Source organism: Amaranthus tricolor, chromosome 10 (genome assembly GCF_026212465.1).
Source record: "Amaranthus tricolor cultivar Red isolate AtriRed21 chromosome 10, ASM2621246v1, whole genome shotgun sequence".
Classification (NCBI taxonomy): Eukaryota; Viridiplantae; Streptophyta; class Magnoliopsida; order Caryophyllales; family Amaranthaceae; genus Amaranthus; species Amaranthus tricolor.
The window spans coordinates 28,520,097-28,592,185 of record NC_080056.1 but is presented as its reverse complement, the minus strand read 5'-3'; positions in this window follow the sequence as shown (position 1 = coordinate 28,592,185).

Genomic DNA, 72,089 nt, shown 5'->3' with positions numbered 1-72,089 from the left:
ATCATTGATCCTTGTTCATTCTTCATCCATCATTCTTCATTGATCATTGATCCTTTTTCATTCTTCATCGTTGATTCTTCATTGATCATTGATCCTTGTTCATTCTTCATTGATCATTGATCCTTGTTCATTGTTCATTCTTCATTGATCATTGATCCTTGTTCATTGTTCATTGTTCATTGTTCGTTCTCCATTGATCATTGATCCTTGTTCATTCTTCATTGTTCGTTGTTCACTGATCATTGATCCTTGTTCATTCTTAATCGGTCATTGTTCATTGATCATTGATGTTTGTTCATTCTTCATCGTTCGTTATTCATTGATCATTGATCCTTGTTCATTCTTCATCGTTCATTCATCATTGATCGTTGATCCTTGTTCATTCTTCATTGATCATTGATCCTTGTTCATTCTTCATCGTTCATTCTTCATTGATCATTGATCCTTGTTCATTCTTCATCGTGCGTTCTTCATTGATCATTGATCCTTGCTCATTCTTCATCGTTCATTCATAATTTATCATTGATACTTGTTCATTCTTCATCGTTCATTGTTCACTAATCATTAATCCTTGTTCATTCTTCATTGTTCGTACTTCATTGATCATTGATCCTTGTACATTCTTCATCGTTAATTCATCATTGATCATTGATCCTTGTTCATTCTTCATCGTTCATTCTTCATTGATCATTGATCCTTGTTCATTCTTCATCGTTCGTTCTTCATTGATCATTGATCCTTGTTCATTCTTCATCGTTCATTCTTCACTGATCATTGATCCTTGTTCATTCTTCAACGTTCATTGTTCATTGATCATTGATCCTAGTTCATTCTTCATCGTTCATTCTTCACTGAAAATTGATCCTTGTTCATTCTTCATCGTTCATTCTTCATTGATCATTGATCCTTTTTCATTCTTCATCGTTCATTCTTCATTTATCATTGATGCTTGTTCATTCTTCATTGATCATTGATCCTTGTTCATTCTTCATCGTTCATTGTTCATTGATCATTGATCCTTGTTCATTCTTCATCGTTCGTACTTCATTGATCATTGATCCTTGTTCATTCTTCGTCGTTCATTCATCATTGATCATTGATCCTTGTTCATTCTTCATCATACATTCTTCATTGATCATTCATCCTTGTTCATTCTTCATCTTTCGTTCTTCCTTGATCATTGATCCTTGTTCATTCTTCATCATTCATTCTTTACTGATCATTGATCCTTGTTCATTCTTCATCGTTCATTGTTCATTGATCATTGATCCTAGTTCATTCTTCATCGTTCATTCTTCACTGATCATTGATCCTTATTCATTCTTCATCCTTCATTCTTCATTGATCATTGATCCTTTTTCATTCTTCATTGTTCATTCTTCATTGATCATTGATCCTTGTTCATTCTTCATTGATCATTGATCCTTGTTCATTCATTGATCGTTGATCCTTGTTCATTGTTCATTCTTCATTGATCATTGATCCTTGTTCATTTTTCATCGTTCGTTCTCCATTGATCATTGATCCTTGTTCATTCTTCATCGTTCGTTGTTCACTGATCATTGATCCTTGTTCATTCTTAATCGGTCATTGTTCATTGATCATTGATCTTTGTTCATTCTTCATCGTTCGTTCTTCATTGATCATTGATCCTTGTTCATTCGTCATCGTTCATTCATCATTGATCGTTGATCCCTGTTCATTCTTCATTGATCATTGATCCTTGTTCATTCTTCATCGTTCGTTCTTCGTTGATCATTGATCCTTGTTCATTCTTCATTGATCATTGATCCTTGTTCATTCATTGATCTTTGATCCTTGTTCATTTTTCATCGTTCGTTCTCCATTGATCATTGATCCTTGTTCATTCTTCATCGTTCGTTGTTCACTGATCATGGATCCTTGTTCATTCTTAATCGGTCATTGTTCATTGATCATTGATCTTTGTTCATTCTTCATCGTTCGTTCTTCATTGATCATTGATCCTTGTTCATTCTTCATCGTTCATTCATCATTGATCGTTGATCCCTGTTCATTCTTCATTGATCATTGATCCTTGTTCATTCATCATCGTTCGTTCTTTATTGATCATTGATCCTTGTTCATTCTTCATCGTTCATTCTTCACTGATCATTGATCCTTGTTCATTCTTCATGGTTCGTTGTTCATTGATCATTGATCCTTGTTCATTCTTCATCGTTCATTCATCATTGATCATTGATCCTTGTTCATTCTTCATCGTTCATTGTTCATTGATCATTGATCCTTGTTCATTCTTCATCGTTCTTTCTTCATTGATCATTGATCCTTGTTCATTCTTCATCGTTCGTTCTTCATTGATCATTGATCCTTGTTCATTCTTCATCGTTCATTCATAATTTATCATTGATACTTGTTCATTCTTCATCGTTCATTGTTCACTAATCATTGATCCTTGTTCATTCTTCATCGTTCATTGTTCTTTGATCATTGATCCTAGTTCATTCTTCATCGTTCATTCTTCACTGATCATTGATCCTTGTTCCTTCTTCATCCTTCATTCTTCATTGATCATTGATCCTTTTTCATTCTTCATCGTTCATTCTTCATTGATCATTGATCCTTGTTCATTCTTCATTGATCATTGATCCTTGTTCATTCATTGACCGTTGATCCTTGTTCATTGTTCATTCTTCATTGATCATTGATCCTTGTTCATTGTTCATCGTTCGTTCTCCATTGATCATTGATCCTTGTTCATTGTTCATTGTTCGTTGTTCACTGATCATTGATCCTTGTTCATTCTTAATCGATCATTGTTCATTGATCATTGATGTTTGTTCATTCTTCATCGTTCGTTATTCATTGATCATTGATTCTTGTTCATTCTTCATCGTTCATTCATCATTGATCGTTGATCCTTGTTCATTCTTCATTGATCGTTGATCCTTGTTCATTCTTCAACGTTCGTTCTTCATTGATCATTAATCCTTGTTCATTCTTCATCGTTCATTCTTCACTGATCATTGATCCTTGTTCATTCTTCATCGTTCATTGTTCATTGATCATTGATCCTTGTTCATTCTTCATCGTTCATTCATCATTGATCATTGATCCTTGTTCATTCTTCATCGTTCATTGTTCATTGATCATTGATCCTTGTTCATTCTTAATCGTTCATTCTTCATTGATCATTGATACTTGTTCATTCTTCATCGTTCGTTCTTCATTGATCCCTGTTCATTCTTCATCGTTCATTCTTCGTCGTTCATTCATCATTGATCATTGATCCTTGTTCATTCTTAATCGGTCATTGTTCATTGATCATTGATCTTTGTTCATTCTTCATCGTTCGTTCTTCATTGATCATTGATCCTTGTTCATTCGTCATCGTTCATTCATCATTGATCGTTGATCCCTGTTCATTCTTCATTGATCATTGATCCTTGTTCATTCTTCATCGTTCGTTCTTCGTTGATCATTGATCCTTGTTCATTCTTCATTGATCATTGATCCTTGTTCATTCATTGATCGTTGATCCTTATTCATTTTTCATCGTTCGTTCTCCATTGATCATTGATCCTTGTTCATTCTTCATCGTTCGTTGTTCACTGATCATGGATCCTTGTTCATTCTTAATCGGTCATTGTTCATTGATCATTGATCTTTGTTCATTCTTCATCGTTCGTTCTTCATTGATCATTGATCCTTGTTCAGTCTTCATCGTTCATTCATCATTGATCGTTGATCCCTGTTCATTCTTCATTGATCATTGATCCTTGTTCATTCTTCATCGTTCGTTGTTCACTGATCATGGATCCTTGTTCATTCTTAATCGGTCATTGTTCATTGATCATTCATCCTTGTTCATTCTTCATCTTTCGTTCTTCCTTGATCATTGATCCTTGTTCATTCTTCATCATTCATTCTTCACTGATCATTGATCCTTGTTCATTCTTCATCGTTCATTGTTCATTGATCATTGATCCTAGTTCATTCTTCATCGTTCATTCTTCACTGATCATTGATCCTTATTCATTCTTCATCCTTCATTCTTCATTGATCATTGATCCTTTTTCATTCTTCATTGTTCATTCTTCATTGATCATTGATCCTTGTTCATTCTTCATTGATCATTGATCCTTGTTCATTCATTGATCGTTGATCCTTGTTCATTGTTCATTCTTCATTGATCATTGATCCTTGTTCATTTTTCATCGTTCGTTCTCCATTGATCATTGATCCTTTTTCATTCTTCATCGTTCGTTGTTCACTGATCATTGATCCTTGTTCATTCTTAATCGGTCATTGTTCATTGATCATTGATCTTTGTTCATTCTTCATCGTTCGTTCTTCATTGATCATTGATGCTTGTTCATTCGTCATCGTTCATTCATCATTGATCGTTGATCCCTTTTCATTCTTCATTGATCATTGATCCTTGTTCATTCTTCATCGTTCGTTCTTCGTTGATCATTGATCCTTATTCATTCTTCATTGATCATTGATCCTTGTTCATTCATTGATCGTTGATCCTTGTTCATTTTTCATCGTTCGTTCTCCATTGATCATTGATCCTTGTTCATTCTTCATCGTTCGTTGTTCACTGATCATGGATCCTTGTTCATTCTTAATCGGTCATTGTTCATTGATCATTGATCTTTGTTCATTCTTCATCGTTCGTTCTTCATTGATCATTGATCCTTGTTCATTCTTCATCGTTCATTCATCATTGATCGTTGATCCCTGTTCATTCTTCATTGATCATTGATCCTTGTTCATTCATCATCGTTCGTTCTTTATTGATCATTGATCCTTGTTCATTCTTCATCGTTCATTCTTCACTGATCATTGATCCTTGTTCATTCTTCATCGTTCGTTGTTCATTGATCATTGATCCTTGTTCATTCTTCATCGTTCATTCATCATTGATCATTGATCCTTGTTCATTCTTCATCGTTCATTGTTCATTGATCATTGATCCTTGTTCATTCTTCATCGTTCTTTCTTCATTGATCATTGATCCTTGTTCATTCTTCATCGTTCGTTCTTCATTGATCATTGATCCTTGTTCATTCTTCATCGTTCATTCATAATTTATCATTGATACTTGTTCATTCTTCATCGTTCATTGTTCACTAATCATTGATCCTTGTTCATTCTTCATCGTTCATTGTTCTTTGATCATTGATCCTAGTTCATTCTTCATCGTTCATTCTTCACTGATCATTGATCCTTGTTCCTTCTTCATCCTTCATTCTTCATTGATCATTGATCCTTTTTCATTCTTCATCGTTCATTCTTCATTGATCATTGATCCTTGTTCATTCTTCATTGATCATTGATCCTTGTTCATTCATTGACCGTTGATCCTTGTTCATTGTTCATTCTTCATTGATCATTGATCCTTGTTCATTGTTCATCGTTCGTTCTCCATTGATCATTGATCCTTGTTCATTGTTCATTGTTCGTTGTTCACTGATCATTGATCCTTGTTCATTCTTAATCGGTCATTGTTCATTGATCATTGATGTTTGTTCATTCTTCATCGTTCGTTATTCATTGATCATTGATTCTTGTTCATTCTTCATCGTTCATTCATCATTGATCGTTGATCCTTGTTCATTCTTCATTGATCGTTGATCCTTGTTCATTCTTCAACGTTCGTTCTTCATTGATCATTAATCCTTGTTCATTCTTCATCGTTCATTCTTCACTGATCATTGATCCTTGTTCATTCTTCATCGTTCATTGTTCATTGATCATTGATCCTTGTTCATTCTTCATCGTTCATTCATCATTGATCATTGATCCTTGTTCATTCTTCATCGTTCATTGTTCATTGATCATTGATCCTTGTTCATTCTTAATCGTTCATTCTTCATTGATCATTGATACTTGTTCATTCTTCATCGTTCGTTCTTCATTGATCCCTGTTCATTCTTCATCGTTCATTCTTCGTCGTTCATTCATCATTGATCATTGATCCTTGTTCATTCTTAATCGGTCATTGTTCATTGATCATTGATCTTTGTTCATTCTTCATCGTTCGTTCTTCATTGATCATTGATCCTTGTTCATTCGTCATCGTTCATTCATCATTGATCGTTGATCCCTGTTCATTCTTCATTGATTATTGATCCTTGTTCATTCTTCATCGTTCGTTCTTCGTTGATCATTGATCCTTGTTCATTCTTCATTGATCATTGATCCTTGTTCATTCATTGATCGTTGATCCTTGTTCATTTTTCATCGTTCGTTCTCCATTGATCATTGATCCTTGTTCATTCTTCATCGTTCGTTGTTCACTGATCATGGATCCTTGTTCATTCTTAATCGGTCATTGTTCATTGATCATTGATCTTTGTTCATTCTTCATCGTTCGTTCTTCATTGATCATTGATCCTTGTTCATTCTTCATCGTTCATTCATCATTGATCGTTGATCCCTGTTCATTCTTCATTGATCATTGATCCTTGTTCATTCATCATCGTTCGTTCTTTATTGATCATTGATCCTTGTTCATTCTTCATCGTTCATTCTTCACTGATCATTGATCCTTGTTCATTCTTCATCGTTCGTTGTTCATTGATCATTGATCCTTGTTCATTCTTCATCGTTCATTCATCATTGATCATTGATCCTTGTTCATTCTTCATCGTTCATTGTTCATTGATCATTGATCCTTGTTCATTCTTCATCGTTCTTTCTTCATTGATCATTGATCCTTGTTCATTCTTCATCGTTCGTTCTTCATTGATCATTGATCCTTGTTCATTCTTCATCGTTCATTCATAATTTATCATTGATACTTGTTCATTCTTCATCGTTCATTGTTCACTAATCATTGATCCTTGTTCATTCTTCATCGTTCATTGTTCTTTGATCATTGATCCTAGTTCATTCTTCATCGTTCATTCTTCACTGATCATTGATCCTTGTTCCTTCTTCATCCTTCATTCTTCATTGATCATTGATCCTTTTTCATTCTTCATCGTTCATTCTTCATTGATCATTGATCCTTGTTCATTCTTCATTGATCATTGATCCTTGTTCATTCATTGATCGTTGATCCTTGTTCATTGTTCATTCTTCATTGATCATTGATCCTTGTTCATTGTTCATCGTTCGTTCTCCATTGATCATTGATCCTTGTTCATTGTTCATTGTTCGTTGTTCACTGATCATTGATCCTTGTTCATTCTTAATCGGTCATTGTTCATTGATCATTGATGTTTGTTCATTCTTCATCGTTCGTTATTCATTGATCATTGATTCTTGTTCATTCTTCATCGTTCATTCATCATTGATCGTTGATCCTTGTTCATTCTTCATTGATCGTTGATCCTTGTTCATTCTTCAACGTTCGTTCTTCATTGATCATTAATCCTTGTTCATTCTTCATCGTTCATTCTTCACTGATCATTGATCCTTGTTCATTCTTCATCGTTCATTGTTCATTGATCATTGATCCTTGTTCATTCTTCATCGTTCATTCATCATTGATCATTGATCCTTGTTCATTCTTCATCGTTCATTGTTCATTGATCATTGATCCTTGTTCATTCTTAATCGTTCATTCTTCATTGATCATTGATACTTGTTCATTCTTCATCGTTCGTTCTTCATTGATCCCTGTTCATTCTTCATCGTTCATTCTTCGTCGTTCATTCATCATTGATCATTGATCCTTGTTCATTCTTAATCGGTCATTGTTCATTGATCATTGATCTTTGTTCATTCTTCATCGTTCGTTCTTCATTGATCATTGATCCTTGTTCATTCGTCATCGTTCATTCATCATTGATCGTTGATCCCTGTTCATTCTTCATTGATCATTGATCCTTGTTCATTCTTCATCGTTCGTTCTTCGTTGATCATTGATCCTTGTTCATTCTTCATTGATCATTGATCCTTGTTCATTCATTGATCGTTGATCCTTGTTCATTTTTCATCGTTCGTTCTCCATTGATCATTGATCCTTGTTCATTCTTCATCGTTCGTTGTTCACTGATCATGGATCCTTGTTCATTCTTAATCGGTCATTGTTCATTGATCATTGATCTTTGTTCATTCTTCATCGTTCGTTCTTCATTGATCATTGATCCTTGTTCATTCTTCATCGTTCATTCATCATTGATCGTTGATCCCTGTTCATTCTTCATTGATCATTGATCGTTGTTCATTCATCATCGTTCGTTCTTTATTGATCATTGATCCTTGTTCATTCTTCATCGTTCATTCTTCACTGATCATTGATCCTTGTTCATTCTTCATCGTTCGTTGTTCATTGATCATTGATCCTTGTTCATTCTTCATCGTTCATTCATCATTGATCATTGATCCTTGTTCATTCTTCATCGTTCATTGTTCATTGATCATTGATCCTTGTTCATTCTTCATCGTTCTTTCTTCATTGATCATTGATCCTTGTTCATTCTTCATCGTTCGTTCTTCATTGATCATTGATCCTTGTTCATTCTTCATCGTTCATTCATAATTTATCATTGATACTTGTTCATTCTTCATCGTTCATTGTTCACTAATCATTGATCCTTGTTCATTCTTCATCGTTCATTGTTCTTTGATCATTGATCCTAGTTCATTCTTCATCGTTCATTCTTCACTGATCATTGATCCTTGTTCCTTCTTCATCCTTCATTCTTCATTGATCATTGATCCTTGTTCATTCTTCATTGATCATTGATCCTTGTTCATTCATTGATCGTTGATCCTTGTTCATTGTTCATTCTTCATTGATCATTGATCCTTGTTCATTGTTCATCGTTCGTTCTCCATTGATCATTGATCCTTGTTCATTGTTCATTGTTCGTTGTTCACTGATCATTGATCCTTGTTCATTCTTAATCGGTCATTGTTCATTGATCATTGATGTTTGTTCATTCTTCATCGTTCGTTATTCATTGATCATTGATTCTTGTTCATTCTTCATCGTTCATTCATCATTGATCGTTGATCCTTGTTCATTCTTCATTGATCGTTGATCCTTGTTCATTCTTCAACGTTCGTTCTTCATTGATCATTAATCCTTGTTCATTCTTCATCGTTCATTCTTCACTGATCATTGATCCTTGTTCATTCTTCATCGTTCATTGTTCATTGATCATTGATCCTTGTTCATTCTTCATCGTTCATTCATCATTGATCATTGATCCTTGTTCATTCTTCATCGTTCATTGTTCATTGATCATTGATCCTTGTTCATTCTTAATCGTTCATTCTTCATTGATCATTGATACTTGTTCATTCTTCATCGTTCGTTCTTCATTGATCCCTGTTCATTCTTCATCGTTCATTCTTCGTCGTTCATTCATCATTGATCATTGATCCTTGTTCATTCTTAATCGGTCATTGTTCATTGATCATTGATCTTTGTTCATTCTTCATCGTTCGTTCTTCATTGATCATTGATCCTTGTTCATTCGTCATCGTTCATTCATCATTGATCGTTGATCCCTGTTCATTCTTCATTGATTATTGATCCTTGTTCATTCTTCATCGTTCGTTCTTCGTTGATCATTGATCCTTGTTCATTCTTCATTGATCATTGATCCTTGTTCATTCATTGATCGTTGATCCTTGTTCATTTTTCATCGTTCGTTCTCCATTGATCATTGATCCTTGTTCATTCTTCATCGTTCGTTGTTCACTGATCATGGATCCTTGTTCATTCTTAATCGGTCATTGTTCATTGATCATTGATCTTTGTTCATTCTTCATCGTTCGTTCTTCATTGATCATTGATCCTTGTTCATTCTTCATCGTTCATTCATCATTGATCGTTGATCCCTGTTCATTCTTCATTGATCATTGATCCTTGTTCATTCATCATCGTTCGTTCTTTATTGATCATTGATCCTTGTTCATTCTTCGTCGTTCATTCTTCACTGATCATTGATCCTTGTTCATTCTTCATCGTTCGTTGTTCATTGATCATTGATCCTTGTTCATTCTTCATCGTTCATTCATCATTGATCATTGATCCTTGTTCATTCTTCATCGTTCATTGTTCATTGATCATTGATCCTTGTTCATTCTTCATCGTTCTTTCTTCATTGATCATTGATCCTTGTTCATTCTTCATCGTTCGTTCTTCATTGATCATTGATCCTTGTTCATTCTTCATCGTTCATTCATAATTTATCATTGATACTTGTTCATTCTTCATCGTTCATTGTTCACTAATCATTGATCCTTGTTCATTCTTCATCGTTCATTGTTCTTTGATCATTGATCCTAGTTCATTCTTCATCGTTCATTCTTCACTGATCATTGATCCTTGTTCCTTCTTCATCCTTCATTCTTCATTGATCATTGATCCTTTTTCATTCTTCATCGTTCATTCTTCATTGATCATTGATCCTTGTTCATTCTTCATTGATCATTGATCCTTGTTCATTCATTGATCGTTGATCCTTGTTCATTGTTCATTCTTCATTGATCATTGATCCTTGTTCATTGTTCATCGTTCGTTCTCCATTGATCATTGATCCTTGTTCATTGTTCATTGTTCGTTGTTCACTGATCATTGATCCTTGTTCATTCTTAATCGGTCATTGTTCATTGATCATTGATGTTTGTTCATTCTTCATCGTTCGTTATTCATTGATCATTGATTCTTGTTCATTCTTCATCGTTCATTCATCATTGATCGTTGATCCTTGTTCATTCTTCATTGATCGTTGATCCTTGTTCATTCTTCAACGTTCGTTCTTCATTGATCATTAATCCTTGTTCATTCTTCATCGTTCATTCTTCACTGATCATTGATCCTTGTTCATTCTTCATCGTTCATTGTTCATTGATCATTGATCCTTGTTCATTCTTCATCGTTCATTCATCATTGATCATTGATCCTTGTTCATTCTTCATCGTTCATTGTTCATTGATCATTGATCCTTGTTCATTCTTAATCGTTCATTCTTCATTGATCATTGATACTTGTTCATTCTTCATCGTTCGTTCTTCATTGATCCCTGTTCATTCTTCATCGTTCATTCTTCGTCGTTCATTCATCATTGATCATTGATCCTTGTTCATTCTTAATCGGTCATTGTTCATTGATCATTGATCTTTGTTCATTCTTCATCGTTCGTTCTTCATTGATCATTGATCCTTGTTCATTCGTCATCGTTCATTCATCATTGATCGTTGATCCCTGTTCATTCTTCATTGATCATTGATCCTTGTTCATTCTTCATCGTTCGTTCTTCGTTGATCATTGATCCTTGTTCATTCTTCATTGATCATTGATCCTTGTTCATTCATTGATCGTTGATCCTTGTTCATTTTTCATCGTTCGTTCTCCATTGATCATTGATCCTTGTTCATTCTTCATCGTTCGTTGTTCACTGATCATGGATCCTTGTTCATTCTTAATCGGTCATTGTTCATTGATCATTGATCTTTGTTCATTCTTCATCGTTCGTTCTTCATTGATCATTGATCCTTGTTCATTCTTCATCGTTCATTCATCATTGATCGTTGATCCCTGTTCATTCTTCATTGATCATTGATCGTTGTTCATTCATCATCGTTCGTTCTTTATTGATCATTGATCCTTGTTCATTCTTCATCGTTCATTCTTCACTGATCATTGATCCTTGTTCATTCTTCATCGTTCGTTGTTCATTGATCATTGATCCTTGTTCATTCTTCATCGTTCATTCATCATTGATCATTGATCCTTGTTCATTCTTCATCGTTCATTGTTCATTGATCATTGATCCTTGTTCATTCTTCATCGTTCTTTCTTCATTGATCATTGATCCTTGTTCATTCTTCATCGTTCGTTCTTCATTGATCATTGATCCTTGTTCATTCTTCATCGTTCATTCATAATTTATCATTGATACTTGTTCATTCTTCATCGTTCATTGTTCACTAATCATTGATCCTTGTTCATTCTTCATCGTTCATTGTTCTTTGATCATTGATCCTAGTTCATTCTTCATCGTTCATTCTTCACTGATCATTGATCCTTGTTCCTTCTTCATCCTTCATTCTTCATTGATCATTGATCCTTGTTCATTCTTCATTGATCATTGATCCTTGTTCATTCATTGATCGTTGATCCTTGTTCATTGTTCATTCTTCATTGATCATTGATCCTTGTTCATTGTTCATCGTTCGTTCTCCATTGATCATTGATCCTTGTTCATTGTTCATTGTTCGTTGTTCACTGATCATTGATCCTTGTTCATTCTTAATCGGTCATTGTTCATTGATCATTGATGTTTGTTCATTCTTCATCGTTCGTTATTCATTGATCATTGATTCTTGTTCATTCTTCATCGTTCATTCATCATTGATCGTTGATCCTTGTTCATTCTTCATTGATCGTTGATCCTTGTTCATTCTTCAACGTTCGTTCTTCATTGATCATTAATCCTTGTTCATTCTTCATCGTTCATTCTTCACTGATCATTGATCCTTGTTCATTCTTCATCGTTCATTGTTCATTGATCATTGATCCTTGTTCATTCTTCATCGTTCATTCATCATTGATCATTGATCCTTGTTCATTCTTCATCGTTCATTGTTCATTGATCATTGATCCTTGTTCATTCTTAATCGTTCATTCTTCATTGATCATTGATACTTGTTCATTCTTCATCGTTCGTTCTTCATTGATCCCTGTTCATTCTTCATCGTTCATTCTTCGTCGTTCATTCATCATTGATCATTGATCCTTGTTCATTCTTCATCGTTCATTCTTCATTGATCATTGATCCTTGTTCATTCTTCATCGTGCGTTCTTCATTGATCATTGATCCTTGCTCATTCTTCATCGTTCATTCATAATTTATCATTGATACTTGTTCATTCTTCATCGTTCATTGTTCCCTAATCATTGATCCTTGTTCATTCTTCATCGTTCGTACTTCATTGATCATTGATCCTTGTACATTCTTCATCGTTAATTCATCATTGATCATTGATCCTTGTTCATTCTTCATCGTTCATTCTTCATTGATCATTGATCCTTGTTCATTCTTCATCGTTCGTTCTTCATTGATCATTGATCCTTGTTCATTCTTCATCGTTCATTCTTCACTGATCATTGATCCTTGTTCATTCTTCAACGTCTATTGTTCATTGATCATTGATCCTAGTTCATTCTTCATCGTTCATTCTTCACTGAAAATTGATCCTTGTTCATTCTTCATCGTTCATTCTTCATTGATGATTGATCCTTTTTCATTCTTCATCGTTCATTCTTCATTTATCATTGATGCTTGTTCATTCTTCATTGATCATTGATCCTTGTTCATTCTTCATCGTTCATTGTTCATTGATCATTGATCCTTGTTCATTCTTCATCGTTCGTACTTCATTGATCATTGATCCTTGTTCATTCTTCGTCGTTCATTCATCATTGTTCATTGATCCTTGTTCATTCTTCATCATTCATTCTTCATTGATCATTGATCCTTGTTCATTCTTCATCTTTCGTTCTTCCTTGATCATTGATCCTTGTTCATTCTTCATCATTCATTCTTCACTGATCATTGATCCTTGTTCATTCTTCATCGTTCATTGTTCATTGATCATTGATCCTAGTTCATTCTTCATCGTTCATTCTTCACTGATCATTGATCCTTATTCATTCTTCATCCTTCATTCTTCTTTGATCATTGATCCTTTTTCATTCTTCATTGTTCATTCTTCATTGATCATTGATCCTTGTTCATTCTTCATTGATCATTGATCCTTGTTCATTCATTGATCGTTGATCCTTGTTCATTGTTCATTCTTCATTGATCATTGATCCTTGTTCATTTTTCATCGTTCGTTCTCCATTGATCATTGATCCTTGTTCATTCTTCATCGTTCGTTGTTCACTGATCATTGATCCTTGTTCATTCTTAATCGGTCATTGTTCATTGATCATTGATCTTTGTTCATTCTTCATCGTTAGTTCTTCATTGATCATTGATCCTTGTTCATTCGTCATCGTTCATTCATCATTGATCGTTGATCCCTGTTCATTCTTCATTGATCATTGATCCTTGTTCATTCTTCATCGTTCGTTCTTCGTTGATCATTGATCCTTGTTCATTCTTCATCGTTCATTCTTCACTGATCATTGATCCTTGTTCATTCTTCAACGTCTATTGTTCATTGATCATTGATCCTAGTTCATTCTTCATCGTTCATTCTTCACTGAAAATTGATCCTTGTTCATTCTTCATCGTTCATTCTTCATTGATGATTGATCCTTTTTCATTCTTCATCGTTCATTCTTCATTTATCATTGATGCTTGTTCATTCTTCATTGATCATTGATCCTTGTTCATTCTTCATCGTTCATTGTTCATTGATCATTGATCCTTGTTCATTCTTCATCGTTCGTACTTCATTGATCATTGATCCTTGTTCATTCTTCGTCGTTCATTCATCATTGTTCATTGATCCTTGTTCATTCTTCATCATTCATTCTTCATTGATCATTGATCCTTGTTCATTCTTCATCTTTCGTTCTTCCTTGATCATTGATCCTTGTTCATTCTTCATCATTCATTCTTCACTGATCATTGATCCTTGTTCATTCTTCATCGTTCATTGTTCATTGATCATTGATCCTAGTTCATTCTTCATCGTTCATTCTTCACTGATCATTGATCCTTATTCATTCTTCATCCTTCATTCTTCTTTGATCATTGATCCTTTTTCATTCTTCATTGTTCATTCTTCATTGATCATTGATCCTTGTTCATTCTTCATTGATCATTGATCCTTGTTCATTCATTGATCGTTGATCCTTGTTCATTGTTCATTCTTCATTGATCATTGATCCTTGTTCATTTTTCATCGTTCGTTCTCCATTGATCATTGATCCTTGTTCATTCTTCATCGTTCGTTGTTCACTGATCATTGATCCTTGTTCATTCTTAATCGGTCATTGTTCATTGATCATTGATCTTTGTTCATTCTTCATCGTTAGTTCTTCATTGATCATTGATCCTTGTTCATTCGTCATCGTTCATTCATCATTGATCGTTGATCCCTGTTCATTCTTCATTGATCATTGATCCTTGTTCATTCTTCATCGTTCGTTCTTCGTTGATCATTGATCCTTGTTCATTCTTCATTGATCATTGATCCTTGTTCATTCATTGATCGTTGATCCTTGTTCATTTTTCATCGTTCGTTCTCCATTGATCATTGATCCTTGTTCATTCTTCATCGTCGTTGTTCACTGATCATGGATCCTTGTTCATTCTTAATCGGTCATTGTTCATTGATCATTGATCTTTGTTCATTCTTCATCGTTCGTTCTTCATTGATCATTGATCCTTGTTCATTCTTCATTGTTCATTCATCATTGATCGTTGATCCCTGTTCATTCTTCATTGATCATTGATCCTTGTTCATTCTTCATCGTTCGTTCTTTATTGATCATTGATCCTTGTTCATTCTTCATCGTTCATTCTTCACTGATCATTGATCCTTGTTCATTCTTCATCGTTCGTTGTTCATTGATCATTGATCCTTGTTCATTCTTCATCGTTCATTCATCATTGATCATTGATCCTTGTTCATTCTTCATCGTTCATTGTTCATTGATCATTGATCCTTGTTCATTCTTCATCGTTCATTCTTCATTGATCATTGATCCTTGTTCATTCTTCATCGTTCGTTCTTCATTGATCATTGATCCTTGTTCATTCTTCATCGTTCATTCATAATATATCTTTATACTTGTTCATTCTTCATCGTTCATTGTTCACTAATCAATGATCCTTGTTCATTCTTCATCGTTCATTGTTCTTTGATCATTGATCCTAGTTCATTCTTCATCGTTCATTCTTCACTGATCATTGATCCTTGTTCCTTCTTCATCCTTCATTCTTCATTGATCATTGATCCTTTTTCATTCTTCATCGTTCATTCTTCATTGATCATTGATCCTTGTTCATTCTTCATTGATCATTGATCCTTGTTCATTTTTCATCGTTCGTTCTCCATTGATCATTGATCCTTGTTCATTCTACATCGTTCGTTGTTCAATGATCATTGATCCTTGTTCATTCTTAATCGGTCATTGTTCATTGATCATTGATCTTTGTTCATTCTTCATCGTTAGTTCTTCATTGATCATTGATCCTTGTTCATTCTTCATCGTTCATTCATCATTGATCGTTGATCCCTGTTCATTCTTCATTGATCATTGATCCTTGTTCATTCTTCATCGTTCATTCATCATTGATCATTGATCCTTGTTCATTCTTCATCGTTCATTGTTCATTGATCATTGATCCTTGTTCATTCTTCATCGTTCATTCTTCATTGATCATTGATCCTTGTTCATTCTTCATCGTGCGTTCTTCATTGATCATTGATCCTTGTTCATTCTTCATCTTTCGTTCTTCCTTGATCATTGATCCTTGTTCATTCTTCATCATTCATTCTTCACTGATCATTGATCCTTGTTCATTCTTCATCGTTCATTGTTCATTGATCATTGATCCTAGTTCATTCTTCATCGTTCATTCTTCACTGATCATTGATCCTTATTCATTCTTCATCCTTCATTCTTCTTTGATCATTGATCCTTTTTCATTCTTCATTGTTCATTCTTCATTGATCATTGATCCTTGTTCATTCTTCATTGATCATTGATCCTTGTTCATTCATTGATCGTTGATCCTTGTTCATTGTTCATTCTTCATTGATCATTGATCCTTGTTCATTTTTCATCGTTCGTTCTCCATTGATCATTGATCCTTGTTCATTCTTCATCGTTCGTTGTTCACTGATCATTGATCCTTGTTCATTCTTAATCGGTCATTGTTCATTGATCATTGATCTTTGTTCATTCTTCATTGTTAGTTCTTCATTGATCATTGATCCTTGTTCATTCGTCATCGTTCATTCATCATTGATCGTTGATCCCTGTTCATTCTTCATTGATCATTGATCCTTGTTCATTCTTCATCGTTCGTTCTTCGTTGATCATTGATCCTTGTTCATTCTTCATTGATCATTGATCCTTGTTCATTCATTGATCGTTGATCCTTGTTCATTTTTCATCGTTCGTTCTCCATTGATCATTGATCCTTGTTCATTCTTCATCGTCGTTGTTCACTGATCATGGATCCTTGTTCATTCTTAATCGGTCATTGTTCATTGATCATTGATCTTTGTTCATTCTTCATCGTTCGTTCTTCATTGATCATTGATCCTTGTTCATTCTTCATTGTTCATTCATCATTGATCGTTGATCCCTGTTCATTCTTCATTGATCATTGATCCTTGTTCATTCTTCATCGTTCGTTCTTTATTGATCATTGATCCTTGTTCATTCTTCATCGTTCATTCTTCACTGATCATTGATCCTTGTTCATTCTTCATCGTTCGTTGTTCATTGATCATTGATCCTTGTTCATTCTTCATCGTTCATTCATCATTGATCATTGATCCTTGTTCATTCTTCATCGTTCATTGTTCATTGATCATTGATCCTTGTTCATTCTTCATCGTTCATTCTTCATTGATCATTGATCCTTGTTCATTCTTCATCGTTCGTTCTTCATTGATCATTGATCCTTGTTCATTCTTCATCGTTCATTCATAATATATCTTTATACTTGTTCATTCTTCATCGTTCATTGTTCACTAATCAATGATCCTTGTTCATTCTTCATCGTTCATTGTTCTTTGATCATTGATCCTAGTTCATTCTTCATCGTTCATTCTTCACTGATCATTGATCCTTGTTCCTTCTTCATCCTTCATTCTTCATTGATCATTGATCCTTTTTCATTCTTCATCGTTCATTCTTCATTGATCATTGATCCTTGTTCATTCTTCATTGATCATTGATCCTTGTTCATTTTTCATCGTTCGTTCTCCATTGATCATTGATCCTTGTTCATTCTACATCGTTCGTTGTTCACTGATCATTGATCCTTGTTCATTCTTAATCGGTCATTGTTCATTGATCATTGATCTTTGTTCATTCTTCATCGTTAGTTCTTCATTGATCATTGATCCTTGTTCATTCTTCATCGTTCATTCATCATTGATCGTTGATCCCTGTTCATTCTTCATTGATCATTGATCCTTGTTCATTCTTCATCGTTCGTTCTTTATTGATCATTGATCCTTGTTCATTCTTCATCGTTCATTCTTCACTGATCATTGATCCTTGTTCATTCTTCATCGTTCGTTGTTCAATGATCATTGATCCTTGTTCATTCTTCATCGTTCATTCATCATTGATCATTGATCCTTGTTCATTCTTCATCGTTCATTGTTCATTGATCATTGATCCTTGTTCATTCTTCATCGTTCATTCTTCATTGATCATTGATCCTTGTTCATTCTTCATCGTGCGTTCTTCATTGATCATTGATCCTTGCTCATTCTTCATCGTTCATTCATAATTTATCATTGATACTTGTTCATTCTTCATCGTTCATTGTTCACTAATCATTGATCCTTGTTCATTCTTCATCGTTCGTACTTCATTGATCATTGATCCTTGTACATTCTTCATCGTTAATTCATCATTGATCATTGATCCTTGTTCATTCTTCATCGTTCATTCTTCATTGATCATTGATCCTTGTTCATTCTTCATCGTTCGTTCTTCATTGATCATTGATCCTTGTTCATTCTTCATCGTTCATTCTTCACTGATAATTGATCCTTGTTCATTCTTCATCGTTCATTCTTCACTGATCATTGATCCTTGTTCATTCTTCATCGTTCGTTGTTCATTGATCATTGATCCTTGTTCATTCTTCATCGTTCATTCATCATTGATCATTGATCCTTGTTCATTCTTCATCGTTCATTGTTCATTGATCATTGATCCTTGTTCATTCTTCATCGTTCATTCATCATTGATAATTGATCGTTGTTAATTCTTCATCGTTCATTCTTCATTGATCATTGATCCTTGTTCATTCTTCATCGTTCGTTCTTCGTTGATCATTGATCCTTGTTCATTCTGCATTGATCATTGATCCTTGTTCATTCATTGATCGTTGATCCTTGCTCATTTTTCATCGTTCGTTCTCCATTGATCATTGATCCTTGTTCATTCTTCATCGTTCGTTGTTCACTGATCATGGATCCTTGTTCATTCTTAATCGGTCATTGTTCATTGATCATTGATCTTTGTTCATTCTTCATCGTTCGTTCTTCATTGATCATTGATCCTTGTTCATTCTTCATCGTTCATTCATCATTGATCGTTGATCCCTGTTCATTCTTCATTGATCATTGATCCTTGTTCATTCTTCATCGTTCATTGTTTATTGATCATTGATCCTTGTTCATTCTTCATCGTTCATTCTTCACTGATCATTGATCCTTGTTCATTCTTCATCGTTCATTGTTCATTGATCATTGATCCTTGTTCATTCTTCATCGTTCATTCATCATTGATCATTGATCCTTGTTCATTCTTCATTGTTCGTTCTTCGTTGATCATTGATCCTTGTTCATTCTTCATTGATCATTGATCCTTGTTCATTCATTGATCGTTGATCCTTGCTCATTTTTCATCGTTCGTTCTCCATTGATGATTGATCCTTGTTCATTCTTCATCGTTCGTTGTTCACTGATCATGGATCCTTGTTCATTCTTAATCGGTCATTGTTCATTGATCATTGATCTTTGTTCATTCTTCATCGTTCGTTCTTCATTGATCATTGATCCTTGTTCATTCTTCATTGTTCATTCATCATTGATCGTTGATCCCTGTTCATTCTTCATTGATCATTGATCCTTGTTCATTCTTCATCGTTCGTTCTTTATTGATCATTGATCCTTGTTCATTCTTCATCGTTCATTCTTCACTGATCATTGATCCTTGTTCATTCTTCATCGTTCATTGTTCATTGATCATTGATCCTTGTTCATTCGTCATCGTTCATTCATCATTGATCATTGATCCTTGTTCATTCTTCATCGTTCGTTCTTCGTTGATCATTGATCCTTGTTCATTCTTCATTGATCATTGATCCTTGTTCATTCATTGATCGTTGATCCTTGCTCATTTTTCATCGTTCGTTCTCCATTGATCATTGATCCTTGTTCATTCTTCATCGTTCGTTGTTCACTGATCATGGATCCTTGTTCATTCTTAATCGGTCATTGTTCATTGATCATTGATCTTTGTTCATTCTTCATCGTTCGTTCTTCATTGATCATTGATCCTTGTTCATTCTTCATTGTTCATTCATCATTGATCGTTGATCCCTGTTCATTCTTCATTGATCATTGATCCTTGTTCATTCTTCATCGTTCGTTCTTTATTGATCATTGATCCTTGTTCATTCTTCATCGTTCATTCTTCACTGATCATTGATCCTTGTTCATTCTTCATCGTTCGTTGTTCATTGATCATTGATCCTTGTTCATTCTTCATCGTTCATTCATCATTGATCATTGATCCTTGTTCATTCTTCATCGTTCATTGTTCATTGATCATTGATCCTTGTTCATTCTTCATCGTTCATTCTTCATTGATCATTGATCCTTGTTCATTCTTCATCGTTCGTTCTTCATTGATCATTGATCCTTGTTCATTCTTCATCGTTCATTCATAATATATCTTTATACTTGTTCATTCTTCATCGTTCATTGTTCACTAATCAATGATCCTTGTTCATTCTTCATCGTTCATTGTTCTTTGATCATTGATCCTAGTTCATTCGTCATCGTTCATTCTTCACTGATCATTGATCCTTGTTCCTTCTTCATCCTTCATTCTTCATTGATCATTGATCCTTTTTCATTCTTCATCGTTCATTCTTCATTGATCATTGATCCTTGTTCATTCTTCATTGATCATTGATCCTTGTTCATTTTTCATCGTTCGTTCTCCATTGATCATTGATCCTTGTTCATTCTACATCGTTCGTTGTTCACTGATCATTGATCCTTGTTCATTCTTAATCGGTCATTGTTCATTGATCATTGATCTTTGTTCATTCTTCATCGTTAGTTCTTCATTGATCATTGATCCTTGTTCATTCTTCATCGTTCATTCATCATTGATCGTTGATCCCTGTTCATTCTTCATTGATCATTGATCCTTGTTCATTCTTCATCGTTCGTTCTTTATTGATCATTGATCCTTGTTCATTCTTCATCGTTCATTCTTCACTGATCATTGATCCTTGTTCATTCTTCATCGTTCGTTGTTCATTGATCATTGATCCTTGTTCATTCTTCATCGTTCATTCATCATTGATCATTGATCCTTGTTCATTCTTCATCGTTCATTGTTCATTGATCATTGATCCTTGTTCATTCTTCATCGTTCATTCTTCATTGATCATTGATCCTTGTTCATTCTTCATCGTGCGTTCTTCATTGATCATTGATCCTTGCTCATTCTTCATCGTTCATTCATAATTTATCATTAATACTTGTTCATTCTTCATCGTTCATTGTTCACTAATCATTGATCCTTGTTCATTCTTCATCGTTCGTACTTCATGGATCATTGATCCTTGTACATTCTTCATCGTTAATTCATCATTCATCATTGATCCTTGTTCATTCTTCATCGTTCATTCTTCATTGATCATTGATCCTTGTTCATTCTTCATCGTTCGTTCTTCATTGATCATTGATCCTTGTTCATTCTTCATCGTTCATTCTTCACTGATCATTGATCCTTGTTCATTCTTCATCGTTCATTCTTCACTGATCATTGATCCTTGTTCATTCTTCATCGTTCGTTGTTCATTGATCATTGATCCTTGTTCATTCTTCATCGTTCATTCATCATTGATCATTGATCCTTGTTCATTCTTCATCGTTCATTGTTCATTGATCATTGATCCTTGTTCATTCTTCATCGTTCATTCATCATTGATCATTGATCGTTGTTCATTCTTCATCGTTCATTCTTCATTGATCATTGATCCTTGTTCATTCTTCATCGTTCGTTCTTCGTTGATCATTGATCTTTGTTCATTCTTCATTGATCATTGATCCTTGTTCATTCATTGATCGTTGATCCTTGCTCATTTTTCATCGTTCGTTCTCCATTGATCATTGATCCTTGTTCATTCTTCATCGTTCGTTGTTCACTGATCATGGATCCTTGTTCATTCTTAATCGGTCATTGTTCATTGATCATTGATCTTTGTTCATTCTTCATCGTTCGTTCTTCATTGATCATTGATCCTTGTTCATTCTTCATCGTTCATTCATCATTGATCCTTGATCCCTGTTCATTCTTCATTGATCATTGATCCTTGTTCATTCTTCATCGTTCGTTCTTTATTGATCATTGATCCTTGTTCATTCTTCATCGTTCATTCTTCACTGATCATTGATCCTTGTTCATTCTTCATCGTTCATTGTTCATTGATCATTGATCCTTGTTCATTCTTCATCGTTCATTCATCATTGATCATTGATCCTTGTTCATTCTTCATCGTTCATTGTTCATTGATCATTGATCCTTGTTCATTCTTCATCGTTCATTCTTCATTGATCATTGATCCTTGTTCATTCTTCATCGTTCGTTCTTCATTGATCATTGATCCTTGTTCATTCTTCATCGTTCATTCATAATTTATCATTGATACTTGTTCATTCTTCATCGTTCATTGTTCAATAATCATTGATCCTTGTTCATTCTTCATCGTTCATTGTTCTTTGATCATTGATCCTAGTTCATTCTTCATCGTTCATTCTTCACTGATCATTGATCCTTGTTCATTCTTCATCCTTCATTCTTCATTGATCATTGATCCTTTTTCATTCTTCATCGTTCATTCTTCATTGATCATTGATCCTTGTTCATTCTTCATTGATCATTGATCCTTGTTCATTCATTGATCGTTGATCCTTGTTCATTGTTCATTCTTCATTGATCATTGATCCTTGTTCATTGTTCATTGTTCGTTCTCCATTGATCATTGATCCTTGTTCATTCTTCATTGTTCGTTGTTCACTGATCATTGATCCTTGTTCATTCTTAATCGGTCATTGTTCATTGATCATTGATGTTTGTTCATTCTTCATCGTTCGTTATTCATTGATCATTGATCCTTGTTCATTCTTCATCGTTCATTCATCATTGATCGTTGATCCTTGTTCATTCTTCATTGATCGTTGATCCTTGTTCATTCTTCAACGTTCGTTCTTCATTGATCATTAATCCTTGTTCATTCTTCATCGTTCATTCTTCACTGATCATTGATCCTTGTTCATTCTTCATCGTTCATTGTTCATTGATCATTGATCCTTGTTCATTCTTCATCGTTGATTCATCATTGATCATTGATCCTTGTTCATTCTTCATCGTTCATTGTTCATTGATCATTGATCCTTGTTCATTCTTAATCGTTCATTCTTCATTGATCATTGATACTTGTTCATTCTTCATCGTTCGTTCTTCATTGATCCCTGTTCATTCTTCATCGTTCATTCTTCGTCGTTCATTCATCATTGATCATTGATCCTTGTTCATTCTTCATCGTTCATTCTTCATTGATCATTGATCCTTGTTCATTCTTCATCGTGCGTTCTTCATTGATCATTGATCCTTGCTCATTCTTCATCGTTCATTCATAATTTATCATTGATACTTGTTCATTCTTGATCGTTCATTGTTCACTAATCATTGATCCTTGTTCATTCTTCATCGTTCGTACTTCATTGATCATTGATCCTTGTACATTCTTCATCGTTAATTCATCATTGATCATTGATCCTTGTTCATTCTTCATCGTTCATTCTTCATTGATCATTGATCCTTGTTCATTCTTCATCGTTCGTTCTTCATTGATCATTGATCCTTGTTCATTCTTCATCGTTCATTCTTCACTGATCATTGATCCTTGTTCATTCTTCATCGTTCATTGTTCATTGATCATTGATCCTTGTTCATTCTTCATCGTTCATTCATCATTGATCATTGATCCTTGTTCATTCTTCATCGTTCATTGTTCATTGATCATTGATCCTTGTTCATTCTTCATCGTTCATTCTTCATTGATCATTGATCCTTGTTCATTCTTCATCGTTCGTTCTTCATTGATCATTGATCCTTGTTCATTCTTCATCGTTCATTCATAATTTATCATTGATACTTGTTCATTCTTCATCGTTCATTGTTCAATAATCATTGATCCTTGTTCATTCTTCATCGTTCATTGTTCTTTGATCATTGATCCTAGTTCATTCTTCATCGTTCATTCTTCACTGATCATTGATCCTTGTTCATTCTTCATCCTTCATTCTTCATTGATCATTGATCCTTTTTCATTCTTCATCGTTCATTCTTCATTGATCATTGATCCTTGTTCATTCTTCATTGATCATTGATCCTTGTTCATTCATTGATCGTTGATCCTTGTTCATTGTTCATTCTTCATTGATCATTGATCCTTGTTCATTGTTCATTGTTCGTTCTCCATTGATCATTGATCCTTGTTCATTCTTCATTGTTCGTTGTTCACTGATCATTGATCCTTGTTCATTCTTAATCGGTCATTGTTCATTGATCATTGATGTTTGTTCATTCTTCATCGTTCGTTATTCATTGATCATTGATCCTTGTTCATTCTTCATCGTTCATTCATCATTGATCGTTGATCCTTGTTCATTCTTCATTGATCGTTGATCCTTGTTCATTCTTCAACGTTCGTTCTTCATTGATCATTAATCCTTGTTCATTCTTCATCGTTCATTCTTCACTGATCATTGATCCTTGTTCATTCTTCATCGTTCATTGTTCATTGATCATTGATCCTTGTTCATTCTTCATCGTTGATTCATCATTGATCATTGATCCTTGTTCATTCTTCATCGTTCATTGTTCATTGATCATTGATCCTTGTTCATTCTTAATCGTTCATTCTTCATTGATCATTGATACTTGTTCATTCTTCATCGTTCGTTCTTCATTGATCCCTGTTCATTCTTCATCGTTCATTCTTCGTCGTTCATTCATCATTGATCATTGATCCTTGTTCATTCTTCATCGTTCATTCTTCATTGATCATTGATCCTTGTTCATTCTTCATCGTGCGTTCTTCATTGATCATTGATCCTTGCTCATTCTTCATCGTTCATTCATAATTTATCATTGATACTTGTTCATTCTTGATCGTTCATTGTTCACTAATCATTGATCCTTGTTCATTCTTCATCGTTCGTACTTCATTGATCATTGATCCTTGTACATTCTTCATCGTTAATTCATCATTGATCATTGATCCTTGTTCATTCTTCATCGTTCATTCTTCATTGATCATTGATCCTTGTTCATTCTTCATCGTTCGTTCTTCATTGATCATTGATCCTTGTTCATTCTTCATCGTTCATTCTTCACTGATCATTGATCCTTGTTCATTCTTCAACGTTCATTGTTCATTGATCATTGATCCTAGTTCATTCTTCATCGTTCATTCTTCACTGCAAATTGATCCTTGTTCATTCTTCATCGTTCATTCTTCATTGATCATTGATCCTTTTTCATTCTTCATCGTTCATTCTTCATTTATCATTGATCCTTGTTCATTCTTCATTGATCATTGATCCTTGTTCATTCTTCATCGTTCATTGTTCATTGATCATTGATCCTTGTTCATTCTTCATCGTTCGTACTTCATTGATCATTGATCCTTGTTCATTCTTCGTCGTTCATTCATCATTGATCATTGATCCTTGTTCATTCTTCATCATTCATTCTTCATTGATCATTGATCCTTGTTCATTCTTCATCTTTCGTTCTTCCTTGATCATTGATCCTTGTTCATTCTTCATCATTCATTCTTCACTGATCATTGATCCTTGTTCATTCTTCATCGTTCATTCATCATTGATCGTTGATCCCTGTTCATTCTTCATTGATCATTGATCCTTGTTCATTCTTCATCGTTCGTTCTTTATTGATCATTGATGCTTGTTCATTCTTCATCGTTCATTCTTCACTGATCATTGATCCTTGTTCATTCTTCATCGTTCATTGTTCATTGATCATTGATCCTTGTTCATTCTTCATCGTTCATTCATCATTGATCATTGATCCTTGTTCATTCTTCATCGTTCATTGTTCATTGATCATTGATCCTTGTTCATTCTTCATCGTTCATTCTTCATTGATCATTGATCCTTGTTCATTCTTCATCGTTCGTTCTTCATTAATCATTGATCCTTGTTCATTCTTCATCGTTCATTCATAATTTATCATTGATACTTGTTCATTCTTCATCGTTCATTGTTCAATAATCATTGATCCTTGTTCATTCTTCATCGTTCATTGTTCTTTGATCATTGATCCTAGTTCATTCTTCATCGTTCATTCTTCACTGATCATTGATCCTTGTTCATTCTTCATCGTTCATTGTTCATTGATCATTGATCCTTGTTCATTCTTCATCGTTCATTCTTCATTGATCATTGATCCTTGTTCATTCTTCATCGTTCGTTCTTCATTGATCATTGATCCTTGTTCATTCTTCATCGTTCATTCATAATTTATCATTGATACTTGTTCATTCTTCATCGTTCATTGTTCAATAATCATTGATCCTTGTTCATTCTTCATCGTTCATTGTTCTTTGATCATTGATCCTAGTTCATTCTTCATCGTTCATTCTTCACTGATCATTGATCCTTGTTCATTCTTCATCCTTCATTCTTCATTGATCATTGATCCTTTTTCATTCTTCATCGTTCATTCTTCATTGATCATTGATCCTTGTTCATTCTTCATTGATCATTGATCCTTGTTCATTCATTGATCGTTGATCCTTGTTCATTGTTCATTCTTCATTGATCATTGATCCTTGTTCATTGTTCATTGTTCGTTCTCCATTGATCATTGATCCTTGTTCATTCTTCATTGTTCGTTGTTCACTGATCATTGATCCTTGTTCATTCTTAATCGGTCATTGTTCATTGATCATTGATGTTTGTTCATTCTTCATCGTTCGTTATTCATTGATCATTGATCCTTGTTCATTCTTCATCGTTCATTCATCATTGATCGTTGATCCTTGTTCATTCTTCATTGATCGTTGATCCTTGTTCATTCTTCAACGTTCGTTCTTCATTGATCATTAATCCTTGTTCATTCTTCATCGTTCATTCTTCACTGATCATTGATCCTTGTTCATTCTTCATCGTTCATTGTTCATTGATCATTGATCCTTGTTCATTCTTCATCGTTGATTCATCATTGATCATTGATCCTTGTTCATTCTTCATCGTTCATTGTTCATTGATCATTGATCCTTGTTCATTCTTAATCGTTCATTCTTCATTGATCATTGATACTTGTTCATTCTTCATCGTTCGTTCTTCATTGATCCCTGTTCATTCTTCATCGTTCATTCTTCGTCGTTCATTCATCATTGATCATTGATCCTTGTTCATTCTTCATCGTTCATTCTTCATTGATCATTGATCCTTGTTCATTCTTCATCGTGCGTTCTTCATTGATCATTGATCCTTGCTCATTCTTCATCGTTCATTCATAATTTATCATTGATACTTGTTCATTCTTGATCGTTCATTGTTCACTAATCATTGATCCTTGTTCATTCTTCATCGTTCGTACTTCATTGATCATTGATCCTTGTACATTCTTCATCGTTAATTCATCATTGATCATTGATCCTTGTTCATTCTTCATCGTTCATTCTTCATTGATCATTGATCCTTGTTCATTCTTCATCGTTCGTTCTTCATTGATCATTGATCCTTGTTCATTCTTCATCGTTCATTCTTCACTGATCATTGATCCTTGTTCATTCTTCAACGTTCATTGTTCATTGATCATTGATCCTAGTTCATTCTTCATCGTTCATTCTTCACTGCAAATTGATCCTTGTTCATTCTTCATCGTTCATTCTTCATTGATCATTGATCCTTTTTCATTCTTCATCGTTCATTCTTCATTTATCATTGATCCTTGTTCATTCTTCATTGATCATTGATCCTTGTTCATTCTTCATCGTTCATTGTTCATTGATCATTGATCCTTGTTCATTCTTCATCGTTCGTACTTCATTGATCATTGATCCTTGTTCATTCTTCGTCGTTCATTCATCATTGATCATTGATCCTTGTTCATTCTTCATCATTCATTCTTCATTGATCATTGATCCTTGTTCATTCTTCATCTTTCGTTCTTCCTTGATCATTGATCCTTGTTCATTCTTCATCATTCATTCTTCACTGATCATTGATCCTTGTTCATTCTTCATCGTTCATTCATCATTGATCGTTGATCCCTGTTCATTCTTCATTGATCATTGATCCTTGTTCATTCTTCATCGTTCGTTCTTTATTGATCATTGATCCTTGTTCATTCTTCATCGTTCATTCTTCACTGATCATTGATCCTTGTTCATTCTTCATCGTTCATTGTTCATTGATCATTGATCCTTGTTCATTCTTCATCGTTCATTCATCATTGATCATTGATCCTTGTTCATTCTTCATCGTTCATTGTTCATTGATCATTGATCCTTGTTCATTCTTCATCGTTCATTCTTCATTGATCATTGATCCTTGTTCATTCTTCATCGTTCGTTCTTCATTAATCATTGATCCTTGTTCATTCTTCATCGTTCATTCATAATTTATCATTGATACTTGTTCATTCTTCATCGTTCATTGTTCAATAATCATTGATCCTTGTTCATTCTTCATCGTTCATTGTTCTTTGATCATTGATCCTAGTTCATTCTTCATCGTTCATTCTTCACTGATCATTGATCCTTGTTCATTCTTCATCGTTCATTCTTCATTGATCATTGATCCTTGTTCATTCTTCATTGATCATTGATCCTTGTTCATTCATTGATCGTTGATCCTTGTTCATTGTTCATTCTTCATTGATCATTGATCCTTGTTCATTGTTCATTGTTCGTTCTCCATTGATCATTGATCCTTGTTCATTCTTCATTGTTCGTTGTTCACTGATCATTGATCCTTGTTCATTCTTAATCGGTCATTGTTCATTGATCATTGATGTTTGTTCATTCTTCATCGTTCGTTATTCATTGATCATTGATCCTTGTTCATTCTTCATCGTTCATTCATCATTGATCGTTGATCCTTGTTCATTCTTCATTGATCGTTGATCCTTGTTCATTCTTCAACGTTCGTTCTTCATTGATCATTAATCCTTGTTCATTCTTCATCGTTCATTCTTCACTGATCATTGATCCTTGTTCATTCTTCGTCGTTCATTGTTCATTGATCATTGATCCTTGTTCATTCTTCATCGTTCATTCATCATTGATCATTGATCCTTGTTCATTCTTCATCGTTCATTGTTCATTGATCATTGATCCTTTTTCATTCTTAATCGTTCATTCTTCATTGATCATTGATACTTATTCATTCTTCATCGTTCGTTCTTCATTGATCCCTGTTCATTCTTCATCGTTCATTCTTCGTCGTTCATTCATCATTGATCATTGATCCTTGTTCATTCTTCATCGTTCATTCTTCATTGATCATTGATCCTTGTTCATTCTTCATCGTGCGTTCTTCATTGATCATTGATCCTTGCTCATTCTTCATCGTTCATTCATAATTTATCATTGATACTTGTTCATTCTTCATCGTTCATTGTTCACTAATCATTGATCCTTGTTCATTCTTCATCGTTCGTACTTCATTGATCATTGATCCTTGTACATTCTTCATCGTTAATTCATCATTGATCATTGATCCTTGTTCATTCTTCATCGTTCATTCTTCATTGATCATTGATCCTTGTTCATTCTTCATCGTTCGTTCTTCATTGATCATTGATCCTTGTTCATTCTTCATCGTTCATTCTTCACTGATCATTGATCCTTGTTCATTCTTCATCGTTCATTGTTCATTGATCATTGATCCTTGTTCATTCTTCATCGTTCATTCATCATTGATCATTGATCCTTGTTCATTCTTCATCGTTCATTGTTCATTGATCATTGATCCTTGTTCATTCTTCATCGTTCATTCTTCATTGATCATTGATCCTTGTTCATTCTTCATCGTTCGTTCTTCATTGATCATTGATCCTTGTTCATTCTTCATCGTTCATTCATAATTTATCATTGATACTTGTTCATTCTTCATCGTTCATTGTTCAATAATCATTGATCCTTGTTCATTCTTCATCGTTCATTGTTCTTTGATCATTGATCCTAGTTCATTCTTCATCGTTCATTCTTCACTGATCATTGATCCTTGTTCATTCTTCATCCTTCATTCTTCATTGATCATTGATCCTTTTTCATTCTTCATCGTTCATTCTTCATTGATCATTGATCCTTGTTCATTCTTCATTGATCATTGATCCTTGTTCATTCATTGATCGTTGATCCTTGTTCATTGTTCATTCTTCATTGATCATTGATCCTTGTTCATTGTTCATTGTTCGTTCTCCATTGATCATTGATCCTTGTTCATTCTTCATTGTTCGTTGTTCACTGATCATTGATCCTTGTTCATTCTTAATCGGTCATTGTTCATTGATCATTGATGTTTGTTCATTCTTCATCGTTCGTTATTCATTGATCATTGATCCTTGTTCATTCTTCATCGTTCATTCATCATTGATCGTTGATCCTTGTTCATTCTTCATTGATCGTTGATCCTTGTTCATTCTTCAACGTTCGTTCTTCATTGATCATTAATCCTTGTTCATTCTTCATCGTTCATTCTTCACTGATCATTGATCCTTGTTCATTCTTCATCGTTCATTGTTCATTGATCATTGATCCTTGTTCATTCTTCATCGTTGATTCATCATTGATCATTGATCCTTGTTCATTCTTCATCGTTCATTGTTCATTGATCATTGATCCTTGTTCATTCTTAATCGTTCATTCTTCATTGATCATTGATACTTGTTCATTCTTCATCGTTCGTTCTTCATTGATCCCTGTTCATTCTTCATCGTTCATTCTTCGTCGTTCATTCATCATTGATCATTGATCCTTGTTCATTCTTCATCGTTCATTCTTCATTGATCATTGATCCTTGTTCATTCTTCATCGTGCGTTCTTCATTGATCATTGATCCTTGCTCATTCTTCATCGTTCATTCATAATTTATCATTGATACTTGTTCATTCTTGATCGTTCATTGTTCACTAATCATTGATCCTTGTTCATTCTTCATCGTTCGTACTTCATTGATCATTGATCCTTGTACATTCTTCATCGTTAATTCATCATTGATCATTGATCCTTGTTCATTCTTCATCGTTCATTCTTCATTGATCATTGATCCTTGTTCATTCTTCATCGTTCGTTCTTCATTGATCATTGATCCTTGTTCATTCTTCATCGTTCATTCTTCACTGATCATTGATCCTTGTTCATTCTTCAACGTTCATTGTTCATTGATCATTGATCCTAGTTCATTCTTCATCGTTCATTCTTCACTGCAAATTGATCCTTGTTCATTCTTCATCGTTCATTCTTCATTGATCATTGATCCTTTTTCATTCTTCATCGTTCATTCTTCATTTATCATTGATCCTTGTTCATTCTTCATTGATCATTGATCCTTGTTCATTCTTCATCGTTCATTGTTCATTGATCATTGATCCTTGTTCATTCTTCATCGTTCGTACTTCATTGATCATTGATCCTTGTTCATTCTTCGTCGTTCATTCATCATTGATCATTGATCCTTGTTCATTCTTCATCATTCATTCTTCATTGATCATTGATCCTTGTTCATTCTTCATCTTTCGTTCTTCCTTGATCATTGATCCTTGTTCATTCTTCATCATTCATTCTTCACTGATCATTGATCCTTGTTCATTCTTCATCGTTCATTCATCATTGATCGTTGATCCCTGTTCATTCTTCATTGATCATTGATCCTTGTTCATTCTTCATCGTTCGTTCTTTATTGATCATTGATGCTTGTTCATTCTTCATCGTTCATTCTTCACTGATCATTGATCCTTGTTCATTCTTCATCGTTCATTGTTCATTGATCATTGATCCTTGTTCATTCTTCATCGTTCATTCATCATTGATCATTGATCCTTGTTCATTCTTCATCGTTCATTGTTCATTGATCATTGATCCTTGTTCATTCTTCATCGTTCATTCTTCATTGATCATTGATCCTTGTTCATTCTTCATCGTTCGTTCTTCATTAATCATTGATCCTTGTTCATTCTTCATCGTTCATTCATAATTTATCATTGATACTTGTTCATTCTTCATCGTTCATTGTTCAATAATCATTGATCCTTGTTCATTCTTCATCGTTCATTGTTCTTTGATCATTGATCCTAGTTCATTCTTCATCGTTCATTCTTCACTGATCATTGATCCTTGTTCATTCTTCATCGTTCATTGTTCATTGATCATTGATCCTTGTTCATTCTTCATCGTTCATTCTTCATTGATCATTGATCCTTGTTCATTCTTCATCGTTCGTTCTTCATTGATCATTGATCCTTGTTCATTCTTCATCGTTCATTCATAATTTATCATTGATACTTGTTCATTCTTCATCGTTCATTGTTCAATAATCATTGATCCTTGTTCATTCTTCATCGTTCATTGTTCTTTGATCATTGATCCTAGTTCATTCTTCATCGTTCATTCTTCACTGATCATTGATCCTTGTTCATTCTTCATCCTTCATTCTTCATTGATCATTGATCCTTTTTCATTCTTCATCGTTCATTCTTCATTGATCATTGATCCTTGTTCATTCTTCATTGATCATTGATCCTTGTTCATTCATTGATCGTTGATCCTTGTTCATTGTTCATTCTTCATTGATCATTGATCCTTGTTCATTGTTCATTGTTCGTTCTCCATTGATCATTGATCCTTGTTCATTCTTCATTGTTCGTTGTTCACTGATCATTGATCCTTGTTCATTCTTAATCGGTCATTGTTCATTGATCATTGATGTTTGTTCATTCTTCATCGTTCGTTATTCATTGATCATTGATCCTTGTTCATTCTTCATCGTTCATTCATCATTGATCGTTGATCCTTGTTCATTCTTCATTGATCGTTGATCCTTGTTCATTCTTCAACGTTCGTTCTTCATTGATCATTAATCCTTGTTCATTCTTCATCGTTCATTCTTCACTGATCATTGATCCTTGTTCATTCTTCATCGTTCATTGTTCATTGATCATTGATCCTTGTTCATTCTTCATCGTTGATTCATCATTGATCATTGATCCTTGTTCATTCTTCATCGTTCATTGTTCATTGATCATTGATCCTTGTTCATTCTTAATCGTTCATTCTTCATTGATCATTGATACTTGTTCATTCTTCATCGTTCGTTCTTCATTGATCCCTGTTCATTCTTCATCGTTCATTCTTCGTCGTTCATTCATCATTGATCATTGATCCTTGTTCATTCTTCATCGTTCATTCTTCATTGATCATTGATCCTTGTTCATTCTTCATCGTGCGTTCTTCATTGATCATTGATCCTTGCTCATTCTTCATCGTTCATTCATAATTTATCATTGATACTTGTTCATTCTTGATCGTTCATTGTTCACTAATCATTGATCCTTGTTCATTCTTCATCGTTCGTACTTCATTGATCATTGATCCTTGTACATTCTTCATCGTTAATTCATCATTGATCATTGATCCTTGTTCATTCTTCATCGTTCATTCTTCATTGATCATTGATCCTTGTTCATTCTTCATCGTTCGTTCTTCATTGATCATTGATCCTTGTTCATTCTTCATCGTTCATTCTTCACTGATCATTGATCCTTGTTCATTCTTCAACGTTCATTGTTCATTGATCATTGATCCTAGTTCATTCTTCATCGTTCATTCTTCACTGCAAATTGATCCTTGTTCATTCTTCATCGTTCATTCTTCATTGATCATTGATCCTTTTTCATTCTTCATCGTTCATTCTTCATTTATCATTGATCCTTGTTCATTCTTCATTGATCATTGATCCTTGTTCATTCTTCATCGTTCATTGTTCATTGATCATTGATCCTTGTTCATTCTTCATCGTTCGTACTTCATTGATCATTGATCCTTGTTCATTCTTCGTCGTTCATTCATCATTGATCATTGATCCTTGTTCATTCTTCATCATTCATTCTTCATTGATCATTGATCCTTGTTCATTCTTCATCTTTCGTTCTTCCTTGATCATTGATCCTTGTTCATTCTTCATCATTCATTCTTCACTGATCATTGATCCTTGTTCATTCTTCATCGTTCATTCATCATTGATCGTTGATCCCTGTTCATTCTTCATTGATCATTGATCCTTGTTCATTCTTCATCGTTCGTTCTTTATTGATCATTGATCCTTGTTCATTCTTCATCGTTCATTCTTCACTGATCATTGATCCTTGTTCATTCTTCATCGTTCATTGTTCATTGATCATTGATCCTTGTTCATTCTTCATCGTTCATTCATCATTGATCATTGATCCTTGTTCATTCTTCATCGTTCATTGTTCATTGATCATTGATCCTTGTTCATTCTTCATCGTTCATTCTTCATTGATCATTGATCCTTGTTCATTCTTCATCGTTCGTTCTTCATTAATCATTGATCCTTGTTCATTCTTCATCGTTCATTCATAATTTATCATTGATACTTGTTCATTCTTCATCGTTCATTGTTCAATAATCATTGATCCTTGTTCATTCTTCATCGTTCATTGTTCTTTGATCATTGATCCTAGTTCATTCTTCATCGTTCATTCTTCACTGATCATTGATCCTTGTTCATTCTTCATCGTTCATTCTTCATTGATCATTGATCCTTGTTCATTCTTCATTGATCATTGATCCTTGTTCATTCATTGATCGTTGATCCTTGTTCATTGTTCATTCTTCATTGATCATTGATCCTTGTTCATTGTTCATTGTTCGTTCTCCATTGATCATTGATCCTTGTTCATTCTTCATTGTTCGTTGTTCACTGATCATTGATCCTTGTTCATTCTTAATCGGTCATTGTTCATTGATCATTGATGTTTGTTCATTCTTCATCGTTCGTTATTCATTGATCATTGATCCTTGTTCATTCTTCATCGTTCATTCATCATTGATCGTTGATCCTTGTTCATTCTTCATTGATCGTTGATCCTTGTTCATTCTTCAACGTTCGTTCTTCATTGATCATTAATCCTTGTTCATTCTTCATCGTTCATTCTTCACTGATCATTGATCCTTGTTCATTCTTCGTCGTTCATTGTTCATTGATCATTGATCCTTGTTCATTCTTCATCGTTCATTCATCATTGATCATTGATCCTTGTTCATTCTTCATCGTTCATTGTTCATTGATCATTGATCCTTTTTCATTCTTAATCGTTCATTCTTCATTGATCATTGATACTTATTCATTCTTCATCGTTCGTTCTTCATTGATCCCTGTTCATTCTTCATCGTTCATTCTTCGTCGTTCATTCATCATTGATCATTGATCCTTGTTCATTCTTCATCGTTCATTCTTCATTGATCATTGATCCTTGTTCATTCTTCATCGTGCGTTCTTCATTGATCATTGATCCTTGCTCATTCTTCATCGTTCATTCATAATTTATCATTGATACTTGTTCATTCTTCATCGTTCATTGTTCACTAATCATTGATCCTTGTTCATTCTTCATCGTTCGTACTTCATTGATCATTGATCCTTGTACATTCTTCATCGTTAATTCATCATTGATCATTGATCCTTGTTCATTCTTCATCGTTCATTCTTCATTGATCATTGATCCTTGTTCATTCTTCATCGTTCGTTCTTCATTGATCATTGATCCTTGTTCATTCTTCATCGTTCATTCTTCACTGATCATTGATCCTTGTTCATTCTTCAACGTTCATTGTTCATTGATCATTGATCCTAGTTCATTCTTCATCGTTCATTCTTCACTGAAAATTGATCCTTGTTCATTCTTCATCGTTCATTCTTCATTGATCATTGATCCTTTTTCATTCTTCATCGTTCATTCTTCATTTATCATTGATGCTTGTTCATTCTTCATTGATCATTGATCCTTGTTCATTCTTCATCGTTCATTGTTCATTGATCATTGATCCTTGTTCATTCTTCATCGTTCGTACTTCATTGATCATTGAGCCTTGTTCATTCTTCGTCGTTCATTCATCATTGATCATTGATCCTTGTTCATTCTTCATCATTCATTCTTCATTGATCATTGATCCTTGTTCATTCTTCATCTTTCGTTCTTCCTTGATCATTGATCCTTGTTCATTCTTCATCATTCATTCTTCACTTATCATTGATCCTTGTTCATTCTTCATCGTTCATTCATCATTGATCGTTGATCCCTGTTCAGTCTTCATTGATCATTGATCCTTGTTCATTCTTCATCGTTCGTTCTTTATTGATCATTGATCCTTGTTCATTCTTCATCGTTCATTCTTCACTGATCATTGATCCTTGTTCATTCTTCATCGTTCATTGTTCATTGATCATTGATCCTTGTTCATTCTTCATCGTTCATTCATCATTGATCATTGATCCTTGTTCATTCTTCATCGTTCATTGTTCATTGATCATTGATCCTTGTTCATTCTTCATCGTTCATTCTTCATTGATCATTGATGCTTGTTCATTCTTCATCGTTCGTTCTTCATTGATCATTGATCCTTGTTCATTCTTCATCGTTCATTCATAATTTATCATTGATACTTGTTCATTCTTCATCGTTCATTGTTCAATAATCATTGATCCTTGTTCATTCTTCATCGTTCATTGTTCTTTGATCATTGATCCTAGTTCATTCTTCATCGTTCATTCTTCACTGATCATTGATCCTTGTTCATTCTTCATCCTTCATTCTTCATTGATCATTGATCCTTTTTCATTCTTCATCGTTCATTCTTCATTGATCATTGATCCTTGTTCATTCTTCATTGATCATTGATCCTTGTTCATTCATTGATCGTTGATCCTTGTTCATTGTTCATTCTTCATTGATCATTGATCCTTGTTCATTGTTCATTGTTCGTTCTCCATTGATCATTGATCCTTGTTCATTCTTCATTGTTCGTTGTTCACTGATCATTGATCCTTGTTCATTCTTAATCGGTCATTGTTCATTGATCATTGATGTTTGTTCATTCTTCATCGTTCGTTATTCATTGATCATTGATCCTTGTTCATTCTTCATCGTTCATTCATCATTGATCGTTGATCCTTGTTCATTCTTCATTGATCGTTGATCCTTGTTCATTCTTCAACGTTCGTTCTTCATTGATCATTAATCCTTGTTCATTCTTCATCGTTCATTCTTCACTGATCATTGATCCTTGTTCATTCTTCATCGTTCATTGTTCATTGATCATTGATCCTTGTTCATTCTTCATCGTTCATTCATCATTGATCATTGATCCTTGTTCATTCTTCATCGTTCATTGTTCATTGATCATTGATCCTTGTTCATTCTTAATCGTTCATTCTTCATTGATCATTGATACTTGTTCATTCTTCATCGTTCGTTCTTCATTGATCCCTGTTCATTCTTCATCGTTCATTCTTCGTCGTTCATTCATCATTGATCATTGATCCTTGTTCATTCTTCATCGTTCATTCTTCATTGATCATTGATCCTTGTTCATTCTTCATCGTGCGTTCTTCATTGATCATTGATCCTTGCTCATTCTTCATCGTTCATTCATAATTTATCATTGATACTTGTTCATTCTTCATCGTTCATTGTTCACTAATCATTGATCCTTGTTCATTCTTCATCGTTCGTACTTCATTGATCATTGATCCTTGTACATTCTTCATCGTTAATTCATCATTGATCATTGATCCTTGTTCATTCTTCATCGTTCATTCTTCATTGATCATTGATCCTTGTTCATTCTTCATCGTTCGTTCTTCATTGATCATTGATCCTTGTTCATTCTTCATCGTTCATTCTTCACTGATCATTGATCCTTGTTCATTCTTCAACGTTCATTGTTCATTGATCATTGATCCTAGTTCATTCTTCATCGTTCATTCTTCACTGAAAATTGATCCTTGTTCATTCTTCATCGTGCATTCTTCATTGATCATTGATCCTTTTTCATTCTTCATCGTTCATTCTTCATTTATCATTGATGCTTGTTCATTCTTCATTGATCATTGATCCTTGTTCATTCTTCATCGTTCATTGTTCATTGATCATTGATCCTTGTTCATTCTTCATCGTTCGTACTTCATTGATCATTGATCCTTGTTCATTCTTCGTCGTTCATTCATCATTGATCATTGATCCTTGTTCATTCTTCATCCTTCATTCTTCATTGATCATTGATCCTTGTTCATTCTTCATCTTTCGTTCTTCCTTGATCATTGATCCTTGTTCATTCTTCATCATTCATTCTTCACTGATCATTGATCCTTGTTCATTCTTCATCGTTCATTGTTCATTGATCATTGATCCTAGTTCATTCTTCATCGTTCATTCTTCACTGATCATTGATCCTTATTCATTCTTCATCCTTCATTCTTCATTGATCATTGATCCTTTTTCATTCTTCATTGTTCATTCTTCATTGATCATTGATCCTTGTTCATTCTTCATTGATCATTGATCCTTGTTCATTCATTGATCGTTGATCCTTGTTCATTGTTCATTCTTCATTGATCATTGATCCTTGTTCATTTTTCATCGTTCGTTCTCCATTGATCATTGATCCTTGTTCATTCTTCATTGTTCGTTGTTCACTGATCATTGATCCTTGTTCATTCTTAATCGGTCATTGTTCATTGATCATTGATCTTTGTTCATTCTTCATCGTTAGTTCTTCATTGATCATTGATCCTTGTTCATTCGTCATCGTTCATTCATCATTGATCGTTGATCTCTGTTCATTCTTCATTGATCATTGATCCTTGTTCATTCTTCATCGTTCGTTCTTCGTTGATCATTGATCCTTGTTCATTCTTCATTGATCATTGATCCTTGTTCATTCATTGATCGTTCATCCTTGTTCATTTTTCATCGTTCGTTCTCCATTGATCATTGATCCTTGTTCATTCTTCATCGTTCGTTGTTCACTGATCATGGATCCTTGTTCATTCTTAATCGGTCATTGTTCATTGATCATTGATCTTTGTTCATTCTTCATCGTTCGTTCTTCATTGATCATTGATCCTTGTTCATTCTTCATCGTTCATTCATCATTGATCGTTGATCCCTGTTCATTCTTCATTGATCATTGATCCTTGTTCATTCTTCATCGTTCGTTCTTTATTGATCATTGATCCTTGTTCATTCTTCATCGTTCATTCTTCACTGATCATTGATCCTTGTTCATTCTTCATCGTTCGTTGTTCATTGATCATTGATCCTTGTTCATTCTTCATCGTTCATTCATCATTGATCATTGATCCTTGTTCATTCTTCATCGTTCATTGTTCATTGATCATTGATCCTTGTTCATTCTTCATCGTTCATTCTTCATTGATCATTGATCCTTGTTCATTCTTCATCGTTCGTTCTTCATTGATCATTGATCCTTGTTCATTCTTCATCGTTCATTCATAATTTATCTTTATACTTGTTCATTCTTCATCGTTCATTGTTCACTAATCAATGATCCTTGTTCATTCTTCATCGTTCGTACTTCATTGATCATTGATCCTTGTACATTCTTCATCGTTAATTCATCATTGATCATTGATCCTTGTTCATTCTTCATCGTTCATTCTTCACTGATCATTGATCCTTGTTCCTTCTTCATCCTTCATTCTTCATTGATCATTGATCCTTTTTCATTCTTCATCGTTCATTCTTCATTGATCATTGATCCTTGTTCATTCTTCATTGATCATTGATCCTTGTTCATTTTTCATCGTCCGTTCTCCATTGATCATTGATCCTTGTTCATTCTACATCGTTCGTTGTTCACTGATCATTGATCCTTGTTCATTCTTAATCGGTCATTGTTCATTGATCATTGATCTTTGTTAATTCTTCATCGTTAGTTCTTCATTGATCATTGATCCTTGTTCATTCTTCATCGTTCATTCATCATTGATCGTTGATCCCTGTTCATTCTTCATTGATCATTGATCCATGTTCATTCTTCATCGTTCGTTCTTTATTGATCATTGATCCTTGTTCATACTTCATCGTTCATTCTTCACTGATCATTGATCCTTGTTCATTCTTCATCGTTCGTTGTTCATTGATCATTGATCCTTGTTCATTCTTCATCGTTCATTCATCATTGATCATTGATCCTTGTTCATTCTTCATCGTTCATTGTTCATTGATCATTGATCCTTGTTCATTCTTCATCGTTCATTCTTCATTGATCATTGATCCTTGTTCATTCTTCATCGTGCGTTCTTCATTGATCATTGATCCTTGCTCATTCTTCATCGTTCATTCATAATTTATCATTGATACTTGTTCATTCTTCATCGTTCATTGTTCACTAATCATTGATCCTTGTTCATTCTTCATCGTTCGTACTTCATTGATCATTGATCCTTGTACATTCTTCATCGTTAATTCATCATTGATCATTGATCCTTGTTCATTCTTCATCGTTCATTCTTCATTGATCATTGATCCTTGTTCATTCTTCATCGTTCGTTCTTCATTGATCATTGATCCTTGTTCATTCTTCATCGTTCATTCTTCACTGATCATTGATCCTTGTTCATTCTTCATCGTTCATTCTTCACTGATCATTGATCCTTGTTCATTCTTCATCGTTCGTTGTTCATTGATCATTGATCCTTGTTCATTCTTCATCGTTCATTCATCATTGATCATTGATCCTTGTTCATTCTTCATCGTTCATTGTTCATTGATCATTGATCCTTGTTCATTCTTCATCGTTCATTGATCCTTGTTCATTCTTCATCGTTCATTGTTCATTGATCATTGATCCTTGTTCATTCTTCGTCGTTCGTACTTCATTGATCATTGATCCTTGTTCATTCTTCGTCGTTCATTCATCATTGATCATTGATCCTTTTTCATTCTTCATCATTCATTCTTCATTGATCATTGATCCTTGTTCATTCTTCATCTTTCGTTCTTCCTTGATCATTGATCCTTGTTCATTCTTCATCATTCATTCTTCACTGATCATTGATCCTTGTTCATTCTTCATCGTTCATTGTTCATTGATCATTGATCCTAGTTCATTCTTCATCGTTCATTCTTCACTGATCATTGATCCTTATTCATTCTTCATCCTTCATTCTTCATTGATCATTGATCCTTTTTCATTCTTCATTGTTCATTGTTCATTGATCATTGATCCTTGTTCATTCTTCATTGATCATTGATCCTTGTTCATTCATTGATCGTTGATCCATGTTCATTGTTCATTCTTCATTGATCATTGATCCTTGTTCATTTTTCATCGTTCGTTCTCCATTGATCATTGATCCTTGTTCATTCTTCATCGTTCGTTGTTCACTGATCATTGATCCTTGTTCATTCTTAATCGGTCATTGTTCATTGATCATTGATCTTTGTTCATTCTTCATCGTTCGTTCTTCATTGATCATTGATCTTGTTCATTCGTCATCGTTCATTCATCATTGATCGTTGATCCCTGTTCATTCTTCATTGATCATTGATCCTTGTTCATTCTTCATCGTTCGTTCTTTATTGATATTTGATCCTTGTTCATTCTTCATCGTTCATTCTTCACTGATCATTGATCCTTGTTCATTCTTCATCGTTCGTTGTTCATTGATCATTGATCCTTGTTCATTCTTCATCGTTCATTCATCATTGATCATTGATCCTTGTTCATTCTTCATCGTTCATTGTTCATTGATCATTGATCCTTGTTCATTCTTCATCGTTCATTCTTCATTGATCATTGATCCTTGTTCATTCTTCATCGTTCGTTCTTCGTTGCTCATTGATCCTTGTTCATTCTTCATTGATCATTGATCCTTGTTCATTCATTGATCGTTGATCCTTGTTCATTTTTCATCGTTCGTTCTCCATTGATCATTGATCCTTGTTCATTGTTCATCGTTCGTTGTTCACTGATCATGGATCCTTGTTCATTCTTAATCGGTCATTGTTCATTGATCATTGATCTTTGTTCATTCTTCATCGTTCGTTCTTCATTGATCATTGATCCTTGTTCATTCTTCATCGTTCATTCATCATTGATCGTTGATCCCTGTTCATTCTTCATTGATCATTGATCCTTGTTCATTCTTCATCGTTCGTTCTTTATTGATCATTGATCCTTGTTCATTCTTCATCGTTCATTCTTCACTGATCATTGATCCTTGTTCATTCTTCATCGTTCGTTGTTCATTGATCATTGATCCTTGTTCATTCTTCATCGTTCATTCATCATTGATCATTGATCCTTGTTCATTCTTCATCGTTCATTGTTCATTGATCATTGATCCTTGTTCATTCTTCATCGTTCATTCTTCATTGATCATTGATCCTTGTTCATTCTTCATCGTTCGTTCTTCATTGATCATTGATCCTTGTTCATTCTTCATCGTTCATTCATAATTTATCTTTATACTTGTTCATTCTTCATCGTTCATTGTTCACTAATCAATGATCCTTGTTCAGTCTTCATCGTTCATTGTTCTTTGATCATTGATCCTAGTTCATTCTTCATCGTTCATTCTTCACTGATCATTGATCCTTGTTCCTTCTTCATCCTTCATTCTTCATTGATCATTGATCCTTTTTCATTCTTCATCGTTCATTCTTCATTGATCATTGATCCTTGTTCATTCTTCATTGATCATTGATCCTTGTTCATTTTTCATCGTTCGTTCTCCATTGATCATTGATCCTTGTTCATTCTACATCGTTCGTTGTTCTCTGATCATTGATCCTTGTTCATTCTTAATCGGTCATTGTTCATTGATCATTGATCTTTGTTCATTCTTCATCGTTAGTTCTTCATTGATCATTGATCCTTGTTCATTCTTCATCGTTCATTCATCATTGATCGTTGATCCCTGTTCATTCTTCATTGATCATTGATCCATGTTCATTCTTCATCGTTCGTTCTTTATTGATCATTGATCCTTGTTCATACTTCATCGTTCATTCTTCACTGATCATTGATCCTTGTTCATTCTTCATCGTTCGTTGTTCATTGATCATTGATCCTTGTTCATTCTTCATCGTTCATTCATCATTGATCATTGATCCTTGTTCATTCTTCATCGTTCATTGTTCATTGATCATTGATCCTTGTTCATTCTTCATCGTTCATTCTTCATTGATCATTGATCCTTGTTCATTCTTCATCGTGCGTTCTTCATTGATCATTGATCCTTGCTCATTCTTCATCGTTCATTCATAATTTATCATTGATACTTGTTCATTCTTCATCGTTCATTGTTCACTAATCATTGATCCTTGTTCATTCTTCATCGTTCGTACTTCATTAATCATTGATCCTTGTACATTCTTCATCGTTAATTCATCATTGATCATTGATCCTTGTTCATTCTTCATCGTTCATTCTTCATTGATCATTGATCCTTGTTCATTCTTCATCGTTCGTTCTTCATTGATCATTGATCCTTGTTCATTCTTCATCGTTCATTCTTCACTGATCATTGATCCTTGTTCATTCTTCATCGTTCATTCTTCACTGATCATTGATCCTTGTTCTTTCTTCATCGTTCGTTGTTCATTGATCATTGATCCTTGTTCATTCTTCATCGTTCATTCATCATTGATCATTGATCCTTGTTCATTCTTCATCGTTCATTGTTCATTGATCATTGATCCTTGTTCATTCTTCATCGTTCATTGATCCTTGTTCATTCTTCATCGTTCATTGTTCATTGATCATTGATCCTTGTTCATTCTTCGTCGTTCGTACTTCATTGATCATTGATCCTTGTTCATTCTTCGTCGTTCATTCATCATTGATCATTGATCCTTTTTCATTCTTCATCATTCATTCTTCATTGATCATTGATCCTTGTTCATTCTTCATCTTTCGTTCTTCCTTGATCATTGATCCTTGTTCATTCTTCATCATTCATTCTTCACTGATCATTGATCCTTGTTCATTCTTCATCGTTCATTGTTCATTGATCATTGATCCTAGTTCATTCTTCATCGTTCATTCTTCACTGATCATTGATCCTTATTCATTCTTCATCCTTCATTCTTCATTGATCATTGATCCTTTTTCATTCTTCATTGTTCATTGTTCATTGATCATTGATCCTTGTTCATTCTTCATTGATCATTGATCCTTGTTCATTCATTGATCGTTGATCCATGTTCATTTTTCATTCTTCATTGATCATTGATCCTTGTTCATTTTTCATCGTTCGTTCTCCATTGATCATTGATCCTTGTTCATTCTTCATCGTTCGTTGTTCACTGATCATTGATCCTTGTTCATTCTTAATCGGTCATTGTTCATTGATCATTGAGCTTTGTTCATTCTTCATTGTTCGTTCTTCATTGATCATTGATCTTGTTCATTCGTCATCGTTCATTCATCATTGATCGTTGATCCCTGTTCATTCTTCATTGATCATTGATCCTTGTTCATTCTTCATCGTTCGTTCTTCGTTGCTCATTGATCCTTGTTCATTCTTCATTGATCATTGATCCTTGTTCATTCATTGATCGTTGATCCTTGTTCATTTTTCATCGTTCGTTCTCCATTGATCATTGATCCTTGTTCATTCTTCATCGTTCGTTGTTCACTGATCATGGATCCTTGTTCATTCTTAATCGGTCATTGTTCATTGATCATTGATGTTTGTTCATTCTTCATCGTTCGTTCTTCATTGATCATTGATCCTTGTTCATTCTTCATCGTTCATTCATCATTGATCGTTGATCCCTGTTCTTTCTTCATTGATCATTGATCCTTGTTCATTCTTCATCGTTCGTTCTTTATTGATCATTGATCCTTGTTCATTCTTCATCGTTCATTCTTCACTGATCATTGATCCTTGTTCATTCTTCATCGTTCATTGTTCATTGATCATTGATCCTTGTTCATTCTTCATCGTTCATTCATCATTGATCATTGATCCTTGTTCATTCTTCATCGTTCATTGTTCATTGATCATTGATCCTTGTTCATTTTTCATCGTTCATTCTTCATTGATCATTGATCCTTGTTCATTCTTCATCGTTCGTTCTTCATTGATCATTGATCCTTGTTCATTCTTCATCGTTCATTCATAATTTATCATTGATACTTGTTCATTCTTCATCGTTCATTGTTCACTAATCATTGATCCTTGTTCATTCTTCATCGTTCATTGTTCTTTGATCATTGATCCTAGTTCATTCTTCATCGTTCATTCTTCACTGATCATTGATCCTTGTTCATTCTTCATCCTTCATTCTTCATTGATCATTGATCCTTTTTCATTCTTCATCGTTCATTCTTCATTGATCATTGATCCTTGTTCATTCTTCATTGATCATTGATCCTTGTTCATTCATTGATCGTTGATCCTTGTTCATTGTTCATTCTTCATTGATCATTGATCCTTGTTCATTTTTCATTGTTCGTTCTCCATTGATCATTGATCCTTGTTCATTCTTCATTGTTCGTTGTTCACTGATCATTGATCCTTGTTCATTCTTAGTCGGTCATTGTTCATTGATCATTGATGTTTGTTCATTCTTCATCGTTCGTTATTCATTGATCATTGATCCTTGTTCATTCTTCATCGTTCATTCATCATTGATCGTTGATCCTTGTTCATTCTTCATTGATCGTTGATCCTTGTTCATTCTTCAACGTTCGTTCTTCATTGATCATTAATCCTTGTTCATTCTTCATCGTTCATTCTTCACTGATCATTGATCCTTGTTCATTCTTCATCGTTCATTGTTCATTGATCATTGATCCTTGTTCATTCTTCATCGTTCATTCATCATTGATCATTGATCCTTGTTCATTCTTCATCGTTCATTGTTCATTGATCATTGATCCTTGTTCATTCTTAATCGTTCATTCTTCATTGATCATTGATACTTGTTCATTCTTCATCGTTCGTTCTTCATTGATCCCTGTTCATTCTTCATCGTTCATTCTTCGTCGTTCATTCATCATTGATCATTGATCCTTGTTCATTCTTCATCGTTCATTCTTCATTGATCATTGATCCTTGTTCATTCTTCATCGTTCGTTCTTCATTGATCATTGATCCTTGTTCATTCTTCATCGTTCATTCATAATTTATCATTGATACTTGTTCATTCTTCATCGTTCATTGTTCACTAATCATTGATCCTTGTTCATTCTTCATCGTTCATTGTTCTTTGATCATTGATCCTAGTTCATTCTTCATCGTTCATTCTTCACTGATCATTGATCCTTGTTCATTCTTCATCGTTCATTGTTCATTGATCATTGATCCTTGTTCATTCTTCATCGTTCATTCTTCATCGATCATTGATCCTTGTTCATTCTTCATCGTGCGTTCTTCATTGATCATTGATCCTTGCTCATTCTTCATCGTTCATTCATAATTTATCATTGATACTTGTTCATTCTTCATCGTTCATTGTTCACTAATCATTGATCCTTGTTCATTCTTCATCGTTCGTACTTCATTGATCATTGATCCTTGTACATTCTTCATCGTTAATTCATCATTGATCATTGATCCTTGTTCATTCTTCATCGTTCATTCTTCATTGATCATTGATCCTTGTTCATTCTTCATCGTTCGTTCTTCATTGATCATTGATCCTTGTTCATTCTTCATCGTTCATTCTTCACTGATCATTGATCCTTGTTCATTCTTCATCGTTCATTCTTCACTGATCATTGATCCTTGTTCATTCTTCATCGTTCGTTGTTCATTGATCATTGATCCTTGTTCATTCTTCATCGTTCATTCATCATTGATCATTGATCCTTGTTCATTCTTCATCGTTCATTGTTCATTGATCATTGATCCTTGTTCATTCTTCATCGTTCATTGATCCTTATTCATTCTTCATCGTTCATTGTTCATTGATCATTGATCCTTGTTCATTCTTCGTCGTTCGTACTTCATTGATCATTGATCCTTGTTCATTCTTCGTCGTTCATTCATCATTGATCATTGATCCTTTTTCATTCTTCATCATTCATTCTTCATTGATCATTGATCCTTGTTCATTCTTCATCTTTCGTTCTTCCTTGATCATTGATCCTTGTTCATTCTTCATCATTCATTCTTCACTGATCATTGATCCTTGTTCATTCTTCATCGTTCATTGTTCATTGATCATTGATCCTAGTTCATTCTTCATCGTTCATTCCTCACTGATCATTGATCCTTATTCATTCTTCATCCTTCATTCTTCATTGATCATTGATCCTTTTTCATTCTTCATTGTTCATTGTTCATTGATCATTGATCCTTGTTCATTCTTCATTGATCATTGATCCTTGTTCATTCATTGATCGTTGATCCATGTTCATTGTTCATTCTTCATTGATCATTGATCCTTGTTCATTTTTCATCGTTCGTTCTCCATTGATCATTGATCCTTGTTCATTCTTCATCGTTCGTTGTTCACTGATCATTGATCCTTGTTCATTCTTAATCGGTCATTGTTCATTGATCATTGATCTTTGTTCATTCTTCATCGTTCGTTCTTCATTGATCATTGATCTTGTTCATTCGTCATCGTTCATTCATCATTGATCGTTGATCCCTGTTCATTCTTCATTGATCATTGATCCTTGTTCATTCTTCATCGTTCGTTCTTCGTTGCTCATTGATCCTTGTTCATTCTTCATTGATCATTGATCCTTGTTCATTCATTGATCGTTGATCCTTGTTCATTTTTCATCGTTCGTTCTCCATTGATCATTGATCCTTGTTCATTCTTCATCGTTCGTTGTTCACTGATCATGGATCCTTGTTCATTCTTAATCGGTCATTGTTCATTGATCATTGATCTTTGTTCATTCTTCATCGTTCGTTCTTCATTGATCATTGATCCTTGTTCATTCTTCATCGTTCATTCATCATTGATCGTTGATCCCTGTTCTTTCTTCATTGATCATTGATCCTTGTTCATTCTTCATCGTTCGTTCTTTATTGATCATTGATCCTTGTTCATTCTTCATCGTTCATTCTTCACTGATCATTGATCCTTGTTCATTCTTCATCGTTCATTGTTCATTGATCATTGATCCTTGTTCATTCTTCATCGTTCATTCATCATTGATCATTGATCCTTGTTCATTCTTCATCGTTCATTGTTCATTGATCATTGATCCTTGTTCATTTTTCATCGTTCATTCTTCATTGATCATTGATCCTTGTTCATTCTTCATCGTTCGTTCTTCATTGATCATTGATCCTTGTTCATTCTTCATCGTTCATTCATAATTTATCATTGATACTTGTTCATTCTTCATCGTTCATTGTTCACTAATCATTGATCCTTGTTCATTCTTCATCGTTCATTGTTCTTTGATCATTGATCCTAGTTCATTCTTCATCGTTCATTCTTCACTGATCATTGATCCTTGTTCATTCTTCATCCTTCATTTTTCATTGATCATTGATCCTTTTTCATTCTTCATCGTTCATTCTTCATTGATCATTGATCCTTGTTCATTCTTCATTGATCATTGATCCTTGTTCATTCATTGATCGTTGATCCTTGTTCATTGTTCATTCTTCATTGATCATTGATCCTTGTTCATTGTTCATTGTTCGTTCTCCATTGATCATTGATCCTTGTTCATTCTTCATTGTTCGTTGTTCACTGATCATTGATCCTTGTTCATTCTTAGTCGGTCATTGTTCATTGATCATTGATGTTTGTTCATTCTTCATCGTTCGTTATTCATTGATCATTGATCCTTGTTCATTCTTCATCGTTCATTCATCATTGATCGTTGATCCTTGTTCATTCTTCATTGATCGTTGATCCTTGTTCATTCTTCAACGTTCGTTCTTCATTGATCATTAATCCTTGTTCATTCTTCATCGTTCATTCTTCACTGATCATTGATCCTTGTTCATTCTTCATCGTTCATTGTTCATTGATCATTGATCCTTGTTCATTCTTCATCGTTCATTCATCATTGATCATTGATCCTTGTTCATTCTTCATCGTTCATTGTTCATTGATCATTGATCCTTGTTCATTCTTAATCGTTCATTCTTCATTGATCATTGATACTTGTTCATTCTTCATCGTTCGTTCTTCATTGATCCCTGTTCATTCTTCATCGTTCATTCTTCGTCGTTCATTCATCATTGATCATTGATCCTTGTTCACTCTTCATCGTTCATTCTTCATTGATCATTGATCCTTGTTCATTCTTCATCGTTCGTTCTTCATTGATCATTGATCCTTGTTCATTCTTCATCGTTCATTCATAATTTATCATTGATACTTGTTCATTCTTCATCGTTCATTGTTCACTAATCATTGATCCTTGTTCATTCTTCATCGTTCATTGTTCTTTGATCATTGATCCTAGTTCATTCTTCATCGTTCATTCTTCACTGATCATTGATCCTTGTTCATTCTTCATCCTTCATTCTTCATTGATCATTGATCCTTTTTCATTCTTCATCGTTCATTCTTCATTGATCATTGATCCTTGTTCATTCTTCATTGATCATTGATCCTTGTTCATTCATTGATCGTTGATCCTTGTTCATTGTTCATTCTTCATTGATCATTGATCCTTGTTCATTCATTGATCGTTGATCCTTGTTCATTGTTCATTCTTCATTGATCATTGATCCTTGTTCATTGTTCATTGTTCGTTCTCCATTGATCATTAATCCTTGTTCATTCTTCATTGTTCGTTGTTCACTGATCATTGATCCTTGTTCATTCTTAGTCGGTCATTGTTCATTGATCATTGGTGTTTGTTCATTCTTCATCGTTCGTTATTCATTGATCATTGATCCTTGTTCATTCTTCATCGTTCATTCATCATTGATCGTTGATCCTTGTTCATTCTTCATTGATCGTTGATCCTTGCTCATTCTTCAACGTTCGTTCTTCATTGATCATTAATCCTTGTTCATTCTTCATCGTTCATTCTTCACTGATCATTGATCCTTGTTCATTCTTCATCGTTCATTGTTCATTGATCATTGATCCTTGTTCATTCTTCATCGTTCATTCATCATTGATCATTGATCCTTGTTCATTCTTCATCGTTCATTGTTCATTGATCATTGATCCTTGTTCATTCTTAATCGTTCATTCTTCATTGATCATTGATACTTGTTCATTCTTCATCGTTCGTTCTTCATTGATCCCTGTTCATTCTTCATCGTTCATTCTTCGTCGTTCATTCATCATTGATCATTGATCCTTGTTCATTCTTCATCGTTCATTCTTCATTGATCATTGATCCTTGTTCATTCTTCATCGTTCGTTCTTCATTGATCATTGATCCTTGTTCATTCTTCATCGTTCATTCTTCACTGATCATTGATCCTTGTTCATTCTTCAACGTTCATTGTTCATTGATCCTTGTTCATTCTTCATCGTTCGTTGTTCACTGATCATGGATCCTTGTTCATTCTTAATCGGTCATTGTTCATTGATCATTGATCTTTGTTCATTCTTCATCGTTCGTTCTTCATTGATCATTGATCCTTGTTCATTCTTCATCGTTCATTCATCATTGATCGTTGATCCCTGTTCATTCTTCATTGATCATTGATCCTTGTTCATTCTTCATCGTTCGTTCTTTATTGATCATTGATCCTTGTTCATTCTTCATCGTTCATTCTTCACTGATCATTGATCCTTGTTCATTCTTCATCGTTCATTGTTCATTGATCATTGATCCTTGTTCATTCTTCATCGTTCATTCATCATTGATCATTGATCCTTGTTCATTCTTCATCGTTCATTGTTCATTGATCATTGATCCTTGTTCATTCTTCATCGTTCATTCTTCATTGATCATTGATCCTTGTTCATTCTTCATCATTCGTTCTTCATTGATCATTGATCCTTGTTCATTCTTCATCGTTCATTGTTCACTAATCATTGATCCTTGTTCATTCTTCCTCGTTCATTGTTCTTTGATCATTGATCCTAGTTCATTCTTCATCGTTCATTCTTCACTGATCATTGATCCTTGTTCATTCTTCATCCTTCATTCTTCATTGATCATTGATCCTTTTTCATTCTTCATCGTTCATTCTTCATTGATCATTGATCCTTGTTCATTCTTCATTGATCATTGATCCTTGTTCATTCATTGATCGTTGATCCTTGTTCATTGTTCATTCTTCATTGATCATTGATCCTTGTTCATTGTTCATTGTTCATTGTTCGTTCTCCATTGATCATTGATCCTTGTTCATTCTTCATTGTTCGTTGTTCACTGATCATTGATCCTTGTTCATTCTTAATCGGTCATTGTTCATTGATCATTGATGTTTGTTCATTCTTCATCGTTCGTTATTCATTGATCATTGATCCTTGTTCATTCTTCATCGTTCATTCATCATTGATCGTTGATCCTTGTTCATTTTTCATTGATCGTTGATCCTTGTTCATTCCTCAACGTTCGTTCTTCATTGATCATTAATCCTTGTTCATTCTTCATCGTTCATTCTTCACTGATCATTGATCCTTGTTCATTCTTCATCGTTCATTGTTCATTGATCATTGATCCTTGTTCATTCTTCATCGTTCATTCATCATTGATCATTGATTCTTGTTCATTCTTCATCGTTCATTGTTCATTGATCATTGATCCTTGTTCATTCTTAATCGTTCATTCTTCATTGATCATTGATACTTGTTCATTCTTCATCGTTCGTTCTTCATTGATCCATGTTCATTCTTCATCGTTCATTCTTCTTCGTTCATTCATCATTGATCATTGATCCTTGTTCATTCTTCATCGTTCATTCTTCATTGATCATTGATCCTTGTTCATTCTTCATCGTGCGTTCTTCATTGATCATTGATCCTTGCTCATTCTTCATCGTTCATTCATAATTTATCATTGATACTTGTTCATTCTTCATCGTTCGTTATTCATTGATCATTGATCCTTGTTCATTCTTCATCGTTCATTCATCATTGATCGTTGATCCTTGTTCATTCTTCATTGATCGTTGATCCTTGTTCATTCTTCAACGTTCGTTCTTCATTGATCATTAATCCTTGTTCATTCTTCATCGTTCATTCTTCACTGATCATTGATCCTTGTTCATTCTTCATCGTTCATTGTTCATTGATCATTGATCCTTGTTCATTCTTCATCGTTCATTCATCATTGATCATTGATCCTTGTTCATTCTTCATCGTTCATTGTTCATTGATCATTGATCCTTGTTCATTCTTAATCGTTCATTCTTCATTGATCATTGATACTTGTTCATTCTTCATCGTTCGTTCTTCATTGATCCCTGTTCATTCTTCATCGTTCATTCTTCGTCGTTCATTCATCATTGATCATTGATCCTTGTTCATTCTTCATCGTTCATTCTTCATTGATCATTGATCCTTGTTCATTCTTCATCGTTCGTTCTTCATTGATCATTGATCCTTGTTCATTCTTCATCGTTCATTCTTCACTGATCATTGATCCTTGTTCATTCTTCAACGTTCATTGTTCATTGATCCTTGTTCATTCTTCATCGTTCGTTGTTCACTGATCATGGATCCTTGTTCATTCTTAATCGGTCATTGTTCATTGATCATTGATCTTTGTTCATTCTTCATCGTTCGTTCTTCATTGATCATTGATCCTTGTTCATTCTTCATCGTTCATTCATCATTGATCGTTGATCCCTGTTCATTCTTCATTGATCATTGATCCTTGTTCATTCTTCATCGTTCGTTCTTTATTGATCATTGATCCTTGTTCATTCTTCATCGTTCATTCTTCACTGATCATTGATCCTTGTTCATTCTTCATCGTTCATTGTTCATTGATCATTGATCCTTGTTCATTCTTCATCGTTCATTCATCATTGATCATTGATCCTTGTTCATTCTTCATCGTTCATTCTTCATTGATCATTGATCTTTGTTCATTCTTCATCATTCGTTCTTCATTGATCATTGATCCTTGTTCATTCTTCATCGTTCATTGTTCACTAATCATTGATCCTTGTTCATTCTTCCTCGTTCATTGTTCTTTGATCATTGATCCTAGTTCATTCTTCATCGTTCATTCTTCACTGATCATTGATCCTTGTTCATTCTTCATCCTTCATTCTTCATTGATCATTGATCCTTTTTCATTCTTCATCGTTCATTCTTCATTGATCATTGATCCTTGTTCATTCTTCATTGATCATTGATCCTTGTTCATTCATTGATCGTTGATCCTTGTTCATTGTTCATTCTTCATTGATCATTCATCCTTGTTCATTGTTCATTGTTCGTTCTCCATTGATCATTGATCCTTGTTCATTCTTCATTGTTCGTTGTTCACTGATCATTGATCCTTGTTCATTCTTAATCGGTCATTGTTCATTGATCATTGATGTTTGTTCATTCTTCATCGTTCGTTATTCATTGATCATTGATCCTTGTTCATTCTTCATCGTTCATTCATCATTGATCGTTGATCCTTGTTCATTTTTCATTGATCGTTGATCCTTGTTCATTCTTCAACGTTCGTTCTTCATTGATCATTAATCCTTGTTCATTCTTCATCGTTCATTCTTCACTGATCATTGATCCTTGTTCATTCTTCATCGTTCATTGTTCATTGATCATTGATCCTTGTTCATTCTTCATCGTTCATTCATCATTGATCATTGATCCTTGTTCATTCTTCATCGTTCATTGTTCATTGATCATTGATCCTTGTTCATTCTTAATCGTTCATTCTTCATTGATCATTGATACTTGTTCATTCTTCATCGTTCGTTCTTCATTGATCCATGTTCATTCTTCATCGTTCATTCTTCTTCGTTCATTCATCATTGATCATTGATCCTTGTTCATTCTTCATCGTTCATTCTTCATTGATCATTGATCCTTGTTCATTCTTCATCGTGCGTTCTTCATTGATCATTGATCCTTGCTCATTCTTCATCGTTCATTCATAATTTATCATTGATACTTGTTCATTCTTCATCGTTCATTGTTCACTAATCATTGATCCTTGTTCATTCTTCATCGTTCGTACTTCATTGATCATTGATCCTTGTACATTCTTCATCGTTAATTCATCATTGATCATTGATCCTTGTTCATTCTTCATCGTTCATTCTTCATTGATCATTGATCCTTGTTCATTCTTCATCGTTCGTTCTTCATTGATCATTGATCCTTGTTCATTCTTCATCGTTCATTCTTCACTGATCATTGATCCTTGTTCATTCTTCAACGTTCATTGTTCATTGATCATTGATCCTAGTTCATTCTTCATCGTTCATTCTTCACTGAAAATTGATCCTTGTTCATTCTTCATCGTTCATTCTTCATTGATCATTGATCCTTTTTCATTCTTCATCGTTCATTCTTCATTTATCATTGATGCTTGTTCATTCTTCATTGATCATTGATCCTTGTTCATTCTTCATCGTTCATTGTTCATTGATCATTGATCCTTGTTCATTCTTCATCGTTCGTACTTCATTGATCATTGATCCTTGTTCATTCTTCGTCGTTCATTCATCATTGATCATTGATCCTTGTTCATTCTTCATCATTCATTCTTCATTGATCATTGATCCTTGTTCATTCTTCATCTTTCGTTCTTCCTTGATCATTGATCCTTGTTCATTCTTCATCATTCATTCTTCACTGATCATTGATCCTTGTTCATTCTTCATCGTTCATTGTTCATTGATCATTGATCCTAGTTCATTCTTCATCGTTCATTCTTCACTGATCATTGATCCTTATTCATTCTTCATCCTTCATTCTTCATTGATCATTGATCCTTTTTCATTCTTCATTGTTCATTCTTCATTGATCATTGATCCTTGTTCATTCTTCATTGATCATTGATCCTCGTTCATTCATTGATCGTTGATCCTTGTTCATTGTTCATTCTTCATTGATCATTGATCCTTGTTCATTTTTCATCGTTCGTTCTCCATTGATCATTGATCCTTGTTCATTCTTCATCGTTCGTTGTTCACTGATCATTGATCCTTGTTCATTCTTAATCGGTCATTGTTCATTGATCATTGATCTTTGTTCATTCTTCATCGTTCGTTCTTCATTGATCATTGATCCTTGTTCATTCGTCATCGTTCATTCATCATTGATCGTTGATCCCTGTTCATTCTTCATTGATCATTGATCCTTGTTCATTCTTCATCGTTCGTTCTTCGTTGATCATTGATCCTTGTTCATTCTTCATTGATCATTGATCCTTGTTCATTCATTGATCGTTGATCCTTGTTCATTTTTCATCGTTCGTTCTCCATTGATCATTGATCCTTGTTCATTTTTCATCGTTCGTTGTTCACTGATCATGGATCCTTGTTCATTCTTAATCGGTCATTGTTCATTGATCATTGATCTTTGTTTATTCTTCATCGTTCGTTCTTCATTGATCATTGATCCTTGTTCATTCTTCATCGTTCATTCATCATTGATCGTTGATCCCTGTTCATTCTTCATTAATCATTGATCCTTGTTCATTCTTCATCGTTCGTTCTTTATTGATCATTGATCCTTGTTCATTCTTCATCGTTCATTCTTCACTGATCATTGATCCTTGTTCATTCTTCATCGTTCGTTGTTCATTGATCATTGATCCTTGTTCATTCTTCATCGTTCATTCATCATTGATCATTGATCCTTATTCATTCTTCATCGTTCATTGTTCATTGATCATTGATCCTTGTTCATTCTTCATCGTTCTTTCTTCATTGATCATTGATCCTTGTTCCTTCTTCATCGTTCGTTCTTCATTGATCATTGATCCTTGTTCATTCTTCATCGTTCATTCATAATTTATCATTGATACTTGTTCATTCTTCATCGTTCATTGTTCACTAATCATTGATCCTTGTTCATTCTTCATCGTTCATTGTTCTTTGATCATTGATCCTAGTTCATTCTTCATCGTTCATTCTTCACTGATCATTGATCCTTGTTCCTTCTTCATCCTTCATTCTTCATTGATCATTGATCCTTTTTCATTCTTCATCGTTCATTCTTCATTGATCATTGATCCTTGTTCATTCTTCATTGATCATTGATCCTTGTTCATTCATTGATCGTTGATCCTTGTTCATTGTTCATTCTTCATTGATCATTGATCCTTGTTCATTGTTCATCGTTCGTTCTCCATTGATCATTGATCCTTGTTCATTCTTCATTGTTCGTTGTTCACTGATCATTGATCCTTGTTCATTCTTAATCGGTCATTGTTCATTGATCATTGATGTTTGTTCATTCTTCATCGTTCGTTATTCATTGATCATTGATTCTTGTTCATTCTTCATCGTTCATTCATCATTGATCGTTGATCCTTGTTCATTCTTCATTGATCGTTGATCCTTGTTCATTCTTCAACGTTCGTTCTTCATTGATCATTAATCCTTGTTCATTCTTCATCGTTCATTCTTCACTGATCATTGATCCTTGTTCATTCTTCATCGTTCATTGTTCATTGATCATTGATCCTTGTTCATTCTTCATCGTTCATTCATCATTGATCATTGATCCTTGTTCATTCTTCATCGTTCATTGTTCATTGATCATTGATCCTTGTTCATTCTTAATCGTTCATTCTTCATTGATCATTGATACTTGTTCATTCTTCATCGTTCGTTCTTCATTGATCCCTGTTCATTCTTCATCGTTCATTCTTCGTCGTTCATTCATCATTGATCATTGATCCTTGTTCATTCTTCATCGTTCATTCTTCATTGATCATTGATCCTTGTTCATTCTTCATCGTGCGTTCTTCATTGATCAATAATCCTTGCTCATTCTTCATCGTTCATTCATAATTTATCATTGATACTTGTTCATTCTTCATCGTTCATTGTTCACTAATCATTGATCCTTGTTCATTCTTCATCGTTCGTACTTCATTGATCATTGATCCTTGTAATTCTTCATCGTTAATTCATCATTGATCATTGATCCTTGTTCATTCTTCATCGTTCATTCTTCATTGATAATTGATCCTTGTTCATTCTTCATCGTTCGTTCTTCATTGATCATTGATCCTTGTTCATTCTTCATCGTTCATTCTTCACTGATCATTGATCCTAGTTCATTCTTCAACGTTCATTGTTCATTGATCATTGATCCTAGTTCATTCTTCATCGTTCATTCTTCACTGAAAATTGATCCTTGTTCATTCTTCATCGTTCATTCTTCATTGATGATTGATCCTTTTTCATTCTTCATCGTTCATTCTTCATTTATCATTGATGCTTGTTCATTCTTCATTGATCATTGATCCTTGTTCATTCTTCATCGGTCATTGTTCATTGATCATTGATCCTTGTTCATTCTTCATTGTTCGTACTTCATTGATCATTGATCCTTGTTCATTCTTCGTCGTTCATTCATCATTGATCATTGATCCTTGTTCATTCTTCATCATTCATTCTTCATTGATCATTGATCCTTGTTTATTCTTCATCTTTCGTTCTTCCTTGATCATTGATCCTTGTTCATTCTTCATCATTCATTCTTCACTGATCATTGATCCTTGTTCATTCTTCATCGTTCATTGTTCATTGATCATTGATCCTAGTTCATTCTTCATCGTTCATTCTTCACTGATCATTGATCCTTATTCATTCTTCATCCTTCATTCTTCATTGATCATTGATCCTTGTTCATTCTTCATCGTTCGTTGTTCACTGATCATTGATCCTTGTTCATTCTTAATCGGTCATTGTTCATTGATCATTGATCTTTGTTCATTCTTCATCGTTAGTTCTTCATTGATCATTGATCCTTGTTCATTCGTCATCGTTCATTCATCATTGAGCGTTGATCCCTGTTCATTCTTCATTGATCATTGATCCTTGTTCATTCTTCATCGTTCGTTCTTCGTTGATCATTGATCCTTGTTCATTCTTCATTGATCATTGATCCTTGTTCATTCATTGATCGTTGATCCTTGTTCATTTTTCATCGTTCGTTCTCCATTGATCATTGATCCTTGTTCATTCTTCATCGTTCGTTGTTCACTGATCATGGATCCTTGTTCATTCTTAATCGGTCATTGTTCATTGATCATTGATCTTTGTTCATTCTTCATCGTTCGTTCTTCATTGATCATTGATCCTTGTTCATTCTTCATCGTTCATTCATCATTGATCGTTGATCCCTGTTCATTCTTCATTGATCATTGATCCTTGTTCATTCTTCATCGTTCGTTCTTTATTGATCATTGATCCTTGTTCATTCTTCATCGTTCATTCTTCACTGATCATTGATCCTTGTTCATTCTTCATCGTTCGTTGTTCATTGATCATTGATCCTTGTTCATTCTTCATCGTTCATTCATCATTGATCATTGATCCTTGTTCATTCTTCATCGTTCATTGTTCATTGATCATTGATCCTTGTTCATTCTTCATCGTTCATTCTTCATTGATCATTGATCCTTGTTCATTCTTCATCGTTCGTTCTTCATTGATCATTGATCCTTGTTCATTCTTCATCGTTCATTCATAATTTATCATTGATACTTGTTCATTCTTCATCGTTCATTGTTCACTAATTAATGATCCTTGTTCATTCTTCATCGTTCATTGTTCTTTGATCATTGATCCTAGTTCATTCTTCATCGTTCATTCTTCACTGATCATTGATCCTTGTTCCTTCTTCATCCTTCATTCTTCATTGATCATTGATCCTTTTTCATTCTTCATCGTTCATTCTTCATTGATCATTGATCCTTGTTCATTCTACATTGATCATTGATCCTTGTTCATTCATTGATCGTTGATCCTTGTTCATTGTTCATTCTTCATTGATCATTGATCCTTGTTCATTGTTCATCGTTCGTTCTCCATTGATCATTGATCCTTGTTCATTCTTCATTGTTCGTTGTTCACTGATCATTGATCCTTGTTCATTCTTAATCGGTCATTGTTCATTGATCATTGATGTTTGTTCATTCTTCATCGTTCGTTATTCATTGATCATTGATTCTTGTTCATTCTTCATCGTTCATTCATCATTGATCGTTGATCCTTGTTCATTCTTCATTGATCGTTGATCCTTGTTCATTCTTCATCGTTCGTTCTTCATTGATCATTAATCCTTGTTCATTCTTCATCGTTCATTCTTCACTGATCATTGATCCTTGTTCATTCTTCATCGTTTATTGTTCATTGATCATTGATCCTTGTTCATTCTTCATCGTTCATTCATCATTGATCATTGATCCTTGTTCATTCTTCATCTGTCATTGTTCATTGATCATTGATCCTTGTTCATTCTTAATCGTTTATTCTTCATTGATCATTGACACTTGTTCATTCTTGATCGTTCGTTCTTCATTGATCCTTGTTCATTCTTCATCGTTCATTCTTCGTCGTTCATTCATCATTGATCATTGATCCTTCTTCATTCTTCATCGTTCATTCTTCATTGATCAGTGATCCTTGTTCATTCTTCATCGTGCGTTCTTCATTGATCATTGATCCTTGCTCATTCTTCATCGTTCATTCATAATTTATCATTGATACTTATTCATTCTTCATCGTTCATTGTTCACTAATCATTGACCCTTGTTCATTCTTCATCGTTCGTACTTCATTGATCATTGATCCTTGTACATTCTTCATCGTTAATTCATCATGGATCATTGATCCTTGTTCATTCTTCATCGTTCATTCTTCATTGATCATTGATCCTTGTTCATTCTTCATCGTTCGTTCTTCATTGATCATTGATCCTTGTTCATTCTTCATCGTTCATTCTTCACTGATCATTGATCCTTGTTCATTCTTCAACGTTCATTGTTCATTGATCATTGATCCTAGTTCATTCTTCATCGTTCATTCTTCACTGAAAATTGATCCTTGTTCATTCTTCATCGTTCATTCTTCATTGATCATTGATCCTTTTTCATTCTTCATCGTTCATTCTTCATTGATCATTGATCCTTGTTCATTCTTCATCTTTCGTTCTTCCTTGATCATTGATCCTTGTTCATTCTTCATCATTCATTCTTCACTGATCATTGATCCTTGTTCATTCTTCATCGTTCATTGTTCATTGATCATTGATCCTAGTTCTTTCTTCATCGTTCATTCTTCACTGATCATTGATCCTTATTCATTCTTCATCATTCATTCTTCACTGATCATTGATCCTTTTTCATTCTTCATTGTTCATTCTTCATTGATCATTGATCCTTGTTCATTCTTCATTGATCATTGATCCTTGTTCATTCATTGATCGTTGATCCTTATTCATTGTTCATTCTTCATTGATCATTGATCCTTGTTCATTTTTCATCGTTCGTTCTCCATTGATCGTTGATCCTTGTTCATTCTTCATCTTTCGTTGTTCACTGATCATTGATCCTTGTTCATTCTTAATCGGTCATTGTTCATTGATCATTGATCTTTGTTCATTCTTCATCGTTCGTTCTTCATTGATCATTGATCCTTGTTCATTCTTCATCGTTCATTCATCATTGATCGTTGATCCCTGTTCATTCTTCATTGATCATTGATCCTTGTTCATCCTTCATCGTTCATTCTTCATTGATCATTGATCCTTGTTCATTCTTAATCGTTCGTTCTTCATTGATCATTGATGCTTGTTCATTCTTCATCGTTCGTTGTTCATTGATCATTGATCCTTGTTCATTCTTCATCGTTCATTCATCATTGATCATTGATCCTTTTTCATTCTTCATCGTTCATTCTTCATTGATCATTGATCCTTGTTCATTCTTCATCGTTCATTCTTCATTGATCATTGATCCTTGTTCATTCTTAATCGTTCGTTCTTCATTGATCATTGATCCTTGTTCATTCTTCATCGTTCATTCATAATTTATCATTGATACTTGTTCATTCTTCATCGTTCATTGTTCACTAATCATTGATCCTTGTTCATTCTTCATCGTTCATTGTTCTTTGATCATTGATCCTAGTTCATTCTTCATCGTTCATTCTTCACTGATCATTGATCCTTGTTCATTCTTCATCGTTCATTCTTCATTGATCATTGATCCTTGTTCATTCTTCATTGATCATTGATCCATGTTCATTCATTGATCGTTGATCCTTGTTCATTCTTCATTCTTCATTGATCATTGATCCTTGTTCATTGTTCATCGTTCGTTCTCCATTGATCATTGATCCTTATTCATTCTTCATTGTTCGTTTTTCACTGATCATTGATCCTTGTTCATTCTTCATTGATCGTTGATCCTTGTTCATTCTTCATCGTTCGTTGTTCATTGATCATTGATCCTTGTTCATTCTTCATCGTTCATACTTCACTGATCATTGATCCTTGTTCATTCTTCATCGTTCATTGTTCATTGATCATTGATTCTTGTTCATTCTTCATCGTTCATTCATCATTGATTATTGATCCTTGTTCATTCTTCATCGTTCATTGTTCATTGATCATTGATCCTTGTTCATTCTTAATCATTCATTCTTCATCGTTCGTTCTTCATTGATCATTGATCCTTGTTCATTCTTCGTCGTACATTCATCATTGATCATTGATCCTTGTTCATTCTTCATCGTTCATTCATAATTTATCATTGATACTTGTTCATTCTTCATCGTTCATTGTTCACTAATCAATGATCCTTGTTCATTCTTCATCGTTCATTGTTCTTTGATCATTGATCCTAGTTCATTCTTCATCGTTCATTCTTCACTGATCATTGATCCTTGTTCCTTCTTCATCCTTCATTCTTCATTGATCATTGATCCTTTTTCATTCTTCATCGTTCATTCTTCATTGATCATTGATCCTTGTTCATTCTTCATTGATCATTGATCCTTGTTCATTCATTGATCGTTGATCCTTGTTCATTGTTCATTCTTCATTGATCATTAATCCTTGTTCATTCTTCATCGTTCGTTGTTCACTGATCATTGATCCTTGTTCATTCTTAATCGGTCATTGTTCATTGATCATTGATCTTTGTTCATTCTTCATCGTTCGTTCTTCATTGATCATTGATCCTTGTTCATTCTTCATCGTTCATTCATCATTGATCGTTGATCCCTGTTCATTCTTCATTGATCATTGATCCTTGTTCATCCTTCATCGTTCATTCTTCATTGATCATTGATCCTTGTTCATTCTTCATTGATCATTGATCCTTGTTCATTCATTGATCGTTGATCCTTGTTCATTGTTCATTCTTCATTGATCATTGATCCTTGTTCATTTTTCATCGTTCGTTCTCCATTGATCATTGATCCTTGTTCATTCTTCATCGTTCGTTGTTCACTGATCATTGATCCTTGTTCATTCTTAATCGGTCATTGTTCATTGATCATTGATCTTTGTTCATTCTTCATCGTTCGTTCTTCATTGATCATTGATCCTTGTTCATTCTTCATCGTTCATTTATCATTGATCGTTGATCCCTGTTCATTCTTCATTGATCATTGATCCTTGTTCATTCTTCATCGTTCGTTCTTCATTGATCATTGATCCTTGTTGATTCTTCATCGTTCATTCTTCACTGATCATTGATGCTTGTTCATTCTTCATCGTTCGTTGTTCATTGATCATTGATCCTTGTTCATTCTTCATCGTTCATTCATCATTGATCATTGATCCTTTTTCTTTCTTCATCGTTCATTCTTCATTGATCATTGATCCTTGTTCATTCTTCATCGTTCATTCTTCATTGATCATTGATCCTTGTTCATTCTTCATCGTGCGTTCTTCATTGATCATTGATCCTTGCTCATTCTTCATCGTTCATTCATAATTTATCATTGATACTTGTTCATTCTTCATCGTTCATTGTTCACTAATCATTGATCCTTGTTCATTCTTCATCGTTCGTACTTCATTGATCATTGATCCTTGTACATTCTTCATCGTTAATTCATCATTGATCATTGATCCTTGTTCATTCTTCATCGTTCATTCTTCATTGATCATTGATCCTTGTTCATTCTTCATCGTTCGTTCTTCATTGATCATTGATCCTTGTTCATTCTTCATCGTTCATTCTTCACTGATCATTGATCCTTGTTCATTCTTCAACGTTCATTGTTCATTGATCATTGATCCTAGTTCATTCTTCATCGTTCATTCTTCACTGAAAATTGATCCTTGTTCATTCTTCATCGTTCATTCTTCATTGATCATTAATCCTTTTTCATTCTTCATCGTTCATTCTTCATTTATCATTGATGCTTGTTCATTCTTCATTGATCATTGATCCTTGTTCATTCTTCATCGTTCATTGTTCATTGATCATTGATCCTTGTTCATTCTTCATCGTTCGTACTTCATTGATCATTGATCCTTGTTCATTCTTCGTCGTTCATTCATCATTGATCATTGATCCTTGTTCATTCTTCATCATTTATTCTTCATTGATCATTGATCCTTGTTCATTCTTCATCTTTCGTTCTTCCTTGATCATTGATCCTTGTTCATTCTTCATCATTCATTCTTCACTGATCATTGATCCTTGTTCATTCTTCATCGTTCATTGTTCATTGATCATTGATCCTAGTTCATTCTTCATCGTTCATTCTTCACTGATCATTGATCCTTATTCATTCTTCATCCTTCATTCTTCATTGATCATTGATCCTTTTTCATTCTTCATTGTTCATTCTTCATTGATCATTGATCCTTGTTCATTCTTCATTGATCATTGATCCTCGTTCATTCATTGATCGTTGATCCTTGTTCATTGTTCATTCTTCATTGATCATTGATCCTTGTTCATTTTTCATCGTTCGTTCTCCATTGATCATTGATCCTTGTTCATTCTTCATCGTTCGTTGTTCACTGATCATTGATCCTTGTTCATTCTTAATCGGTCATTGTTCATTGATCATTGATCTTTGTTCATTCTTCATCGTTCGTTCTTCATTGATCATTGATCCTTGTTCATTCGTCATCGTTCATTCATCATTGATCGTTGATCCCTGTTCATTCTTCATTGATCATTGATCCTTGTTCATTCTTCATCGTTCGTTCTTCGTTGATCATTGATCCTTGTTCATTCTTCATTGATCATTGATCCTTGTTCATTCATTGATCGTTGATCCTTGTTCATTTTTCATCGTTCGTTCTCCATTGATCATTGATCCTTGTTCATTTTTCATCGTTCGTTGTTCACTGATCATGGATCCTTGTTCATTCTTAATCGGTCATTGTTCATTGATCATTGATCTTTGTTCATTCTTCATCGTTCGTTCTTCATTGATCATTGATCCTTGTTCATTCTTCATCGTTCATTCATCATTGATCGTTGATCCCTGTTCATTCTTCATTAATCATTGATCCTTGTTCATTCTTCATCGTTCGTTCTTTATTGATCATTGATCCTTGTTCATTCTTCATCGTTCATTCTTCACTGATCATTGATCCTTGTTCATTCTTCATCGTTCGTTGTTCATTGATCATTGATCCTTGTTCATTCTTCATCGTTCATTCATCATTGATCATTGATCCTTGTTCATTCTTCATCGTTCATTGTTCATTGATCATTGATCCTTGTTCATTCTTGAGCCAAGTCAAGACTCAGGCTCAGAGGGCAACAACGCAGGCCAAGAACACCCAAGCAACATCATGAGCAACACACTTGAAGTGTTTGAATCATCACCTGCACTTACTGATTCAGCTTCAACATCAAGTAAAGACTTCCAAATCAATACCCAAGGAAGTGATACAATAATTAAGGAAGATCAAAGGCAACTAATTATATCAACAACAAGCCCAAAAGGCACAGCATACGCCACTGACCAAGACAAATCAGACAATCAGCAGCTACTCCATGAACCCGCTGACCAGGCCACCTTGATGGACGTCCACAGATGCAAGCTGAACCGGTGTGATGACGTGGAGGGCATAAATGGAATCTCCACACATGGACCCAGCTGCCATGGTCCAAGAACATTATTGGAAGTCATCAAAGAAGGGCTGAAATCCAAGCCCAAGGTCGCCCAGACGCAAGAACAAACCAGCAGCATCATACCAGCTGCTGAGTATTCTGTTTTGTGTTAATTAAGGCGTAAGTATGCACACGCGCCTGATTATGACCGTTATAACCGTTAAGACCTCCTTGTATTGGACTTAGCCTTGATTCCTAGCATTATATATAGTAGTGATCATCATTGTATTGAACATTATTGATGCTTAATGAAAGTTTTCTTCTCAAAAATTCAGTGTTTGAATTTTTACAATTGCGTTGCAATTGGGGTTACTAGGGCCAGTTTTGCCCTTGGTGTGTGTGTGAACCTTGATCAGTCTTCAAGGCCACGCTGCACTTATCCAAGAACAATTGATCATTCCCTTGATTTATCAACGGAATTTATCATTGTTGCAGTGACAAGAGGCTTGGTAGTCCAACTCTTGGCAAGGCATTGTGAGAACAATCTTGGAATATCCTTCGTCACTTTATAATCATACGTTTTTGTTGCAATTACCAAGCGTATTTGGATCAATTGGTATCAGAGCAAGGACGTGTAGGGCTTGAATTTCATCCTTGTTTCATTCACAAAGAAGAATTCTCAATATCATGACTGAATGATCAGAGAAATCAATTTCAGAGAAAAGGGCGATTTTCATGTTCGTGTTCGATTCAGTGGTCAATTCTCCAAATCCTGGTTGTTTTCTTCCTTGTTGTTTAATTACTTTGTGAATTAGTGTTTCTGCATATAATTCGTTGCATTACCATTACATTTGATTGATCATCATTGCATACATCATTTGAATTTCACGAAATTGGTTCTGAAACCCTAAAGAACTCAGTTCTTGAAGGAGTTTCTGAAATTGGCGATTTTTCTTTGCATATCTGTTAAAATTTCATTCTGAATTAGTTAAAATAGATTTGCATTTTACATCATCTTCCCATCTTTGATTTCGAATTGTTTATGATTGTGGCTGTGCATTGGATAACAAATCACAGAACAGTTCTTCAAATTCTGATTTTGTGACATTGCTGTTCATAATTGATTTTTTTTCTTCTTTCTCATGCATAATTGGCTGTAATCCACAAATAACTAAGGAATTCACATTAGCAAGTTCATCTAAAGGGCAAAGCGATTGATATTGTTTCATTTTAGAGCAAGTTGTGCACAAAACAAGTTGTTCAATCTGAGTTCTGTTGCAAAACAGAACCAGCTTACTGCATTAATTTTTCATTCCATTTACATACATCAATTGCTGCACCAATTCTTTCTTTGCATGTTGGTTGAAAAATCCACAACTCATTATCTTTGCAAGAACATTACTACCTTGACATTCAAAGAACTTTTGTGTACAGATTCAGAACACAACAGTTGCTTGTTGTGATCAGTACAGTTGTGCTGCACTACATTCTTTTGCATATTTGTATATTTGTGTGTGTTACATTCATATAATCATCATGAATAACGAGGAAAAATTTGATGCATTGTTCAACATGGTATCCCAATTAAAAATGGCTGTCACAGAGATACAAAATAATACATCACCACAACCATTACATGCATATTCACACCTTGACAGTGAGCATGGGAGAGAAGATAAAACCATACGTATTGATGTACCTGAATTTGATGGCACTACACATGATCCAGAGGTGTATATTGAATGGGAAAGGGGAGTGGAACGTTATTTTGAATTTAAGGACACACATCCAGAGCACCAATATAAGATAGCAAAGGTCAAACTAACTAAGCTAGCTGCAACCTGGCTGGACGGTGTGCAAAGGCAAAGAACACGTGAGGAAAGACCTAAAATCCGTACATGGGAGAAACTTAGGAAGTCCCTTCGAAGGAAATACATTCCAACCAATTACAAACAGCAACTGTACACCAAATGGAGCACCTTAAGGCAAGGGATTAGGTCTGTAGCAGAGTACATACAGGAGGGTGAACGGTTAACAGTGCTATGCAATATTGATGAACCTGCAGAATTAAGGTTGGGAAGGTTTTTAGGTGGCTTGAGAACAGACCTTAAGGAGAAAGTCGAGGTTATGCCAAACTTGACCTATGAGAGTGCCTGCAACAGTGCTTTGATGTTCGAGAAGGCAGCAAGCAGAAAGCATATGCAATCTACACAGACATTCCACAAAAACAAGGAAATCAGTGGCTTTAGGCAGCCTGCACAGCACTTTTCTGACCATAAGGGAGCACAACAATATACACCCATTACTAACAGTAGGTCTACTGCACAGAAGCTGCCTGACAGTAAGAGTACACAATCCCATTTTGCTCCAGCTAGTTCTCACATAGAAAGACCAACCAATGCCAAGGATAAAGACGTAAACCCTAGAGATGTCATATGTTTTAAGTGTCATGGGCACGGTCACTATAAGAGAAATTGTCCCAACGCACGCGCCTTTACACAAAGAGATTGGGAAGCAATTAATAGTAGGAAAGGACCAAGGGCTATGCTAGTGCACATAGAAGGCAAAGGGGAGGAAGTCATATTACCACCCACACCTGAGGATGAGTATGAGGGCTCCTTTAGAGTAAATAGCTATGGATACATGGAAAGACTGGAGGATACCACTGAGGGAAGTGAGGAAGAGGAGGACATAGAGCATGTTTACCCGGAGGAAGAGCTTCACAATCTATTGATCAGGAGAAACCTTCACACAGTCCCACAGGTCAAGAATTCAGACCAAAGAGAAAACATTTTTCAAACAAAATGTAAGATCGGGAATAAACTGTGTGATTTGATCATCGATGGAGGCAGTGAATCCAACTGTGTAAGCAAAGAGCTAGTCAAAACCTTAGGCTTAACCACTAGATCTCACCCTCGACCTTACAAGCTAAGGTGGTTAGATGATAGTAAGGGGAATGCGGTTAGTAAACAATGTTTGGTGAGTTTTAGCATAGGCACATACCACGACCAAGTGCTTTGCGATGTTTTAGCCATGGACGCTTGTCATGTTCTGCTCGGAAGACCATGGCAACATGATAGGAAAACTATACATAATGGCTTCACCAATGTGTATTCCCTACGACACGAGGGTAAGACTAAGGAATTAATGCCACTACCACCTCACAAAGCCATACCCCCTACCAAAACCAAACCATCACCTACACACTTGATAGGTAGGAAAGAGTGTGACAGAGAGCTACGATCAGGAAACATAGTGTTTATAATGTTTACTAAGGAATCCACTTCTGAACACACATCTGTTCATCCAACTGTGCAAAGATTGATAGAGGAGTTCAAGGATGTGTTTCCAGATGACCTACCCCAAGGTTTACCACCTATCAGGGGCATTGAGCATCAAATAGATCTAATACCCGGGGCACCTATACCCAATAGACCAGCTTACAGGACAAACCCTACTGAGGCTACAGAGTTACAAAGACAAGTAGAAGAGTTGTTAGCCAGGGGATATGTAAGGGAAAGTCTGAGTCCATGTGCCGTACCTACACTCTTAGTCCCAAAAAAAGATGGATCATGGCGAATGTGTGTAGATAGCAGGAGTGTGAATAACATTACTGTCAAGTATAGATTCCCTATGCCTAGACTAGATGACATGCTAGATGAATTAGCAGGAGCATGCTGGTTTAGCAAGATCGATCTTAGGAGTGGCTATCACCAGATACGGATGAGAGAAGGTGATGAGTGGAAAACGGCATTTAAAACCAAATATGGACTATATGAGTGGTTGGTAATGCCCTTTGGGTTAACCGGAGCCCCAAGCACATTTATGCGGCTGATGAACGAGGTGTTAAGACCTTTTCTTGGGAAATTTGTGGTTGTATACTTGGATGATATCTTGATTTATAGTGTAACTGTCAACAAACACTTTGAGCACCTTCGGCGATTGTTTGACGTTTTGAGGAAACAAAAACTTTATGGAAAATTAGAGAAATGTGCTTTCATGATGCCTGAGGTTAATTTTCTAGGATTTATAATTGGGAAGGACGGAGTTAAGGTAGACCCTGTGAAGATAGAGGTAATTAGCACCTGGCCCACACCTACATCCATTACACAAGTGAGATCTTTTCACGGGTTAGCATCATTCTATAGACGATTCATCAAAAATTTTAGCACCATCATGTCACCCTTAACTGAATGTACCAAACAAGGTACCTTTGTGTGGACTACTGAGGCACAGGCCGCTTTTGAGCATATTAAGGAGTTGATGTGTAAAGCACCCATTTTGAGCCTACCCGATTTCACCAAACCTTTCGAGGTTGAGTGTGACGCTAGTGGGAAAGGGATAGGGGCTGTATTACTCCAAGAAGGGAGACCTGTCGCTTATTTTAGTGAAAAACTAAATGGGAGTAGACTTAACTATTCTACCTACGACAGAGAGTTTTATGCTATAGTAAGGGCACTAGAAACATGGTCACACTACCTAAAGGTTCAACCCTTTATCCTACACTCAGACCACGAATCACTTAAGCACATCAATGGCCAAAGTAAGTTAAATTCTAGACATGGCAAGTGGGTAGAGTTCCTTCAATCTTTCACATTTTCAGCTAAGTATAAGGCAGGGAAGGCAAATATTGTAGCTGATGCTCTAAGTAGAAGATATCATTTATTAGCTATATTGGAAGCCAAAATTTTAGGCTTCGAGATGATTAAGCCCTTATACCTCGAGGACCCTGAGTTAAGAGATTTATATGTTGAGTGCACACAGGGGCCACATGGACCTTTCTACATACAAGATGGATTCCTATTTAAAAACAATAGGTTGTGCATACCTAGATCACCATTGAGGCACATCTTGGTCAAAGAAGTACATGAGGGCACATTAGCAGGCCATTTTGGCATTCAAAAAACATTAGACATGCTCGCACAACATTTCTTTTGGCCTAAAATGCTAGGCACAGTGGGCAAGCACATATTGAGATGTGAGGTTTGCGTGAGAGCTAAACTGACTTTTCACAAAGGCGAATATAGACCCCTCCCTGTTGCTAATCATCCATGGGAACACGTAAGTATGGATTTTATTGTAGCCCTACCTCGAACCGCAAGGGGCAAAGATGCCATCATGGTTGTAGTAGATCGATTTTCGAAAATGGCACACTTCATACCTTGCACCAAGACTAGTGATGCTAGACATATCGCCAAATTGTACTTTAATGAGATCATTAGATTACATGGCATACCTCAAAGTATTGTTAGTGATAGGGACTCAAAATTCTTGAGCACTTTTTGGACTAGTTTATGGCATATGATGGGCACCAAGTTGTTGTTTAGCACCGCATACCATCCTCAAACGGATGGGCAAACCGAGGTAACGAATAGGACATTAGGAAACATACTACGCACATTAGTTAAAAAAAACACAAAGGATTGGGATGACAAGTTGCCACACGCTGAGTTTGCATATAATAGATGTCCAAGCTTGACTACCAAATACTCACCTTTTGAATGCGTGTATGGCTTTAACCCTTTGACTCCTACTACCTTAGTTCATTTGCCATTGCAGGACAGAGGAGCATGGAACGCTGAGAAACAAATCACTGCAGCACAGCATATACACACGCAAGTACAGCAGAACATCATGCATGCTAATGACCAATACAAGAGGAAAACAGACAGGGCCTTCAAAGAGAAACGGCATTTCAAAGTTGGAGACTATGTCTGGGTACATCTACGCAAAGAGAGATTTCCCAAACAAAGAAGCAACAAGTTGAAACCAAAAGCAGATGGTCCATTTCAGATAATAGCCAAAGCAGGTGACAATGCTTATACATTGGATCTGCCAGCTGCTTATGGTGTATCACCCACATTCAATATCGGTGATCTAGCACCTTACTATGAAGACTCCGAATTGAGGACAATTCGTTTTCAAGAAGGGGGGATTGAGCCAAGTCAAGACTCAGGCTCAGAGGGCAACAACGCAGGCCAAGAACACCCAAGCAACATCATGAGCAACACACTTGAAGTGTTTGAATCATCACCTGCACTTACTGATTCAGCTTCAACATCAAGTAAAGACTTCCAAATCAATACCCAAGGAAGTGATACAATAATTAAGGAAGATCAAAGGCAACTAATTATATCAACAACAAGCCCAAAAGGCACAGCATACGCCACTGACCAAGACAAATCAGACAATCAGCAGCTACTCCATGAACCCGCTGACCAGGCCACCTTGATGGACGTCCACAGATGCAAGCTGAACCGGTGTGATGACGTGGAGGGCATAAATGGAATCTCCACACATGGACCCAGCTGCCATGGTCCAAGAACATTATTGGAAGTCATCAAAGAAGGGCTGAAATCCAAGCCCAAGGTCGCCCAGACGCAAGAACAAACCAGCAGCATCATACCAGCTGCTGAGTATTCTGTTTTGTGTTAATTAAGGCGTAAGTATGCACACGCGCCTGATTATGACCGTTATAACCGTTAAGACCTCCTTGTATTGGACTTAGCCTTGATTCCTAGCATTATATATAGTAGTGATCATCATTGTATTGAACATTATTGATGCTTAATGAAAGTTTTCTTCTCAAAAATTCAGTGTTTGAATTTTTACAATTGCGTTGCAATTGGGGTTACTAGGGCCAGTTTTGCCCTTGGTGTGTGTGTGAACCTTGATCAGTCTTCAAGGCCACGCTGCACTTATCCAAGAACAATTGATCATTCCCTTGATTTATCAACGGAATTTATCATTGTTGCAGTGACAAGAGGCTTGGTAGTCCAACTCTTGGCAAGGCATTGTGAGAACAATCTTGGAATATCCTTCGTCACTTTATAATCATACGTTTTTGTTGCAATTACCAAGCGTATTTGGATCAATTCTTCATCGTTCTTTCTTCATTGATCATTGATCCTTGTTCCTTCTTCATCGTTCGTTCTTCATTGATCATTGATCCTTGTTCATTCTTCATCGTTCATTCATAATTTATCATTGATACTTGTTCATTCTTCATCGTTCATTGTTCACTAATCATTGATCCTTGTTCATTCTTCATCGTTCATTGTTCTTTGATCATTGATCCTAGTTCATTCTTCATCGTTCATTCTTCACTGATCATTGATCCTTGTTCCTTCTTCATCCTTCATTCTTCATTGATCATTGATCCTTTTTCATTCTTCATCGTTCATTCTTCATTGATCATTGATCCTTGTTCATTCT